This window comes from Rhinolophus ferrumequinum, chromosome 24, assembly GCF_004115265.2.
Source record: "Rhinolophus ferrumequinum isolate MPI-CBG mRhiFer1 chromosome 24, mRhiFer1_v1.p, whole genome shotgun sequence".
Taxonomy (NCBI): Eukaryota; Metazoa; Chordata; class Mammalia; order Chiroptera; family Rhinolophidae; genus Rhinolophus; species Rhinolophus ferrumequinum.
Window position 1 is genome coordinate 38,867,592 of NC_046307.1, and position 71,103 is coordinate 38,938,694.

Here is a 71,103-nt window from a genome sequence, read left to right on the forward strand (position 1 = left end):
AATAGGTTTTCCAAAGGTATGTTGTATCTCACTAGGGTTGAACTAGATGACCAGGGCAAGCTACTTAATAATGCAACCTGTTACTTAGCGGGATTTGCTCCTGGCCTTAGCGCGTCGTGAGTGGGGCTTCCTGTACCTGGAAGGCTGCAGACTCACTCCCTGTCCTGGGTGAAAGTGGACAATGCTAGGCCTTAGCCACCACCTTGGGTCAAGAAGATGCCCCATGGACTTCCGCCCTGGAATTCACCGTGGGAAACGGTCCAATCAGTGTGGCCATGTGTAGGGTCCCGCTGGCCTTCCATATGCCCATGTGTTCTGCCGCTCTCTGTGCTGTCTGCCCAGGCCCGCTTCTCAGAGTAGGAATCTCAAGGATGGCAATCATTATCCATTCCAGGCATGTATTAAAATTAAAAAAGATTAACACCCTACTGTAGAATTTCCTAAATCTTCGTTGTTTGCTCAAGCCAGGTAACCATCTATGAAGACATTGTATTCCTGTTATGTATTAGGTAGGGACAGTTAACATAGAAGACACTGAGGCCAGAGAAGGGAAATACTTCTCTCGAGATCACTGAGCTTTGAAGTGGCAGAAGCAGGTCGAACCAATGTCTTGACTTTAAGGCCAGTGCACTTGAAATAATTTTAAAAATTTTGTCAAAATTATCTTGCCCAACTAATGCTGATCCCTTTCTCCCAGAAACAACATCTTTTAATCCATTTAATTATTCATTCTGGCATTTGCTTCCATATTTCCAAACAATATGTATATTGAGCTATTAATTTGATCATTATTGCTTGACTTCCAATTATGGCAGATGCAGATTTTTAGCTCACTTATACCTTCTCTTTTTCTTTCCTTCCAATATAATTTATCTCAGTATTTTATAAAATTCTCATTCAATATTTACATTATTGGGACTTTGTAAGCATTGTTCACTGTTGAAGCTGATTAAATTTCCTTTCTTGTATAATTTTTTTGCTTGCTTAATACCAGTCATGTCCCATTCTTCAACAGTTCTGTAAACCTCCTTCATTCCTTCCTATGATATCCTTTTGCTTTCTCTCATGTTGGTTTCTTTTCCCCTTGATCCTTTGCCTTCCTTGTTTTCTTGGGGAATATCCTTCAACAGTTTTCTCAGAAGGGTGTACAAGAGGTGAATTTTTGAGATCTTACATGCTTAAAATGTCTTAATGTTAATCTTTTCACTTGACTTATATAGTTTGGCTAGATACAGAGGTTGACATTCAATTTTCCTGAGATTTTGAAGTCATTTCTCCATTTTTCTCTAGCTATTGAGACATTGGCTACCATTTTATTCCTTGCTCTGTTTGCATGTGACTTGTTTTTTTTCCTCTGTGGATGCTTCAGTATCTTTTCTTTATCCCTGCTGTTCTGAAATTTCAGAATGATGTTCCTTGGTATAATTATTTTATCATTTATTATTGTGCTGGGAACTTTGAGGGATTTTAAAATCTAGAGACTCATGTCCTATGATTTTGTGAAATTTGTATGAAAACTTAATAAAAATAAAAATTTTTGTGAAAATTTTTATTTCACCATTTTATTTGCTCTCATTGTCTGGAACTCCCATAACTTGGATTTTTTCATGTTAGGCTCCCTGAATTATTTCCTAATTTCTTTTAAATCTTGTCTTACCTATTACCATCTCTTTGACTTTTTATTGGGGGAGGGCATCTCAGGGAGATACACTTAACTTGGTCTTTAATTGTGTTATTGAGGGGTTTGCTTATTTTGGCAATAATTAAATAAATAAACAAATAATTCTGAGAAATTTCTTGTTCTTTTTTTGTTTTTGATTTTTTTTTGCTTTTCCTTTTGTGTGGTACGCTGTTCGTGTTTCATGGGAGCAATATCTTTCCTCCCTTATCACTCAGAGGATATTAATTCTAATTCTTTGAAGTTTTCTTCTTCAGTTCCGCTGACGAGCCTTTCATTATCTCTGTTTGCTGAGTTTCTTTCTTGTCTTTGTATGTTTTGGTGTCTTCAACGTTCTGGTGATTCCTGCTTCTCAGTTCGTATTTAAATCAGAAGAAGCGGACTGGAAGCTCTGTGTACTCTTTTTTTTCTTTCTTTTTTTTTTAGAGATATAATTCACATTACAAAATGTATCCCTTTAAAGTGTACAATTCGGTTTCATTTAGTATATTCACAAGGTTGTACAACCATCATCACTATCTTACTCCAGAACATTTTTATCACCCCAGAGAAACCCTCCCCCATTCTCTGGCAGCCACTAATATACTCACTTTCTCTGGGGATTTGCCTATTCTGGATATTTTATACAAATAGAGTCATACAATATGTGATCTTTGTGTTTGGCTTTTAAGCTAAATATTCTCAAGGTTTTTCTATATTGTAGCATGAATCAGTCCTTCATTTCTTTTGATGGCTGAATAATATTCCCTTGTGTGGCTAGACCACATTTTGTTTATCCATTCATCAGCTGATAGACTCTGTGTACTCTTTAAAGAGATCTTTCAAATAATTCCTATTTCTGTACCCTGTTCAATCTCTGTGTTCTAAGAGAACTTGATACCTCCTATTCCTGAGGCTTTTGGGGGTTTTGTAGGACAAGTGTGGGTCCCCCTGGAGTCTGACTTGCTTCCTCTCTGCTGTGTCATTTACATTTCTCTAGGTACTTGTGGTTTTATACATTGGCGTTCAGGGTTCCAGGTGTCGCCTTGTTTCATTGACGATGCCATTTGTGTATGTTTCCTGTCCTTCTATGGTTTCTGAGAGGCAAATCTTTGTTCTGTCATCTTGAAACTGAAAGTCCCCTGATGCACCTTTTTGTAGGGCTGTGCAGCTTCATGTAAAGTACAGTCTGTGGATCAGATGGTAAATGCTAAATTGACTCATTCATTTAATCAATTCATTCAACAAATAGTGATTGATCACCTACTGTATCTGGGCACTGCTAGGTTCTGACCCTCAAGGAACTTACATATTAGGAAGAGATCTAGACAAGTAAATGGACCATTGCAATATAGTGGTAAGTACTAAGATGGTCAGAGAATGAATGCACCAAGCGGAAAGCACTTAGCTTCAGGCTTGGAATAAAGCTTTAATTTTCCAGAACACTTTCACACATTCAAAAGAATCCCCATTAAGTTCAGAGATGAGAAAGCAACCCTCTAGGTATCCTTCCTGCCATCCCCAAACATCTTCCTTTGGTGTGGGGAGGGCTCCCTGAGCGGTCCCAGCTCTCTGCAGCCTCGGGAGATAAAGGTACTTAAAACACCCACCCCTCTTCTGTGGGAAGTTGGCCCAGAGCCTGGTCCTGCCCTGGATGCGGTGTGGACACGGTGAGAATGATGAATGCTGGTGGAGGAAGGCTCGGGCTCCAGACAGGTCTGGCCCACGTGATACCTGGCTGGGTGGACAGAAATGTGTTTTGACCCCATCCCTGTTTGCCCAGTTTGGTCACAGGGCCTGAGTGTGCTACAACAGAACAGTTACAGCACAGAAGCCTCTAGAACAGGAATCAGGACAAAAGTCTCACCCCAGGAAAGCTTTCACTGTCAGGGAGAATGAGTCGGTGGCCAGAAGCTAAGAAATCGAGAAGTGCTGCAAACACATCTGCCCTTTTGATGTTCAGTTTCCTACTTTTCCTGCCTTCTCTCCTTATCCCATGTTCTGTCAATGGAAGATGAAAGGGGATCCATGTCGCATTAATATAGCCCAGGTCAGGGAAGTGGCCGGGCCCAGCTGGACGCCTGCGACAGTTCTGGGCTTTTAGAGGCAAGGATGCTGAGTGGTGCGGAGGCCGGGGGCACGGCGGGGAGGGCGCCAGAGGCTGGGGGGCGGGCAGTGGGCTTGTCCTCGCTCAGAAGCACTGCCAAGTCAGAGGGACTGGCTTCATGCTGTCTCTTTCCCAGGGCAGAAATAGACCTGGGGGAGGATGTATGTTGTGTGAGCCAGATTTAGCCAAATACATTAGGAAGACATTTCTAATCCGGAACGTGTTAATGAAAGAACAAACTGCCTCATGGAGCAAGGATGGCTCCTTCTCAGTTTAAGTGGATATTGGAAGTTGTCATAGGGATGTTGGACGAGGTCACTTTGGTCCTTCCAGGTCTGGACTCCATAATCTCAATAATTAAATAACAGCTAAGATCTACTGAGTGCAGGCTATGTATTTCCTTAGATGTATTAACTGATTTAATTCTTACAGCAACCCTCTGAGGTAGATATTATTATTAGTCCATTTTACAGGTGAAGAGCCTGAGGCTCAGAGAGGCTGCTGTGGTTTTTTGTTCTTTTTTCCACCTAAGCAGTCTGGCAGACTGAGAGGCATTATGTTATAGTGGCTGAGAGCTTGGGCTCCTGTGAGCTTGGACTCTGGAGTCTGTTGCAATGTCCCAGCTAAGTGGCCTTGGGAAAATTCCTTCTTATCTCTGAGCTTCGGTTTTCTTACCTGTGAAATAGGCACAATTATAGTGCGTCCCTTGTTAGTACCCATCGACATATACACGTCAGCTAAAACCCACCCTACCCCACCCCACCCCAACCCAAATTATGTCTAAATTATGCTAAAGCACATTTGCAGATTGGCCAACACCGTTTGCACAGGCTCTGCTCACATGAGTTCTAGGGAAACGTGGTTTGAATTGAGCTGTTTGACTGTGGAGCTTTCCCATGTAAGTGGGGACTCAGGCTTTATGTGGGTGGGCTGTGTCCTCTACCTGTTGATGCTGAAAGGCAGGAAAACCAGAGAGCAGGAGCAACTGGAAAGCAAAGGGTGGCGACAGGCCCCCTAAGCAGCTCTGATGACCATCTCCTGCCCTCCCGCCAACCAAGCACTTTGCTTTCATCCCAGCAACAAAAATGGCCAGAACCTGTTGGCACACAGATGTCATTCATGTCACCATTAGGATGAAGACAAGGGTCTCTGGTGAAACCTTTTGCCCCTTGCAAGGTGTTAAAGGCCAAGCCCATGTTCTCTGTCTGGCTGTGTGGGGTAGAAGGAGCACAGGCTTTGGGAAGGGACTCACCTGGGCTCAAATCCTGCCTTGACCACTAACAAGCCACACAACTTCCGGCAAATGATCTCTCGTAGCCTCCAAATTCCATCTATAAAGGTGGAAAGTAACACCTACTATCTCATGAGGTTGTTGAGGGCATTAAATGGGAAAACATATAGAAAGTGCCCACTGTACTGCTTGGCACCTAATAAATGGCAAATTATCATTATTATAACACAAGAAGTAGATAAACCAGGACGCCTCGAATAAGGGATTGTTAGTATGAAAGAGTACGTCCTTCCGTTTTCTTCCATTCTCTTCCCTCATGTTGAAATTCCGCTTTTCCGTAGTAAAGAGAGCTACCGTATTAAATGCACACATTCTTATGTTTGAATGTGTTTTAATGAATCGTGGAGCGGTGCTTGTCCCCTGCCATCGGCTGCACATTTTCTTAGCTTCTCTCTAGAGGCTATTTGCATCTTACCCCACAGGAGTGTCTCTGCTGTGGACACTCAGTGACTTCTGTGGACCAGAGGTGTCAGGACTGTGTTATACCCCCCTACACCCCGCCAACACCCATCAACAGCCTTGAAAGAGGGAATAAACAACATGAATGAAAAACAGCATATGTGAAAAAAACAACTCATAGTCCTGTTACTCAGTAACTCCTGTTTTTATGGATTCCTGTTTCTTTTTGTTCTTTCCCTACAAGCATACATAATTTTTAGAGGGACGTAATACAAATATGGAACAAATTTATATTCTCTCTTCCATTTAAGTAATTGCCCCAAGTTGCTGCATAAACTTTATCATTAGAATTTCAAATGTTCGTTCGAGTGGATGTGTTATAATCGACTTAGCTATCATTGTAATTATTTGATTACTCACATGGAAGTCTGCAGCAATGCTCGTAGCCCTCCAGGTCCCCCGCCTTATATTTTGTCCCCTTCTGAAATCCGTTTATATTTTTAGCTGATACCACTTTTAGGGTTAGCACGTTTCATGTCTTTATTCTGTGGTGAGAAGTAGCATGTCTTTTCTTTGTCTCTAGAACTGCTCTCTTTAGAGACGTCTGGTTCTGTTGGTCTGTGTTGTGTGGCAGTTGGGGCTGGAGGATTGGGGAGAGTGGGTGCTTCCTGGCAGGTTGAAATCCAAAGCTCAATGTCGCCTTCAAGCGAGAACATGTGGAACTGCAGGGTTGGGGGTGTGGTCTGTGCCTCGATAGGGGGCTGGGAGGACTTTGGTTTCACGTGGAGGGTTGAGATGGGAGCAGGATGCCCTTTGCAATCTCGAGGGAATACTGATCTGGTTCAGAGATGGATGCAGGACAATTAGACAACAATCACCAGGCTGGAGACTTCACTGGATTCAGTTTTTATCATCCCCTGCCTACTATATGCCAGTCTTTTTGTTAGGTGTATATCGATGCTAAATGTTATAACAAGGCTTTTGTAACTGGTGTTTCACAAATGAGAAAATTGAGGCTCAGAGAGGTCAAGTCATTGGCCCAAAGTCACCCAGCTGTCAGATGTAGGAGCCAGGTTCAAAGTCAAATCTGTTAAAAGTCTTGCCCATTTGACTGCCTCCCCACCCTGCCCCACTGATCTGCTCATGAAACTATTGGGATGGCGTTGAGCCCAGGTTGGGTGGGCAAATCCCCAGGTCATAGCCGTTCATTCATAGCTCCTGGCCCTGCTGTTCTCCTAGAGCTCCACTCACAGGCCCTGCTGGGAAGCTCATGGCTTATGTCAGCCGGCCAGGGGGCTTCATAGTTGGGAATGAAGCACCAGGCCCTCAGCCCCATGTCCCGGTTCCTCAAAGGTGGCCTAGGGAAACCAAACGGTGTTGGCCTCCCAGGAGCTCAAGGTGTCCCCGGGTGCTGCAGGGTGGAACCAGCCACCCTGCCTGGAGAGGGAGCAGCTGGGGCCCTGCCAGCTGGCTCTCCTGCCCTGGGGGCTAAGCAGGCAGCACGATCAGCAAGCTCTAAGCTGCCTCCCTCTCCCTTTATAAACAGCATTGATTAAGTTAAAAGGGAAGGCCGTGTTAAAAAAAAGGAAAAGAAAACAAAATCTTCACAAATCCCAAATTCCAGATAGCCCCTATTAATTAAAAAATAATTAATACATCCCAATGGCAAAAAGGTAATTCAAACAGCACCGAAAAGCAGAAAAGAAAGAAATAAAAGCCCCTTTTCTAAGGTATCCTGCAAGCAGCTGCTTGAGTTTCCTTCAGAATTTTCTTTGGCATAGACCAGCACACAAACAATACATGCAATTATTTATACTTATCTAAAATTTACACAACTGGGGTCGTACTACACGTAGGACCTCACTTTGCTTTTTCTCATTCGGTGTATGCTGGAGATCTTTCCGCACCAGCAGGGGCCACTTTCTTCCTAAGGGCTGCGCAGGGCTCACCTGATCAGCTGCGATTGTTTAAAACTGCCCCCTAACGGCAGGCACTGATATTTTGGTGGTTCCTCTGGTTTCTTAAGCACTCCCAGCTACGGTCTTCCAACCCCAACAACCGGTGCTGGAGTGAACCCTCACCGAGGGCCAGCTGGGGCACCTGGTGGAATTTGTCAGCCTCCAGACCCAGCCCTGCGCCTGGGGTGGGCGGATGCCCGGAGATGCCGAGCTGCTGCCCACTTGTGGCATGGCGAGGGGTCGTCTCTTGCTAATTGGTTGTGTCCCAGCGAACCCGCATCCCACCCAAATCGTCCCCACCGAAGCTCAGCTCATCAGCTGATTCCTGGTGTGAGCGAGGGAGGGGGATCTTTGGTCCTCACCCAGTGGCTCCCCCATTGCCTGTGGCTGAATCCAGCATCCAGCGTTGGTGCGGTAGCTATGGAAACTGGTTCGAACAGGGGTGCTCTGCTGTTACTCTGGGGAGTGTTTGACAGTGATTGGGTGCCTGCTGTGTGCCTATTCTGGGTGCTGAAAAGCAGTTCCCACCACTCCTTCTCGTCTCCCACCCCTGGTCGGCTTCACTCATCCACTGAGGGTAAGAAAGAGTAGTTAATGCCATGGGCTTGAGCTGGAGTCTCTGGGTTTAGATTTTACCTCCTGGCTGTGTGACTTGGACAAGTTAGCTGTTCGCTGCCTTAGTTTACAAACCTGTGAAATGGGGACAGTAAAACTACCTATCTCATATCTCGCTGTTTGGGAGGCTTAAATGAATTAACGTAATAAAAGTGCCTGGTGCATTGACAACATTATATAAACGTTAACTATCATTGTCATTGTTTTCTGCATTGTTTGGACTGCTGCTTTTCCCTTAGAATGACAAATCCTTTTCCTTCTTGAACTACCAAACTCTGTTTCGATCTGATCTGATAGATAGATGAGTTTGCAGAGGGGGTATGAACTTGCCTGAGCTGTTGGTTGAAGCAAGACTGGCAGAGAAAGGGTCCCAGTGTGAACCTGAGCTACCTCCCACTATGGCTGTGGTTTGGGGGCTGCTGCTCTGACCTGGGGAACCACCGAGGAGGCTGTCACTCAGTGTCCCCAACACCCTGGCCTGTCAGCCCGAGCCCAGTTCCTTCTGCTCAGCACCAGACACCTTCAGACCCTGGAGTCGGGAGGCAACCGAAACAAAGGCGTTTATCTCTCCCTGGCTCTCCTGCTGCTCAGCTGGGCTGCTCGGCCCTGCTCTGGACAGCGTAAAAAGTCAGGCTCAGATGACAGAGGCAGAATTTAGAGCCCTTTTGGATGGCAGCTGGGATTCAAGCTGTCAACCGGAGGCAAGTCAACACAGTGGGGTTTGTGGAGATGCTGGTGTGTGCAAGAGCGCAGGGGTGATGCTGTGCAGGGCTGCCATGCTCCCTGCCCTTCCTTCTATTTATAATTTCCTGTGATAATAGAGCCCATTCATCCCTCCTGCAGGCCACTAATTGCTCTGGAGCGGGGGGATGACAGCCTAATTATTAGCTTCACAAAAATTAAAGTTGGCCCGCGTCAACAAAGTCCATTTGCTGTCACACACGTGCAATTCGTTGTCTTTCCTTGTGGCAAAGGGCAGTTAGAAAAAAAAGGGAAACCCTGGCTTGCTGCCAGCTTGAGCAGACTTTTATTTCTGGCCTCGAATTATCTTCGGGAGGTTCTGCCTTGAGGAGACAGAATACCTCTTTCCTCTTGGCTGTAGACTTCGGTCAGCCAGTCACTGCTCCCCTGACAGGAGGTAACATTTTAGTCTCTGGAAATATGGGATCTGAGAGATAGAGGGGACCTTAGTGAGAATAAAATCCAGCAACTATTGGGCCCAGTTCTGCCTACGGATATGTTTTATTTGGCTAGCAGAGTATTTAAGAAAACTTTAAAAAATTGAGGTGACATTCACATTACATAAAATTAACCATTCCTAAGCGTACACAATTCATTGGCATTTAGTACATTCACCATGTTGTATACGCATCACCACTCTCTGGTTCCAAACATTTTCATTAGCCCAGAAGGAAACACCAGTCACTTTCCATCTCCCGCCCCCCCCCCACCCCCGCCTCCTCCCATGCTGGCAACCACCAATCTGCTTTTGCTTGTTCTGGATATTTCATATAAATGGAGTCATATACTAGGTGGCCTTTGGGGATGGGCTTCTTTCACTTTGCATAGTTTTCGAGGTTCATCTATGCTGCATCACGGATGAGTACTTCATTCCTTTTTAAGGCTGAATACTTTTAGAAAGCTTCTGAGAGAGTTTGTAACAGCCTTATCAAGATATAATCCCTATACCATCCAGTTTACCCACTGAAGTGGACAATTCAATGGCTTTCACAGTTCACAGAGTTGTGCAACCACCACCACAGTCAAATTCGTTTTTAAACACTGGAAAAGCAGGAGATTTCACAGAACGCCTTGACAAAGCAGCAGACCTGGTAACCCCGGGGCGGCATCACAACACGATACTGCAGTCGGGTTCTGAATGGACTTGTGTTCACTGGTGGTACCACTTCCTGTCTGCTGAACTGGTGGCTTCACTCATTTGCTAACCGCTGGGCCCTGGAGGCATGTGACTGCGTGAGCCTGGACCCTGCTCCAAGAAACTAAGACCCCGCCAGGCGATGCTGCTTACTCAAGGCCCCAGGGCTGGGCTGCAAGTGGGACGCATGCCTTTCGCCTCCCATCCCCATGCTCTTCCCACTACCGCATGGCTCTTTGCACAGGCGCTAAAGTGAATTGTCAGAATCTGTCTCAAGGGAGGGGTGGCCCTATGCCTGTGACAACCTTTGCCCTGTGTTATTTGAGTCATGTGTGTGTTGGGGATGTCTGCCATTTCTTCTTTTCTCTGGTAACTATACTCCAAGTCTCCTTGGGGAAACACCCCCAAATAGTCACATGGTTTGAATAGGGCAAGCCCTGAGCCCCTTTCCCCGGCGGAGTGCTGTGACTTCTCAGGCTGGTCCGTCAGACTCTTGTGTTACGTTTGGATGAGGGCCGAGGAACTTTTGTTGGGGTTACTGGGGATTACTCAGTGGGGTTATGGGGGGTTACTCTCCCCATCGGGGCTCTTGAGACCTGAGCCAGTGAGATGTGAGCTGGGGGCCATCCTCTCCCTTCTAGGAAGAGCCTGCCTGAGATTGGAGCCAGTACAGGGGGAGAAGAAGACAGAGGTGGAGAAAGCAGACCTCTAATGACACCATTTGAGCACCCTGACACAGCTGTGCCTGAAACCCAAATCTTTTCGGTTTTCAGTGTTGTAACAGTAAATTTTGTCCCTATTTTTTTCCCCCTAAACTGGATTGAGTTGGGTTTCTGTCACTTGCACTGAATGGCTCCGCCATAAGTATATAAAACACTGTTACTCAAGGAACATTTACTGGGCACTTACTCCACACCAGTGTTTTCACATACGTGATCCCATTTAGCCCTCACCGTAACACTGTGAGTAGGTAGCTATAATTATTTCTAGTTTATGGAGGACAGGATGGAGGTGGGGGTTAGGAAGGTGACTTACTCAAGGATACCCTGGCTGTCAACCTCAAGTTCAAGGCTAGTTCCTATACCACAGCTCCCCAGTGCATCATGGGAAATGTTTTCAGTTTTCCCAAGAATGTGAACATGCCTCCTGCCTCTCCTCCGTGATAAAGGTATTCCAGGACAACTATGGAAAAGTTGAAATACATAGAAAAGTGTGTTAAAAGTCCCACTCACAAATAACCTTCATTGACATTTGAACATACTTCAGATTTTTAGTGCAATTTTGTAATGTAGGAAGAATAAAAAAACCCACCCAGTATGTACAGTTTACTATTCTGCATTTATCATTTAAAACAATGTCATAAGAATGAGGACTATTTTCAACGTGTCTTCTCCTGAATTGGAGGAAAGAGGCAGCTCTCTGAGGCTTCGGGGTAACCTACGTCTGACCTTCCAGTGGCCGGTTTAGGGCCGCGTGTCGCATCTCTGCGGCTGGGATGTCCCCTTCCCCGCTTGGGGCCTGCAAGACCAGCCGGACTCCACCAAAGGGCAAGAATGTCCTGGTTTGTACTGGATTGTGCCCTGCAGCCTCAGAGACCACCTGGTGAAGAAGGGAAGGCTTGTGTGTCCACTTTCTACGAGGGCAGGGCGGATTGTAGTGGAATTAGTGCAGATGTAAATTCCGTGGGGAGGTGGAGTGGACTGTGCTGGAAGCCCTGGTTTTGCTGTTGATCTAACATTCAGATTATCTTCAAACCTATGGGGCGGTAAGGTTCCTCCTTTTGCCCATTAGATCCAAAACACGCTATACTCTCCACGGCCGCCAGGTGGCGCTATAGAATAGGAAACGAATTCACACCTCGGCTCTGCGTGGAGAAATACAGGCAGAGCAAAGATGAGCTCTTCACAGAACAGAGGTAAGCAAGCTGAAACCATACAGCTACCAAGGGTGCACCATTCAGAGCGACGAGGGAAGGTGACATCCCAGAGAAGTAGAAACACTGGGGAAGAAAGATACAGCACGAGCGAGTCAATTAATATGTAGTCATTGAAACTGAACATGAGAGGCGGCGTGGCGTAGGGGGAATGCCTGTGGGTTCTGGGGTCACACAGAGCCGGAGTGTGGTTCCACAAGGTTATAACGGAGCTGAAAAATGCCGATCGCCTAGTGATGTCGTAGCGTTGTCATTGTAGGGTCGTAGCGTGAAGGTTGCCGAAATCACCAAGGCTGTGGCTGAGATGGCAAACAACCTCACACCCCTGGGTGTGGATGAGGGTGGCGCTGAGTTGCTCCTGGAGGTGGTTCCTGAGGAAATGACTAAGGAGGAGTTGCTGGCACCGGAACCGGAACGCACAGCTGAAGAAGGGGCAAGAGAAAAGGAAAACTGCGGATGAAGAAAAAGAAGAACCCCCAAGAGAATTCCCAGTGAAGGGTTTGGCAGAAACTTTTGCAGACCTCAACAAGCTCCTTAAAAAGGTTTGAAAACATGGACCCCAGCACAGGAAGGTTTTTTTATGAATAGAGAGGAATGTCCCTGGTGCGTTATCTACTTACAAGCAAATCTGTGATGAAAAAAGAAACAAACCGAGCCAACCACTGTGGACGTATTTCTGAAGAGTGACACCTCCTCAAGAAGCGCCTCAGGCCGGCCCTTCAGCAGGTGTTCCAGAAGAAGGCAGTGTCCTCACAGGAGATGACAGCTGCATGTGTGTTACGGCCCCTGAAGAGCTTCCAGAAGGATGAGATGGAGGCGGGGACAGTGACACTTATGGTCCTGACCCTGTGGAGCCTAGGCTAACGTGTGTGTTTGTGCTTCGTTTTTAAGCAAGAAGTTTAAAACATGAAAAAAATAAGGAACGCTTATAGAATAAGGATATTAAGAAAAAATATTACTATGTGTTTGTGTTTTAAGATAAGTGTTATTATAAAAGTGTAGAAAAGTTAAAAAAACACAAAGTTTATAAAGTAAGAAAGTTACAGTAAGCTAAGGTTAATTTATTATTGAAAAGAGAAAATTATTTTTGATAAATGAAGTGTAGCCTAAGTGTCCAGTGTTTATAAAGCCTCCGTCGTGTACAGTAACATCCTGGGCCTTCACGTTTACTCCCCACTTACTCACGGACTCACCCAGAGCAACTCCCAGCCCTGCAAGCTCCATTACAAGGTACGTGCCCTATCCAGGTGGATCACATTCTATCTTTCATAGTATTTTTACTGTACCTTTTCTATGTTTAGATATGTCTAAATACACAAATCCTTGCCATTGTGTTCCACATGCCTACAGTATTCAGTACAGTAACATGCTGGGCAGGCTTGTGGCCTGGGAGCGGTGGGCTGTCCCTTATCACCTAGGTGTGTCGTCAGCTGTGCCATCTAGGTTTGTGCACTCGATGATGTTTGCACAGTGACAAAATCACCCAGTGATGCATTTCTCAGAATGCATCCGTGTCGTCAAGGGACGCGTGACTGTAATTCACATACCACACCATTCACGCATTTAAAGTGTACAGTTCCATGACTGTTTACATTTGCATAGTGTTTTTTCCCAAAGCGCTCCCCCATCTAGATATTATTTTAGTAACAGCGCTCATTGACAATTACCAAGTGCTTTAAAATGCACAAAATGCTCATTTTTCGTCTATTCTTAATTCTGATACCCTGTGAGCAAATAAGGCAGTTTGTTAAAAAAATCATCGTTACCCCCCCCACCCCCCATTTTACAGAAACAGAGGCACCGAGAGGGTGTGGCTCGTGTGGGAGGCAGCTGATTCGTGAGTGAAGGGAACAGTGCGTCTGAGGCCACAGACCCCAGGTTGGTTAGTGGTCATTCTGCCAACCCCAGGCAGAGGCAGGCTGGAGTCCCTGCTCCTGGTGGCGGCCTGCAGGTGCCTGCAGGTCTCAGAAGGGTATGTGTGCACACTCTGGCTGGTGGGCAAGAGCAGCCCAAGCCTGGATGGACCCTGGAAGTCAGCAAGGGCAGAATGCTGCCTGGGGCGAAGGGGAAGGGACTTGCCTCTGTTGTATCAGCGAAGCCGCCTTTGGCTGTAAGTAACAGGAAACCTGACCGACGATGGCTTAAGCTATAGAAAATTTAATTAACTCATGGACAAAGAATCTGGAGAGGGCAGTGCAGGTTCGGCTCAGCAGCCCCACGATGACCCCAGAGACAAGGGCCTTTTCTTCCTTCCCACTCCACCATCTTTAGCATCTTGGCATTTTGGCTTTATATTTGTCCTCTAGGTCTCAAGATGGCTGCTGCTGTTCCAGGCTTCACATCCTCACACAGAGCAAGATGGCAAAGAGGGCATTTCCCTACAGTGCTCTTTTTTCAGTCAGCAACCTCAGAAAATCTTGGCAGGCTTCTTACATCTCATTAACCAGACCTGGGTCACATGACTGTTTCTGGACGCTCACTGGCAAGGCGGAACAGGACGGCTAAGATTGGCTTAAACCAAGCATAATTTATCCCCTGGGTCTGGGAGAGAGAGTCTGGCTTTACCCAGAAAGATTTCTGAACAATGTCCATTTTTGTTTGCAAGGGAGAAGGGGCAGGCAGGTTAGGGGGTCATGTAGACGACTGGTTGTTGGGAAGGAAATCACCAGCGTCCCCCTCGATTGTGGTCTGGCCTGGCAGGGTTCCTGGTTTGGGCAGGGGAGAAAGCAGCCATGGCCAGTGTGTGCCTGTGATGTGGGACCCACCTGTGAGCGAGGGCGTGGGTAGCTCCTAAGTCAGCTGCTAGCAGGAGGGCACGGGGGAGGGGCTGGGTGCAGGGCCCTTATCTCGCAGTGGATTCAATAAGGCTATTTTTGACATGGGGCCACAAGCCCCTTAAACGGGAGAGAGAAAGCAGGCCTGGAGCCTGGAGTTTCAGACTCTGTTTACTCTCGTGGGCTTGGCTACTTGTCCCTCTTACCCTCTGTCTTGATGTCAGAGGCAAAGCTTGGGTGGAGGCTGCCCAGGTGAGAGAGGTGGAGTGGAGGAGAGTTTCCAGTGGACGTGCATGCATCAGGGCCGTGGCACAGGGCTGCCCGGGCTGTTTACTGCACAAGCCAGAGGTTGCCATTTGCATAGGTCGTGATATTTAAGACCCCTCTAAAACTGTGGGCACAATCTGTCAACCCTGATAAAACCGTTGCTGCTATCTGCAGGGCATGGATTTGGGAAGGTCGGGACACTTGGGGAAGATCATAGGTCAGGGGGAGGCTGCGTGGGACATGCCACCCACCCTCCCGTCACTCGGTTCCCAGCTCTCCTCTGTGCTCTCCCACCTTCTTCCCTCCCTGTCTTTTAGTCTCCTTTCCCCTCACCCTCCTCCCTTTTCTTTTCTCTTTTGCTCCCCAAAGCCACCACTCCCACTTCTAGTCATCACGTCACACGAGGACAGGCTCTTCGCTGGAACTGAAGTCCAGGCCGAGCGGTTCAGCTCCTGCCTGGCCTTTCTGGTCTGTACCCCAGCTGCCCTGAGCACCCTCCCTGCCACCTCCGGTTACTCCCAGCCGCTGCTGCTCTGGAGGCAGCCAGCTTCATTGTAACATCCTCTGATGAATCAAAAGGTTAATTCAGGAGTGAGTGCTCACAAGTCCGTGAATGGTGGTGGTGCCGAGGGTGGGTGAGGCTCCTTCCCCCGAGCCCTCATCTCAGGTCACCGCTGTCCTCTCACTTCTCCAAGTGGAGCTGCAAATAGGCTCCCCTGTTTCTTGGGCAAATGGGGGCATGGTGAGGCTTGGCACAGGATCCATGTAAACCCCTCTCCAGGGCTCCCCACGGCTTCCGTGCTGGTGGCTGCAGACAGTCGTGTCATCTTTATATATTACAAATGACACGCCGTCACCACACAGCTCCTGGAAGCCACCGCCTTGGCCCTTTCTCCTCTACAAGCCCCCTTGGAAAATTCAGTGAGTGATCTATGTCAGATCCACCAGTGGCTGCAGGCGTGTTTGGGCACTCACTCATTTGATCAGATGCCAATGTGTGCATGTCAGTCTGGTTTTTGAGCAGCTGTTATTAGCTTTTCCTGTTTCCTTGTTTGAATTTTTAACATCCGTTTCTATACTGCTGATCAATGGAGGGCAGATGTTTGGGCAACGTTGCAGAGAAGGCATCCAGCAGACGAGAAAGCAGACAGATGGTTCAAGGGGCGATAAAATCAAATTTCAGGTTGTGAGCTACCTCTCTTGAATCTGTCGATTTTGAAATATTTTGCTGAAGACCCCTTTTCATCCCCTAAACATACTAATCAGTCATGATAATAATAGTAATAACCATGTCAATGATGAGTGACTTTTATGTGCCAATCGTTGAATGCATTTAACATAGAAACTATTGTTATGACCATTTTACAGATGGCAAAACTGAGGCCTGCGAAGGGGCAATGACTTGTCCAAAGTTACATCACTCATAAGACTTGGAGCTGGTATTTGAACCCCATCAGGGTGGCCCCGAAATATCGGTGCTGAACTCGGCAGCACTGCTGCTCCCAGGACTCTGTCCTTGTTCTGATCAGGAATCCCGACCCAGAAAAGACCAGTGAGGTGCATGTCTGCTGCCAGGAGAGGACCTGACTGGGAAGACCTAGAGGTCTTTTAAGAGTTGCCCCTGGGCCCCTGAGCTGGGTGTTCTTGCTCTAAGGGGCCCCGGATTGGCAGGTGGAGCGGATGGAGCCCTGAGGCTTCTGGCTCACAGCCCTCATAGCCTTCCCTGCCACATCTTGCCCCTGCTTTCTTCCTTGTGATGCTCCTTACTGGACACCCACCTGAATCTGGGCCACGTCATTGTGTGGCCCTTTCCAGGAAGAGTGGGTGGGGTCATCAGACGTTTTTCTGAATTCAAAGAATTTCTCCAGTATCGTGGCACCCAGGGATGGCCTTGATTTGGTCCTGGACCTGAGTTTCCCCAGCCTGTGGTGAGTGGTCGGACTCTAGGGGGTCACCTCTCTGCCTGCTTCCTTTGCTTCCCTTTCCTGGTCCATCTGGCAGTCCCAACCCCATTCCTGCCTTGATGCTTCCAAATTGAGGAGGTGCCTTCCCAGACACTCTGCCTTTGGCTTTCCCATGGCCCTTTTCTTGCCCCCACAGTTCTAGATAGCTCATGATGTCTTGGGTAGAACCTCGGGCTCCAGCCCAGCCCCTCGGGGGCGCCTCTGGCACACCCAATCCCCATCTCCCAGCCCACCACTGCAAGGTGGGGCGCTCCCAAAGTGGAGGGAGGGATGGGCCAATGAGGTCCTGCCACCGAGCCTCCCCACGCCCCTCCCATCTCTTTAGCCCAGCACTTCCCAAGACACTAGGTAGTAGTGTGAAGGGTGAGCCTCTGGCAGTCTTGGAAACCAGGGAAAAGGGAAACTGAAGTGAGAAACAAATGGCATCAATAGGACAAAGAACAGTAGCTACTATTTGTTGAGTGTGCCGTGCTAGGCACTTTACATAAATTATCTCGCTTGATCTCCACGCAGCCAAGTGCAGTAAGTGTTGTCACGCCGTTTACAGATGACGAAACAGTGGGACACTGACTCGCCCAGGGCCTCCCAGCTGGGCAAAGGCAGTGTATCCCTGTGAGTCCCTTTGTTCTGTTCAGCCCAGGCCTTTGCCCCGGAGCCCCAGACCCGTATGTGAGACGCCCGACGTGGCTCTAGTCTGAGCATTCATTGTGTTGCTTCTCCCTGGCCACGGTGACTGTGACACAAACTGGGTCACTGAGAACCTTGGGGAGGAGAAGCTCCTTTTTTCCTCTGTGATTGCCAGTAGGAAGGAGACAGTAAGCCTGCAGCCTCCAGGAGAAATCACATGGCATCTTAGAATGAAGCTAGCACAGAGGGCGGCAGGCCCGAGAGATGGAGAGGAGGTGGCTGAGTCCTCATGGTTCTGTAGGAGCCTGGATCCAACTATGCCTGAAGCTGGGCCCTTGACCTTTTTAGCTGAGCGAGCCAACACATTCTTCTTGTTGTTGGCTGAAGCCAGTTTAAACTGGGCCGCTGCCACTGGCAACCCAGATCGTCTAATATAATTGCCAGGCCTTGCCCCAATTCCCATTGAAATGATTTTGTTAGACTTGTCCTTTTGAAGCACCTTCTATACAAAGGGCTTTCAGTCAGTCACGCCCCCAGGTGGGCTCCGTCCTTTATATTTTGCTGTCTGCTCCCCAGCCTAGAGCATAGAAGGCACTTCATCACTTTTTTTGTTCTTTTAATTTTCTACTGTTGTTTTTGTTTTCCAATGAGTAACTTTTGAGTTCTAGACTAACAGCCAGGAACCACCTCTCTCTTGCCTGTTCTGACCTGGTCGTGTATTTAGTTCTCTTCAACCCCCTCCCTGAACTCTGCAGCCTCTCATTGCTCTGCTTCTCATTGTCATTGTAAACACATGCAATGTTGTCAGTGGTGGGTCGTGAGTCCTCAGAAGCCCCCCTTGACTTGGGTGCACCCAGGTATAATGTAGGAGGCCAGGTCCCAGAGTTTTGCGACACTTGGGTCTGTCCTGCTTCTGCCCCTCTGCCAGCCTCCGGTCACCTCTGAATGGTGCTTGGGGAGCCCCAAGCCTACAGCCCCCCACATTTCTGCTTTATCCAGGGCCAACTTTAGAGAGACAATGGAAGATCCAAGGTGAGCTAGACTCTCTCTCCTAAGGTGGGTTTGGGAGTCTAGAAGTTTCTTTAGAAAAAGGGTTGGCGTGATTTTGGACTGCTGTTGGACCTGGCCGAAGCTGGATGGGGAAGCTCCTACTCTGTCAAAGACGGGCTCCCTTCCCTGAAATGATCTCTTTCAGTCCCATTTTGCCAATGGGGAAACCGAGGCAGAAACCCCACACCACTGGCAATTGTAACCGAGAGTCTGACCCTTGGACCTGGAACCCCCCGCTGAGCATTTCTGCTCCGCGGAATTCCTCCCGCTGCTTTATTTGGTCTCTTCCCTTCTCACAGCTGTTGGAGCTTTGGGGGAGGATTTCATGCTTATTAGGACCCTCACTCCCCAGGCAATGGCTCAACCGGTGAACTCCCGACCCCTGGGCTGCTGCAGGAAGTGTGACGTACGGACTCCGGCTGGATTCTGAGGGCCTTGGGGAGAGGCAGACAAGCCAGATGGAATTCTTTCGTTCAGGAGGTTAAAAATATGTAAGGGAATGGCCGTGCTGAACCTGCCCATGTACTCCCCGAGGGCCCGGCCCTGCTGGAATGACGTGTGACATCTGTGCGCCTGCTGCTGGGAGGCTCCAGAGGGGGTTTGGTGGTCTGCAGAGGCTGCAGGTGTGGGCGCTGGGCCTCCAGGTCATGGGGGACACCTGCAGGCCTCCTACAGGGCTGGGAGATTTCACAGCTGGGCGTCTTGGCCAGAGCAGGTGGTGGGTAGCAAGGAGGAGGTGCAGACCTATCCGTGCTCTGGGAGCCCCAAGCTCTCTTCTGGAACTCCAGTTTCATTTCAGGAATCTCCGGTGGGGAGGCAGGGAGCTTGGTACCTCAGTAACTTGGTATAAGAGCCTTGGAGGGAGGGGGTGTCCTTAGAAAAGTGGGTCTTCGATGCAGGCGTGGTTGGCATGAAGGATGCCCAGCCTCCCGCTGCCCCACTGCCAAGTACAGGTGGCGTGTTGCTGATTTTGCTGCTCAGTGTTCATTCCCCCCACCTCTTTGATAATAGCAGCTTGATTTTCCCTTGGGGAAATCTCAGACCACAGGATTAGGATGGGACTGGCCTCAGCTTCTTGGTTTTAGGAGTGGATCTGTGACTCAGCTTGGCCGGTCAGAGCCCCATACCTTGCTGGCTGCAGGGGTAAGCTTGTGTCCCAAGCTAGACCAAGGAGACATGTGTTAGTGAAACTGGGCCAGGTTAAGCTCCAGTAACCAATCAACCTTCAGAATTTCTTTATAACACAAGTTGTTTATTTTTTTAACCCCCCCCACCCCCACCCCACGCCAACTACTGGAAAAGAGAAGTGCTCTCTTCCTGGTAGCATTGCAAAGCTGTGGGATCTAAGTCCAGGGAGCCACCCCGGAGGGAGCCTGCTTTGGAATGGAGCTATCACAGAGAAAAGCAGAATGGAGAGAGGCAGATTCCTGATAATGTTATTTGAGATTCTGGATCCAGCCATGCCTGCATCCCGTTGCCTAAGCCAATGCAGTGCACTGTATTTTTTCTCTTTCATTCTTTTCCTTTCTCCTTTCTTTCTTTCCTTCCTTTCTCTCTCCCTCCCTCGGTCCCTCCATTCTTCCCTTCTTCCTTCCTTTTTCTTTTTGGCTTAAGTCACTTCAAGTTAGATTGCTGTTGCTTGAAACCAAAATAATTCTAATATATAAGCCCAAACTCTATGTCTCCTCATAGCTGGACAAAACTCACTTCCTCCAGGTAGCCTTCCCAGATTAATGCTCCCTCTCTCTGATTCACTTCTTTTTTTCAGTGCTCCTTCGGGATATATGACTTTTATTTGCACGGCATCATTTTGTGCTTAATTGTATATGTCATTTTCTCATAGAGGTCTTTCTTTTTAATCTCCTTAACTAGATTCTTTTCAAGTCAAGTAAAAAACAAAGATATTTATTGAGGTCTTCTGAGTACACGGCTTTGTGCTGGGTACTGGAGGTAGCGTGAGAGTAAGTCATTTTAAAAATAACAACAGAAGATTTGGATTGGGTCAGAGGTAAAACTCACCCATTAGGAAGGCCCATTCAAGCTGGGGGAGTCCAGGAAGGGGTCACGGGTGAGTAGGGCTTTGTCTTGGGTGTTGTCACAGGGTCCAGGCTAGTTTGAAGGTCACCTTTAATGGTTTGGAGAAGAAGGACCTTGTAAGCAGGGGGACAGGAGAGAGGTGGCATAGCACACGCTCCTTTCTGAATTGCTTCCGAGGGACCCTGTCTGATAGGCCCCAAAAGTAGCCTTTTAAGGCTGCCTCAACTTTGGCGTCAGCTCCTTGATTGGTCAGGGCGTATAAAAAAAGTTCCGGTACAGTCTCTCTGGCTGAGTCAGCATTACATCACCTCACTCTGACCTAGAGCCCAGCAGGCCGGTCTCCTGTCTGACTTCCCGATGACCAAGCCTGGACTGAGCTCTACCTGGATCCTTTGCCTGACAGCAGATTCCTTCTGGGGGAGGGGTCCCACCTTGACCCGAGTCTTTGCAGGTGCTGGGCCCTATCCCTTCGCCCTGGGCTGGGTCTCTCCTGCCGGCCTTCACACGCTGTGCCCTGCCCTCCGCTTATTTCTGTCTGCCTGGCTCTCCCTGCCATGCCTGCCACTTTCCTGTTGGGTTGTCTGGGCTCTGGGCTTTGGCTGGTCCCCGTGAGCTCATTGCATCCAGGCAGAGCTGGCTAGGACAGGTTCTGGGGGCAGTAGGCTCCCTCTGCCAAATCTCCTCAGTCTCCCTCAGAGCCATTTGCTTCTGCCCTGAGACCTGGGGGCAGGGAGAGAGGAAGTGACCGCCCCAACGTCACTTGGAGCGTCTGCAGTTTTATCTAGAAATGGTGGTGAAGCATTTTGAGATCTTCAGATGGGAGGCAGCAAATAAATATCATTAGAATGACTTTCCCTTCTGGTTTTGGAGGAATTGGAAGGGAAAAGCTTGGAATTCTATATGCCCAGGCTTGTGGTCCAGGCTTGACAAAAGCCCTTTCAGGATTGAAATAACTCTACAGCTCCCAGCTTGGCCGCCCATTTCTAGTACCAGCAGCACTTTCTCTTTGTCTGCAAACTGCTGTGCTGGTGTTTGCAGAAGGGGTTCCTGCCTGCTAACTGTGTATCTTTCAGCCCTGCAGAAGGCGACTTCCTAGGAAACAGGACCTCTCATCCCACCGGGCCTCCCTCTTGTTTATCTTGTCTTCAGATGACTCATTGCTTCTTGTGACTTATTGACAGGCCTGATGTGGCCCTGCAGAGAATCCAAAAGCGGCGGATGGCCGTCCAGATCCCTTGGAGGAGTGCCTGTGTCATGGAGGAGAGAATCTGGGACTCAGTCTTGGCTCCTCCAGTCATGACCTGGAGGAAGTTACTTAACCTCCGGGCACGTTGTTTCATTATCTGTAAAGCAGGAATCACGATTTCCACCTTTCTGGGCCATTGTGCAACTTGATCTTTGCAGACACGGTCTCAATATGGAAGTTGAGGAAAGATTTCAGAGCTTGGGGCTATCTGCAAGGTTGTTGTCATGGAGTCACCCGGCCCTGGGGTAGGTTCCGGCCCTGTGTGCATCACACAATAACGTAATTCCATAATGTCAGCTTCTCAGTCTTCCTTCTGTGAACCCCACTTCTGGTTCCCAGCTGTGGTGGGAGGCCTGAGGTGGTGGTACTGCTCTCATCAGGTGATTTCTCCCACCTGCCCAGGTGTGTGCTCACGATGAATGCAACCTGCAGTGCTGGTCCACTGAGCAGAACTGCTCTTCATTTTGTCTGTTGGCTGCTCATGATATTTTTTTGGTTTACATTCTAATTTTTTGTCAAAATAATACCTACATAACAGTTAAAAATTTTAAACATGGGCCCTATTGGCAGAGACTCCTCCCTCACACGCCTGTCCAAAATACAGATTTTTTCCCAGCTTCCCTTGCAGCTAGGAGGGACTCAATGTTGGCCAATGAGATTTAAGCAGGAGTGTTGTATTGTAGCTTTGGGGAAACATCGTAAAAAGACAGCTGGTCTGCACCCTTTTTCATCTTTGTCCTTTCTTCCATCTTATTGGCTGGAATGTGGCTGTGACAGCTGGCACTGGAGCAGCCATATTGAACCACTCAGGTGATCTTAGACCTGGAGGCCATGTACTGGTGAGCAGTGAGAAAAGGGAGCCTGAGTCTTTGAGAACCTTTTGGCGCAGCCCTGAGTTGCCTGTCTCCAAACTTTTACCTGACACATTTCTGTTTTAATTAAGGGATTTTTGGGGGGTTTCTGTTCTAATTCTAACAGATCCAAAACCTTCCCCACACGTCCCCACCACTGAATACTACTCCCCAGAGACAAGCACTTACTGCCCTTCAGCTGTTTATTCTAGTATTTACTTCCAGGTATCTGAATAGCACATCTCGCTGCTATTTCTTATTTGTTTGACTTTAGCCATTATCTATTGACTTCCTACTATAAAATACTAGGATCTAGTTCTCTTTGCTCACCATGTAACCCCCGGCTACACATAACACTGCCCTCCTGTCCATCCTGACAATACAGATTTCTGGTTGAATCCATATGTAGTGTATTTATCCATGTAATTATTGTCTGCAGTCAGCTAAGTCTATACTGTAGGGAGTGTCCCGTGAGCACACTTTCTTTTTTTTTCGTTTTTTGTTTTTTTAAAGATTTTATTGGGGAAGGGGAACAGTGTGTACTTCCAGGCCTTTTTTCCAAGTCAAGTTGTTGTCCTTTCAGTCTTAGTTGTGGAGGGTGCCGTTCAGCTTCAAGTTGTTGTCCTTTCAGTCTTAGTTGTGGAGGGCGCAGCTCCAGGTCCAGTTGCCGTTGCTAGTTGCAAGGGGCTCAGCCCACCATCCCTTGCCGGACTCGAGGAGTTGAACCGGCAACCTTGTGGTTGAGAGCCCACTGGCCCATGTGGGAATCGAACCGGCAGCCTTCGGAGTTAGGAGCATGGAGCTCTAACTGCCTGAGCCACCGGGCCAGCCCTACATTTTCTTTTTTAATACAACTTTTTATTCTTCATGGAATTAACAATGCATCTTTCTTTTTGGTTTGTTTAGTTTTCTTTCAGTACTTTATTGAGGAATAAATTACATGTAGTAATAAGGAACTATCTTGAGTGCCCAGCTTAATGACTTTTACACATGCTATACCTGTGACACCAGGATCTGTCATGCCAGAAGGTTTCCTTGTGTCCCTGTCAGTTAATACCTGCCTACCCCTGCCCTACCCCGACCCCAAGATCACCACTATTTTGAATTCTAACTCCACAGATTCGTTTTTCCTATTTTTGAACCTTATATAAATAGACTCACACCACATACATTTTTTTCTGTCTGGCTTCTTACCCTCACCATGCATTTCAGATTCACCCGTGTGGTTGTGTGTATCAGTTGTCCAGTCCTTTTGTATGTAGAATTTATCTATTCCCCTTTTGATGGACATTTGGGCTGATTCCAGTTTTTGGCTATTATGCATAAAGCTACCCTGAATATTTTTGTACTAGTGTTTTTTGTGGCTGTATGTGCCCATTTCTCTGGACATATTCCTGGGAGTGGGGTTGCTGGGCCACAGGATGGGTAAATGTTTATAAGAAACTGCCGAGGAGTTTTCCAAGTGGTTGTAGGTACCATCTGTATCTCCACCAGCAACGTACGAGAGGTCCAGTTGCATTACTGCGTCATCTGTACTTGAGACTGTCCATCTTCCTTAGTTTGGTCTGTTCTGCTGGGTGGACAGCGATTATCATTGTAGTCTTAGTTTGCATTTTCCTAACGACTAATGGGTCGAGGCCTTTCCCATGAACTTATTGGCTATTTAGACATCTTCTGTGAAATGCCCATTCAAGTCTTTTGCTCATTTTTGGTTCGTTTAGTTTCCTGTAACTAATTGATCTCCCCTACTAACTGACTACCACTGACTTCCCCCCACCCTCTGACAGAACCACGAAGTGGCCATCTGCTGGCTTCTCTATCCCCTGTTTCCAGTGGGATGCCTGCTCAGCTGTCACCCTGGATTCTGCTTGCTGTTACCAGAGAAGTACCTTCCGTCTCTCCTGCGCTAGGTCTCTGCTTCCAGGATCTGATTGTGTCTTTGTTCTTGGTTACTCCCTCATTTTGGTGGAGCACAGCCTTTGGAAGTTCACTCTGAAAGGATATTTGAGAAGGAGATTTTTTGAGACCTTGCACCTTTGGATAGTATCTGGACTGTACTCCATTTAATTGATGACTGACTGCGTGTACAGTTCCTTTTCCTCAGAGTACTGAAGCATTGCTCCTTGGTTTTTCGGCTGCCAGAGCTGCTGTGGAAAAGAATCAAAGTCTTGATTCTTTTATGTAACTGCTTCCCCCACTCTTTGGAAGCTTTTGGGATTTCCCTATTTAGCCCTAGGAATTTTGAAATTTCACAAGAATGCATCTTGTTGGGGGGTGGTGGTGGAATAGCTTCATTCATTCTCTTGGGTCCTCTTTAGGCCTTTCAGTCTGAAAACTCTTTCCCTTCATTTCTGTACCAATTTCTTAGATAATTTTCTCCCCACCATTTTCTTTGTTCCCTTATTCCAGAACTCCTGCTCTTTGGATGTTAAATCTACTAGACTGATCCCCCTTCTTACCTTTTCTCTTCCATAATTCATCTCTTTCTGAAATAGGTTTTCAAATTGATCTCCCAGTTGTTTTGCTGACTTTTTTCATTTTTCTCTCTTACATTTTAATTTCCCAAAGTTCTTTTTTAGGTTTTCTAATTGTTCCTCTTTATATCCTCCTAACCAATGGAATGACCGTGAATGGCTTAGATGCATCCATGAGTTTTGGCAGGAGGTCCTACAGGGGCCAGTCTGGCCAAGTACAAGTGAAGCAGGTAGGGTGTGAGGCAGTAGGGAGCAGCGGGGAGTGTGGTGAACTGCAGTGTGGGCTCGGGATGAGTAGATGCTTTTGTTTTTACAGAGAAGCTGGAAGTCTGGGTTTTCATGGCTTGTCCATGCTGGCAATTAACGTGGGTTTTAAAAAAATCAACAGGTGAGTCAAACAAAATATACTCACAGGCAATATTTGACCTGTAAGCCACCATTCTGTGAGCCTCTAGTGTGGGGCTTCTGTGTGCCCGTTCCTTTGCGTTCATCTCTCCTGTGTTCTCACAATAGCCTTGTGCCAGAGGGCTGGCTATGGGCGTCACCTGTCTCAAGAGCTCTGAGTATAGCGCTGTTTAAAGGGCGTTTTGAAAAAGCATTGGCTGTTAGGTAGCTACGGAGTGTGCTGCTCAGATCTCCCTGTGTGAAGGGTGCTGTTAGCTCAGCCTCCCCCGGCCCCTCTTTCAGGGCCTGTCCCCTGTTCAGGCCCAGCCCTACTCCTCTCAGGCTGCTCCCCGTAAGACGGTGCACAAGGGGCCATTCCTGCCCGACCCAAACCCCCTCTGGTGGCACTTTTCTCTGGGCTCCCTTTCATCCTGGCTGACATGTTGTCAGAGCTGAGCTGCGGTCCTGCCTGCTGTTCCTCCTTCCCTCTCTCCCTTCGCTGCTGTCAGGCCTGCACTGTGCTCTGAGGCTCTACCCGCCCGCTCCTGCTTCTACTTGACCATTCATGGCATTTCCCCAACTCATTTCTCGTACTTTCAGTTCTGTCTCGCTTCACCTAACCAACACAGCCTCTGAGGCCCAGGCCCTGGATATACTTGTATGCCTTCGGGTGTCCATGTAGAAAAGCAGAGTTGGGGAAAGGAAGCTCAGAACAGTCAGGCTGGGCGGGGAGGGGGCTCAGAATGCAGCTGGTCTCATGTCTTCTGCATAGCTGCAGCCATGAGGAGGCTGGGGACCCCCCTGTCAAGTGCTGGCAGTGTTTGAATGGCCAGAGGAATGGCTTCTCTCCTTGGAGGTGCTGGCGGGCCCCAGGGTCTGGAGGACTGTGTTCTCTGCAGATTTCCTATTTTCTGGCAGAATGTAGGGGGTGCAGTCAGGGAGCGCTCTCACCAGGGGTGGGGAAGGCTTCCCCCACTTCCCTGCTTTAGAATGGGGCAGTGGGCTTTGATCAGCTGACCCCCACCAGGGGTTCTCTTTTGCATCCCTCATTTTGTTCCCAGCCAGGCTGGCCTCCCCACCCTGCATCCTCCCAGGAGAACACAACATTGATGGTTTTCCCAGTGGCAGGAGCCTCTGGATAAAACACTGGGAGACTCTTACAAAGGCTGGTAGGGTTGACACACTCCTGGAAGGGGGTCATGGTTCGTGCTGAGCTGAACTCTTCTTCCCAACATCCCCTTTTCTAGAAATGTGAATTTCCATGGAGCCCATGCCAGGGAGGAGGTGGCATGGGCCCAACAGTTAGTGGGTGACCCAGGGGAGGGGGAAGGCAGCGCTGTCACCCGGCAGCTCCTCTCTGTTCTCATCTCTCCTCATTATCACGCTTGTTCTCCATTAAATACTTCAAAAATGATACTTTTGCAATCAGGGTCATCTGAACTTGGCTGTGGGAGGGGATGGGGTTGTGCCAACTTCTGGGGAGGGAGCCTCTCTCCATCTCCCTTCCCTTCCCCCTTCCTCCTGCGGCACAGCTCTGTGGGTGGAATGGAGCCAGGGCAGGTGGGTACGGCCCCTGCTCCCAGCCCTGCCCTACTAGGTGAACTGAGCCTGAATGTGAGCTGGGTTTCTACCCACCTCCTCTGTGACAGAACTCACACCGTTTTCAGACTCTAAAGTGGAGAAGCTTTTGCACTGCAGGGTCGTTTTGGCATTTCTCCTGTGGAGGTGGGCACCAGTCCCCTGGGGGGCCACGGGCCTGGCAAGCCAGAGGACTCTCTCCACTTGCATGGTGTTATTCTTGGTCTAGAAACCCTAGTGAGCTCTCTAGCTTTTTGCAAATTTGCCCCACTTCCTCTGAGAAGGCATTTGGACCCCATCCTGGGGCTGCATTTCGTTCCTTTGTGCCTTTCATCGTTGTGCTTTTTAAAAATACATTTCTCTTCATTTCAGCTGAGTCATTTTCCTCCTCCTCCTCCTCTTCTTCTTGACACTCCCGGGAGCCGGAAAGAGCCCTGTCCTAAATCCTTGGCTCCTCCAGGCCAGCTCTTTTCCAAATGTCAGACTCTTAGGAACGTTGGCAGGAGTGGAGTGGGCTCTGGCCCCGAATCGCTTTCCTCCCCCGTCTCTGTCAGCCTCTGCTTTCCTTTCTCATTAAGGAGCTTTAATACTGGCTGTTCTGTGGGTACCTCGCCTCGAGGTTTGCAGACAGCCTGGTCGGAAGGCCTTCTGTGCCCCACATGGCCCTGTCGCTATCCGGCCGAGCTTGCCACTTGGAGCTCCTCTTGGCACTCACGCCTGGAAGAGCCAAGGACTCTTCCATCCTAGAGAGGGTCCCCAGCTAGTCCTCTGTCTGGCCATGAAAGATGGTTCACTGCCTCAGAGAACCGTCAGGACAGGGGAAAGGATGGGGTGGCCCATCGGGGCTCGCAGCATTAGGCAGAAGCCTTCCAAAATGGCCAGGAGAAAAAGTGCCTACCGTTTACAGGGCATTGCAGTCTTCAGAGCACTTCCCATGTGTTGTGACTTTCATAGAGCCCCAGTCATTTTATCCTCCCCGCCCCTTTGAAGGAAGCAGGGGAGCTGTTAGAGTCCTTCTTTGGAAGCTGAGGAAACAGGCTTGGAAAGTTGAACTGATTTGCCAAGGTCTCAAGGCCAGTCCCGATTTATTTTTTCAGTTATTATTTAAAGAAAAAAAGAGATTTACCTGGTACAACCTGAGTAAGTGGCTGGATTGGTATTTCCATCTGTGACTCCTGACTCCAAAATGGCCAACTTCCCAGGGAATTTTAGTTTTGACACCTACTCATTGATTCTGTGATGTGTCAGTGCCCTGCATAAGGGCACAGGATATATGTGTATATATATTTACAGGAGTTAAAGTGAATTGAAACTTATCTGACTTGACAATTTGCACCTTTTAGAGAAGAGGTTTCATTCATTCATTCATTCATTCATTCATTCATTCACACTGTGACATGCTGGGGTTGCTGGGGAGATGTGCAAAAGTGACACAGTCACTGCTGTCATGGTGTTCAGATCCTGGGGGTGTTACAGTACCAAGGATGAAATCAAAACCCTCATTTAGATTTGAGGAATATGATGTAAAAATCCTCCCACCTCTCTTGGGGGGTCCAGTCCCCAACCATGGAAGAGGGAGACTAACTACCCTGCGATGGTCACGCTCTGAGACGCCCTAGGGGACAAGGGGCCACGTGTAGAGACAGAGGGAGGAGGAGGGAGACTGGGAGAACCGAGGTGCCATCCTGAAGAGGCCATCTGGGAAGGGGACCCTCCAGCCGCAGTTGCCCCACGTGGAAAAGAAACCATCCACCCAGCTGAGCCTTTTCTAAATTTCTGAACCCACAAAACTGAGCACAATAAAATGGTTGTTTCAATCTACTAAGTTTTGAGGGTAGTTTATTAACATAGCAATAAACAACCAAGGCAGAGTTCTAGAATTCTGATCTTTCTTCTGGCGTGACGCCTGCTCAGTTGCCCTCATCCTTTGCTGAATATTATTCCTGACTCTGGAGGGCAAGCCATCCAGCGGTCCCCATCCTCTTCAGGGTGTTACTTCTTTTGACATGGGCCCGCCCGCTTCACTTGCAGAACTGTAAAGCACCCCAGAAACTGCCTGATGGAAAATGGAACCAGCTGATTCTCCTGTGTACCTTCTGAGCAATCGCCCTGCCCCTGAGAATTCCTCAGAGGAGCCTTCTTCTCTCTCCCGAGTTCAAGCTCCTTTGGGCAGCCCCAGTGTTAAATGGTGGCTAGGTGGGCATACACCATCAGGGACTACCAGGTGGGGTGCTGTGGAAGGGCAGGGTTCACCCTGGTGGGGGCCATTTCACGCATAAGCTTAGGTTGTCCTTGTGGTCCCCCCCACCCCCACTCTCTTTAGGGAGTGACTTTTGGGTGTGTGTTCTTTTTGGGGGAGTGATAAAAACTGAACTGCTTATGCAAGCAGCAACGTAGGTCTCCTAGCCCAAGGCTTGTATCGCTCTTTTCTTTTCTTCTCCACCCACAAAAAATAATTTCGCATGAAACCTCTTCTCTGGCCAAGGCTTCTCCCCTCCTCAGCAGGGGGCTTTCTTTTCTGTTGACTTTAGAACAAATTCAGATTTCTGTCTCCAGATTTTGGGGCGCGCAGCTCCAGCTTCCTTTGGAAACTTTGCTAAAATCCCAGCGTATTTGGAAGCCCTTTTGCTCTCTTCCTCCCACAGCCTAACCATTCCCCAGGGTTGGGGGAGGCAGCTGCCTCGCTGAACTCAGTGTATTTAACCCACATTTTGACACCTGGGGTGAGATGCTGAGTAAGACGGGACACAGTAAGCCCTGCGGTGGGTCGGTGTGCCTCCCCCAGAGCGCACTAGCCTCGTGACCGGTTCTAGGCATATTAAGATACTTTTGAGCCTCAGTTTCTGCATGTGTAAAATGGGGCTTAGAAATAATATTTGCAAAGCACCAGGCAGCACATAGGGTATATAACAGATGCAGAAGAAACTGCAATTATCATGATGAAGATGAATGATGACAGTGGTGAAGATTTCAGGGGAGCCTGGCTTCTTGGACAGGACTGGCCACCCGGTGGGTTTAGTGTAGAAAGCTCTCACTGCATAGTCACAAAACACAGCCGCTCCCCAAATGCTTTCCTCAGTGGCACCTAAGAAGAGCCTTTTACAAAATTACCCACATGCACGGAAACGCGATGAGACTCCACGATTCTCCTGCTCTCCCTTATCTGAACCAAAATTTGAGTCTTTGCAGAAAGGAAAGGTGAGAGCATCAATTTTCCTTTCCATTCTAAGGCAGAACTCCCCGGAGGCCGGGTGCTATAAATATAAGAGTATAATTATTCTTTCTCGAAGCCTCGTGTAAAATAGGAAAAATACTGATCGGTTTAAAGTAAAAATAAATCGAGTGTAGAGAATCTGGGCCTGAAAGGCAGGGAAAGCATGTGGGCTTAGTTTCGTCAAGCTGGGTTTCAGTTCAGATACCCGCCCCACTCGCTAGGCACAAGGTTTGGGACAAGTCTCTTTACCTTTCTAGACCTTGGTTTCTTCACCTGTAAAATGGGATAATAGTATCTGCTACTTGTGGGACATAGTCAGGATGAGTTAATGTATGCAAATTGCCTACTCTGGTGCCTGGCACAGAGTAAGTATGCCAGCAGCGGTCTAAGTTAAGCAGGAAGAATCGGGGAGGAGGCGGAAACTTCCCTGCCTGGGCCAGGCCACTGAGCAGTTAGGCTGTTATGTGGCAGACTTGGTCTGGAAGCCTGTGGCTAGGTCCCAGGGGAGACGCAACGGGGGAGATGAGAGGGAACTGCGAGCCCCTCCCTAATGGCCATGGGGCTGGAGCTTCCAGGCCGGCTGCATGGAGTTCAGTCTCCTCTTGGTCTGGGTGACGCAGACAGAGTTGGGACAGAGTCCCTGTGAAGGAGAAGCCCAGAGTGGTCTCCTTCACCAGGTTCCCCTCCCTGTAAACTGAACATCCAGCATTTAAAAAGGACTCCAAAGCCCCCTTGCTCATAGCCCTCCCCCTTTGCACGGGCCGTCCAAAGCCCGCTCAGACAATAACGTTACTGAGTGGAAGCCATTTATTTAAAGCCTTTATTAATGCTTGGAGAAAATTAATGCCATGTGACAATATACAGGTCCTGCTGCCTAAATCCATAACAGAAACAGATATTATGACTTAGCGAGCCCACGTGGTGCCAATTCTGAGATCAGGCGACGTTGCTCTTCCTTAGGAAATGGGCCCTGCAAGCATTGTTTTTCCAAGTTGTTGTAGCGAAGCCGTTTGTGTGGTTCGAGTTTAAATTTCTCTCTTTCTCCATCTGTGTGTATGTGTCAAAGTATGACTACAGTTCTGGGCTGGTATTTTCTATTTATTTAGTTTTCGGTGTCAGCATTTCACTATATTCAGTCCTCATTTCAGAAGAACAGGGCTTTTTATTGATACAAAGGAGAGGTGTGTTCAGATCATCTTGTTAAGATGCAAAGCTCAAAACAAACATCATATCTTTATTTGGAAATCCACATCCTTCCTCAAAGGAAGGCTCCTGAGTAAATTTGTATGAAGTACGAAGCCCAAGTTAAGGTTCTATTTTTAATGCTGGCGTTGTTTACATTTTAGATTGTACAAATGTCTCTGCCACTGCTCATAGGAATTTGGATGTTCCTCAGTTTTGAGCAAAAGAACCTTAGCAATAAGTACTGTTGTATGTCTCAGAACATTAGGAAGCAGAATGAAATGCTATCTACCTGACCTTTGGGAAGAAACAAACCTCTGGCATGAAAAATAGACAACAGAGATCAGTGAAAGAGTTGAAATGAACAGAGTAAGCAATTTTATGCCTTAAGGGGAAAACACTGAGATAATAAATACAAATGACAAGTATTTACAATAGAAGCAACAAATGGGACATCAGTAGGCGAACACATAAAACATTGACACTGAGAGAAATATAAAAGTGATGCCTTTTACACATCCAGCCTGGGAGCCAGTGAACAAATGAACAGCTGACCCAGCAATGCAGGAGTATGTTATTGCTTCAGCTTTTGAGTGATGTGAGTAAAACAGTCGGCGTGCTGCAGTGGCCCATGGCATGAGACAGCCATGGTTTACGCTCGGTTCCCATGGCAGAGCCTGACACACCGGTCCTTCTCCCCCGCGGGCAGAGCTGGCTTAAGCTCACCATCTCCTGCTTTCTGCAGCTCCAGCTCTTTCTAGCTGCTGCTCCCAGCATTTCGTCCCCCTGCCCCAGCACCCAAGTGGTTTATTTTCAACATGGGTCATGAAAGACTGGGGGGATTACACTCCAGCACCATATCCTGGCAGCAGTGAGACTGGATTTGGGGTACAAAAGTAGTAGCTGTGTTTTGGGTAAGGGCATTTCTGTGGAAAAAGTCATTTTAGAGTAGATAAATTTAGCTTCTTTATCTCTGGCCTCAGGTTGCTTTGAGGGAGGGTTATGAGCTGATATAAACGGAGGATGCATGCTTTTTCACCCGCTCTCTAGGACGAGGGTTAGCAATCTCAGGCCCAACAGCCAAATCCAGTTGGGTCTGTTAAATAAAACTGTACTGGTGAGGAGCCAAGCCTGTTTGTTATGTGTTGTCTATCTATGTCTGCTTTCGTGCTAAATGGTAGAGTTGAGTAGATGTAACAGACCATGTGACCCGCCAAACTGCAAATGGTATATATACACTCTCAAACGTTGCCCACCCTGCTCTAGGAGGACCTGGCCCCTTCTTGCAATCCTGGGCTCCAATGTGAGTGCTGGCTATAAGAAAGGATAACCTTTGATACCTATTAGGAGAAAAAGGAGAGGCCTGTCTCTGAAATGTTTTAAGGAACCGCAAGAAATCTGCTGACACTTTGTTATGATCCTCTCCCGCCTCTCCTTGTATTTTTAGTTCTGTCTCTCCTCCCTGCCTTTCTTTTGTCCACTCTGACTCCTTTCCTCGTGGCTAAATTTCCAGTCCGGATCTGGAAAATCCTGTCCCTCAGAGATTTCTGCCGTCTCCTCCATGTGTGTGAAAGGTTGGCATTCCAGGATGGGAAGTACTGAGCGGTTCCTTCTCTTGTCCCCTTTTCCATCCTCTAGCACAGAGAAGCCAGCTTTCCAACTTGGCCTCCCGAATCCAGGCTACAGTGTTTTATCCATCTTGCTTGCGGGTCGAGGTGAGGCAACAACATGCCGAGGTGGGGGTCTGTCAGGTGTTCTCCTTGTGTGTGCATCTTCCTGCGCGTGTGTGGTTCACCGGAAGTGGCTATGAGAGCCCACACCGGGCAACTGGATGTACAGTAAGATTGCTCTGGAATTCCTTTCAAAATAGCACTTAAAAAAAAAAAATCAGCCCCTAAACATGGATTGGTTTTTGTCTTTTTTTGGGGGGGTTTGTTTTTCCTTTGAGCTGGTTTTAATGACCCAGTTGCTTTGTTTGAAAGCCATTTATTTAGACGACAGATATGTAGTATGTAGATGTAACTGGGTAAATAAAAAAGTGAAATCGAGACTTGAAGCAGTGGTTAAAATACAAACACAAGGGCCACTCCCTTGGACAGGGCGCCCCATACAGACAACGGCTCAGAAGTTACACCTAGAACCCTCGCCCTCCCCCCGCAAGCAGCTCCAAACCTCAAGGTCCCAGGCAAGAAACTGAACTTCCCTTTGGCACCAACCACCCACACGGCTTCTGACTCCTTGACCCTCCTCATTCCCGGCGAGATTTTCACATCCTCTCCTGCCCTGGAACCCAGCCGCTCTCCACCAAGACAGCACCAGAAGCTGCGGGGCGAGCCCAGCGCCAAGTGTGTGGTCCAGCCCAGGTGGGCCAGTTGTCCGCTGCCCCCTCCCCGGCCCACCATCCCCCCAGCAGAGGAAACCGCAGGCCGCCGCCCAGTGGCTCCACCGATGCAAAGAAGACAAAGTCGCAAGGAGGACACGTGGCACGTTCACTCAGGAGGCGCAAGTGTAGAGCTCACTGGGCCCCGCCGAGACTACGCTGCTGCCCAGGGAATCTCCGCCTCACCTGTTCATTCTGCTAACATACACCTTCATCAAGTCCGCTGTCCCCACCAAATCCTGCATGTGACATCCCCCCTCTTTAATGGCAAATGTTTTGGAATGTCCATAGAGAAGAAAATGGACGGCGTGGAGGAAAGATTTCCTGGCCAGGCCTTTTGTTTCACCTCCGGATATCAGAATACTCGGAGTGTTCATCCTCCCACTCGCTGCTTCCAGAAGTTCCTGGGGCCCCATGGCCGGCCACTCTGCCCCGGGTGTGGGCGTTTGGGTGGCTCTTGCTGCCTCGCTCGCCCTTGGCACCTCGGCTGGTCTCCCTGCTGCTGGGCTCTGAGAGGTGGTGACCTGCTTCCCCGTGGTGGGTCCTGGAGAGCTTTGCTCTGTCCCCCTGGGGCTGGTGTGCAGGAGGTGCTGTGGGGGGCCTCTGGATGGCCGAGGTGCAGAAGCTCAAGATGGAACACAGGCTCCCCCAGTTGTGCTCACACTGAGTCTGCACACTGTGGGTGATGGCCTCCTTCACCTCCTCCCCACAGGTCAGCAACAGGTTCACCAGGTCCACGTAAGGTCTAGAGATTGAGAGGAGAGAGAGCGAGACTGAGAATGGAGCCTGTCCCAAATGGGCCTGAGGGTAGTAACTGTACCAGGGAAGAGAGAGATGGTAAACCCAATGCTTGGCTTGGGTTTGGTTTGGTGGAGGAGCATTCCAAAATTACTTCCAGCCTTTACCCATATTCTATGGAGTACTGGTCCTAACTGCCACTCCCTGAGTGGCTATTACGTACAAAGCTCCATGCCAGACACTGGAGAGACTTAGAGGGTTGGGACAGAACCCACCACAAGGAAAAGGGCCAGTGACAGGTCACAGGTATGTAGGGTAAAGGAAGAAGACGGGGCAGCGATGCCAGGTAGGACGGCTGTGTGGATAAGGAGAGAGCAGGAAAGCTCTGGGCGTGTGTCGGGTGTGCTAGTAGGATGGTTTTAGTGGAGTGGAGGTGGGTCTTGGGGACCAGAGGAGTAATACTTAGGCACATGGTGAAGGGCCTTAAATACCAAACTGAGGAGTCTTTTTGGCAGGAAAGGGGGAGCCATTGAAGATTTAGGACTCAGGAAGTCTCCCACTATCCCCTCGCACATGGCGTCAAGAAGGTTGGCTGGCTCTGCATGGGCTGTTACTCTCCCAGGGACGTCTTCTCTAAGCAAGGCTCCCAAGAAACCATTTTCCTCATGTCTGTGTTGACCCCTGGTGTAGGCTTCTGATGAAAGGTGTTTTGGGAAGTTACTGGCTGTACTTCCGTCTGCACCTGGAGGAGGGTGCAGCAGGTGGAGAGGCTGGGAGGAAGACGGCCTCCCTGGGAGGTCAGTTCCCACAGAGCGCTTCTTTTGTTGGTACCAGATGCTGACGAGGGAGCAGGAGCGGAGTGACTAGTCAGCATCTCCATTCCTCCACTCTGGGCTTCCCCAGAACTGGAGGTGAGGGCTGCTGCGAGGAGGGGCCTTTGGAATGAAAGCAGCTGTGTGTGAAATAAACATGCTCGGTTCCGGTTCCGGAGGGGAGAGCCAGTTGCTCAGGCCATTCCAGCCGCCCTGGGTCTTTCTTTAGGAAAAGTGCTGGAGGCGTGACCACATCATGCAAACCTTCCTCCTGGGGGAAGGAGGCATGTGCAAAAGGTGGGAGCGGTGTGCCTGCTGTCTACATTTATGGGCCCATCTGGGAAGAGGTATCCCCAGCAATGGGCTCTCATGGCCCACTCACGAAGCCTTTCTCACTGGCCTTTTGAAATCCCCAAATGGGATATGGAGTGTTTCATGTAGCTAACCCACATTCTTGAGCAAACCTTGGCTAGCGAAGTTTCTGGATCTATCTGACCATGAATATCACAGCTCTGGGCCATCACCCCCGGCAGAGAAATCACTCTGGACCATGAGATCACTTATAAGGAGCAGGACACTTTTCTTCTGTGGGCATGGACCACCTGGGTGGCTGCGTTATGGCCCATTTAATCTTTTCTTTGCAAACTGGCAGTGGTTGCTAGGCAGGAAGGGCAGATTATGTTTTAAGACTCGGGAAGCAGTTTACTGCCATTTTTATGAATCAGTCCTCAAGTTGTAATTGAGTGAACTGTCCTCATTTCATAGATGTAAAAATGGATCCAGAGTGGGGAGAAGATGGCTTTTGGAAGCTTCTGGGCTGGGAAGGCGTGGGGCAGGGAGAGGAGGGCTGTTCTGGCTGGAAGATCAGGCTGCCTCTGGATGCCTTTGGAGTCAGAGAGTCGTGCCTGGCCGATGGGCAGCGTGCTTACACTCTCTAAGGCAGGCCCCTGACTGTGTCAAGGACAGTGGTGACACTCATCTCCGTGGGCGAAGAGAGGAGGACGTGAGGCAACACAATGGAAATGCTCCATCTGTGCCAGCTTCCTAGCACCTGGTGGCCTCAGGGAGCTCAAGTTCACGTATCTGCTCTAGCAGCAGCAGGGTTTGGGCACGTGATGGTACCTGTCACTTCTCTGGGGCAAGATAAGTGAATTGCAGGGGCTGAGAACCTGTCTATCTTTGGGGGGACACTGAACTAATACTCCTCTGCAAGTTTCTTTCCCCAGAGTAAGGGGAGGGCTCTCTGGGGGGTGAGCACACCACCTCTTGGACCTTCGCCAGGGCAGCCTGCCTGCCAGATGAGCTCTCAGAACCCAAGGTGGACCCGAGCAGGCTGGAGCAGCCTGCACGCTTTTCTGCCCCTGGCACTTTCTCTGCAGGAGAGAGCTGCAAACCGTGGGGAGGGGTGTGTGTTAATCTAAGCCCTGTTCCCAGCTGGCGTGGTGCCTTCTCAGGCTGCAAGCTCCGCCCGTGTCTAATGACAAAGCCCAGCTCTCAACTGGGTGTCAGCAAGGCTAAAGGATTTTAAAAAATACTTGGAAGGGGACATGCCTGGAGGCTGCCAGCACCCAGTGACAGGGTGTGTGGTGGCCGGGACAGTTGATATGAAGAAAGTGGGTTGGGAAGGGGTGAGAGGAGTAGAGGGGAACCACGTTGAGCTGTGAGAGTGTTTGGAGGTTGGAGGGTGGGGTTGAGGGATGGGGGTGACATGGATTCGGGAGTGACTATGATTTCCTCCTCTCGAAAGTGAAAAGCAAATGCAGTTCTCATTTTCTTGTCTGGGACCTATCGATGCCACACACATTCTTAAATTGTTTCTTGCCATCAGTCTCAAGATCCTCTGTACCCAAATCAGTTCAGATAGTTACAAAAAACACAGTTAATTCAGTTTGAAGAACAAGAGGGTGTGCTGCACAGGGGAGGGAGTGGGGGTTTGTGGGGAGCTGGAGTTGGGTGGACCCCACTGCCCAGAGGTGCTGGCCTAGCAGGCCAGAGGACCTGGGTGCAGCCACAGTGAGTGTCCTTAAAAGAGGCCCAGGCTTCCTTTTGGGGTAGACCACCTGCATTTGCAGAGTGGGCTGGAGTGGAGGGCTATGTGTTCATTCTCAATGATGCGAGGAGCTCTTTGGAACTCAGGGTCCCATGGCCCCATGGGCCATATTTCCATGGCGGAGACACCAGAAAGCCACAGTGCTTTCCTGCTTCTTAAATTTGGGGGTTGGGGGCTTCACAACCTCTAGCTTTCTGAAAGAAGACTTTTCTCTAAAAAGACAGTTTTCTTGGCTCCAGGAATGTATTACAGACGTATGAACTAGCGTCCCATCATCCATTCTTGAGGCTAACACACTGTCTCTAATGGATAAATGTAGGTTTAGGACAAATAAATTTCATGAGTTTTTTTCAGCCATATGCTGCCATTTGCCTTTTCCAGGGCACCTGAAAGAAAGGGAATTTCACAGTGCCCTCCTTATGTAATGGGGATGTATAGAGAAAAGGGAAAAACCCTGGCCACTTTTGGGAACTAGTGAGCCTTTAGCAGGTCTAGTGGGGAGCGAGCAGGCCAGGAGCAAGGAGGTTTAGGGTCTGTTCCTGATAGCTGGTGTCAGTCACGTGTCTCACCAATTCCCAGGTTGGAAAGTAGGAATCAAATCTCAGAGGACGTCTTTAACCTCTGAGCTTCACCTCCCTCCTCTGCTTCATAGGGATTGTAATCTCTGCCTCGTTGGGAAAGATAATTGAGATAATCCAGGGAAAGTCCCTGGCCGAGGGCCTGGCTCACTCAAGAAACGATAGCTAGTATTATAGTGGTTGACGCTTTGTTTCTTTACAGGTATTTGGGAGAATAAGAAATATTTTGTAAGGCATTAGTGTAACTCCAGGCAACATTATTTTGCTCTTGTCTAGAGCTGCCTGTGGAGAGTCACAGTGAAGGTAAAATTCTAACACTGGACCAGAGGTGTTACAAGATACATAGAACCTCATGACCAAGCGGAAAGTGACGAGGTGGTTGCTATCCCCCATGACCTAAGAGGTGTGGGTGGGGTGGGGAGTAGCCTGCTGAGTGACATAGCTGGGGGAAGGCCACGGCACGAACTAAGGAGCATGACTTCATGAAATTGTACTGATTTGCCCCATGAGTCACTGTGAATAGACCAACGGTGCCATCAAGCTGGCGATGACTTGTCCTAGGCTGTTTAACTGGTAACTTGCTTTCTGCCCTAAGTCTCAGAGGAAGGAGCCATGGCTGTTGACCTGTTAGGCGCAGCTGTATAGCCACAGCCTTCACCACTCTGCAAAATTTAGGATCCTATCGATGGCATGTTTTCTTTAAGGAATGAGATCTCCTTGGTTTATTACTGAATTGCAAGTCTTTGAATAAATATGTTCCTATTTCCTCACTTCGGTGTAAAAGGGTTTAGCTGACTAAAGTTTTTGACATTTGTTTTGAGTTTTCTCTGGGAGGGCATTAATGTATTAGAGAAGGTGAATTGGACCTTCTAAGGGAAAGGAGAGCTTACGGGAGCAGGAAGAAAGCTATTGCTTTCAGCGTTTGACCTTGAAGAATGTAGGTTGTGGAGCTGGACCGCCTGCCTCTGATCCTGGCTGTGCCTCTCACTGTCTGTGACTTCACCTCAGTGAACCTCAGTTTTCTCATCTGTACAATGGAGATGAGAACGGGATCCCCTTAGGGCTGTTGTGAGGATCAAGTAGGAAAGTCACAGAAAGCACTTGGCTCCGGGCCGGACTCTTGGTTGGTGCCGGACCAATGTCACTTGCTCTGCACGGCCTGCGGGGGTGGGGGGTTGGGGGGGGAGCCTGCAGAACTACTGGGAGCACTCAGAGAGCTGTTGGGATCCTGGCTGAGGGGAAGACGAAGGGTGTTTCTGAATCCTACACGTTTCTTGCTCAGTACAAAAATTTCCTGTTTCTATTGCCTATGATTTTGAAACCGGGGGTGGAAATTTCTTTCGTTTTTCCTGAAGGTCAGCAGGAAAGGCACTCCCCGGGGGAGCTTGTGCAACTTTCTGAGGTAAATGGCAACTCTCCCGTTTGACAGGAGAATTCAGGCTCTGCAAACCAGCCCCTCAAACCGAATCAGGCTTCGCCCCAAGCCCTGCAGGCCACCCCTCCCGGCCCCAGGCGAGCACTTACTCCTGTTGCAGTAAGTCCTTGAAGTGGATCATCTCCACCATTACCCGGGTGTTCTCCTGGGCGGCAGAGCACAGATTGTGTTTGAGGTAGCATTCCCGCTGTAGCTGGAACACCATTTCCTTAATGGCTGGGCACTTCCGGCTTATGCAGCCGAATCTGTGTCGCAGAGCATGGGCCTTACACTTCAGGGCATCTTTGATGAATGACTTGCCCTGAGGACAGAGAAAGGAGAAAGGGGCAGGAGAGAGAGTCCGTGTTACACACTTCGGCATTTTCCCTTGTTGGGCTTACATAGGAGCTTTCTGACAACTGAACCCCAAGGCCCTGCCTCAGACCCATGTCCTTGCAGGTGACCAGTGGAGGCTACACCAGGAGGTGCATCCAGAGTGACACGATGTCACTTGGGGAGACTAACACATCTGCCCCCTTCCTCCCCAGCTGCTCTACTAGTTTCCCTCATGTGGGGGCTTCTGGGGCCATCTGTCCTCAAGGCACCCCAGGATTGGCTGTTTGCTGGCAACTTTTCTGGAACACAAGCGGATTTGGGCCAGACATAAATCCAGAACTCCTTGGTGGTTCCCAGTCAGAGCTTTTCCCACGTAGAAGGGGCCTGCTTGTCCAAACCTTACGCCTTTCCTTTTTCCTTGGAGTCCACGAGCGAGGTGAAGACTCACCGTTAACTGTGCCTGTGCTTTTCTGCCTCAGTGCCTCCTACCACCCCCAACCCACACTCTCGTCTCCTCCTATCCTTTAAGGAGGCGCATTCTTTTCCTTTTGGAAAATGGTTCAACTCCTTTACATTGTTAGGATTACTGCCTCTAAAAGGCCCGCCTGGCACACTGCCTGGCAGCATCTGGAGTCTGAACTGCCCGACGGCCAGCCCCTCCCCCCACACGCCCTGCCTCTGAGTGGCTCAGGCAGCCAGGCGTACATCTGGCTCACAGTTCTCTTTCCTGGCAACCCCTCTAGATTGTTCTTATCCTAGAAAGGAGACAGCTGTTGGGGGTGTGCAGGCGAGTTCGGTGGCCGTTAGCTCCCTTACCAACCTCTGGGGACAGAGGCACTGTGGGATACCTGCCCAGGGATCCCCACAACTCCTATTACTATAGAAACAAGCTATTGTTGGAGAGGTCACCCCTCTGTTTTTAGACAGGCCCAGAAGGCATGGAGTAAAGAAAGGAAACGGGTTTAGGTTGGGAGTGGGCAGCCAGCCAGCACATTTATTTCGGTTTTCTCCTTTGGAAGCAATTGAAATGTCTACAGATAGTGTCTGGTCACTAAACCCCGCCCTGCCCCCCCTCCTGACTTTCCAGTGGGAGCCAAATAGGATGGAGGGTAGGGTGTGCCAGTTTATGAAGTAGTTATGCACTGAGAACAGGCTTGAAAGGGATGCTTCTAACTTGAGAACATACCCCTGTTGGTTGAGGAAAAAAAAAAGGGAAGATTAATTTATGCGAGGTCTGCCGCAGTCTGTTCTTGGTATTCCATCCTGACATCCTGTGGGATTGCCCGGAAATACACATCTTTCCTCCGGATTTTCTATTTCATTTCCTAATTCCAGTGAATCCAGAAGGGATGTTTCGTTAGGGAGCCTCAAAGAGTTCAAATGCTCGACCTCTTTCCTTGCCCAGTGTCTGTTCCCCTCCTGCCACCCCACATCCTCTGCGGTATCGGCTGCCAGCCCCGTTGCATCCCTTTCTGGTTCCCAAGCATTGCTTTGTCATGCTCCTTACAGGATGTCAGTAGACAGTGACTGGTGACGTTAGTAAATCACACCTAAACTGTTGGCCTCATCCCAATGGGATTGTCACTCTCCAATGAAATGGGAGAGGAAGTTTCTGAGATAGAATAATGGGGGGCTTCACGGTGCATATATAGGCCGCGGAGGACATGAAGAAGGTGTGACTCATGCCACATGCCATCTGGAATGTATTTGGATGGAGGGCATTGGAGCCATAAGGTTGCTTGTTGGGTTCTTTTCCTGCCCCGTGCGGCAACTGGGCTCTACCCTTGGGACCCTGGCACAACCAAAGTGGGTCAGGCCCTGACTATATTTATTATATAGAGCAAAAGGGAAGCCTAGAATCGCAGGACTCGTTCAGAGTTTTGACTTTTCAGGTCGGGAGAGGAGGGTTTGCAGCTTAGGAGGAAGAAAAGTGCTCTCTGCAGGCCCTGAATTATCCATGGTGCCTGCCCCCACACCCACCACGAGAAGATGAGTCTCTCCGAATCTTGTGTCTCATTAGTCTTGCCTATTAGGTGACAATAGGTTTTGGAATGTATATTGGAGTTCCCGCCCTTCCCCCTTCAACCTATGTTTCCTAATGTGAGGGGCCTTGCAGCCTGAGTTCTGGGTGCCCTCATAGAGGGCCCCGTTACAAGATATTTATCATGACTTTTGTCTTCTTGGCTAAGAATCCTCAGATAATTGTTCAACTTGGCCTCCAATCCACTTTGCCTGTGTAGACACAAGAGTGGAGAAGAATTTAGCCTTCATGACAGCTCCAAAGAGCAGAACTCCAGGGGTGGAACGGGGAGATACTGGCTTCCTGTGTACACCTAGAATGTCTCTTACAAGCACTAAAACATACTACAAAGATCAGCTAAAGAAATCTGCTAACAGGTCTTTCCAAAGAAAGTTTCAATCATGCTACGCTAACCCAAAACAGTCTGTGCTCTATATGGTTTTTACCTGGGCATCAAATTTTCCAGCGTTGTGCAGAAACGTCATGCAAATCCCATGTAAGCCTCGAATCTCACAAGAGTTGTTCTCGAAACATTCAAACACACCACATCCCACATCACCAGCGTTGACCAAACAGTGCTGGATTTCCGCTAAAATGAGAATTACATATAAATATATCCAAAATTCTCAGCCATGCTGGTGAATGCAGAGAGGTTGGTTGAAATAAAAGTAATGACTAAAAGAAAATATATGGGCAAAATAAGTTAGAATGGTTATTTCAGGACCTAAAAAGCCAGGGAAAGAAAATTTCATCATTTAATTTACTTATGGAAAATAGCAGTATTTGTAAATATTTGTAAAAAATTAGCCAAACCCACGTTACAAAAAAATCACAACCAGAAGTCAGGGCTGAGCACCCATTTTTCATCCGTCCCGTTTTATTAAAGTATTTGTGAGAATCCTTAGCTTGAGAACAGACTCAGCTTTCTAAACCCACAGACAAAAATAAGATTTGAATTAGCTTGCCTCCTCCCTGCTGTACTCCATCAATGAAATACCCTTCTCTACTTGGAACTTGAAACTGCAGCTATTAAATCATAGCCATTTCCTTCCTGACCCCCCAAATGAGAGCGTCCAAAAGGCAGTTTCAATTCAGCTTCATGATTCAACACCTAAAAATCAAAACAAAATTCCTATTAAGGCAGCGCCTCCAAACCGTTCGCATTAAAAGCACCAGGCTAGGGAAGCTGGGTTGTGGAGCAGGCTTGGGAATCCGTCAGACGGGGGCTAGCCTGCAGAAACGCAAGCGTCGCAGTCAGAGGCTCCTTTTAACTAGAGATCCAGTGTGAGATGTCCCTGAATCCTCTAGCATTCCCGTGACTGGGAATTTGTTGCCCTCCTTCGCAGAAGGTGGCCCTAATTCGTCTCTCTGGAAGGACAGACTGAGGCAGTTAAATGTCCGGCTGCCGCGTGCAAAGCCTCTCTTCCGTCCCTGCCCACTATCCAATTCCCTGACTTAAAGCAACCACAAAATTACATCAGAAAAGTCTATTTTGGAAGGAAGGCAGGGTCAAAGTAAATAATCTGCATTCAGTTTAAATCTACGGAGAGAACGAGGGGCGTGTATTTGTCGAGGGTCACTAACTACCGAGAATTACATTCAATTCTGAGGGAAAGAACTGGAAAGGGGGAAGGGTGGGCGAGGGTCCTCCGAGGTGCGGGGCGCGGGCACTAGCGTACGGAGGTGGGAGGCTCCGGGTTGATCCCACGCGCGGCCCCGGCGCGCCGGGCAGGAGCGCGCAGGGCTGTGAATCACCGGCTTAAGGAGTCCCTAATGGGCACTCGTGCATTCCTGCTCGTGCAGTGAGCGCACGCACGCAGCCGCCGGCTTCTCAGGTCCCCTAAATAAGAGGGGGCGGGGGCCCAAGAGAGCCAAGGAGCTGTAGGCAGATTTTCTTTCTCTCCCCGGAGCTGGGAAAAGGGCCAGTCCCGTGCCCTGCACGCCTGGCTCGGCTCAGCAGCTTGCTGGTGAGTGGAGAGAGCCGGTTGAGCAGTGGCGGCGCACAGTTGGGGCCGTGTCAGCATTTCATCGCTTGCTGACCTGCCCTGGAGCGGGGGACGGCGGCAGCACCGCAGAGGTACGCTTTGCGCCACCCCAACCCCACCCCCTTTCCAGAAATGCAGCCTACGGGAAAGTTCCCCCATGCAATCTGTCTCGCCTACAAAGTTCTCCGATGTCGAGCATCTTTTGAGGAGGGGAGAAGTGGTCCTGCCGCGGTCGGCTGGCTGGGAAGAGAAGTTCCCCTGGTGCAGCGCACAGCCAGGCGCCGGGGACCCTCCGTACCTCCCGCGGGCAGGCCAGGATGCAGCAGGAAGCTTTGCACCAGACCGGGAAGTCTGAGGCCAGCACTGACCGCGTCAGGCGCTGCCTCATTTACCCTCGACCCCGGGGAGGACAGCAACAAGTCCTGCCCCAGCTATTTCATCACCCTGCCAGCACGTGCAGATTCCGGGCGCACAGAGCCAGGCGCGGACCTCGCTTCGCCTCGCGCTCTCCTTTGCACGTCCCGCTCCACCCCAAGAGTTTGCACGGCCCTAGGTGGGCACCCAGTTCCGGGTGAAACTCTCGGGGCGCGCTGCATGGGTACCCAGTGTGGTCTCCCAGCAGCCCCCGCCGCGGGGGCTCACGTACTTACCTGTGTTCTGCAGGGACAGGCGGCCTTTCTGCTGGGAGCCCCTGTCTTGGAGACCATCCGGCGGGTTGGTGGCGTCGGTCCCCCGCGCCGGGTCGAAGGCAACCAACACCAAAGCCAGGGTCACGAACTGGCCCAGCCGCTCGGCACACATGGTTCTTGGTGTAAACCTCCTGCCCAGAGACCTGGACCCTTTGTGCTCCCCTCCCCCTCTTCCCTCTCCTTCGCTGCTTCCCCTCCTCCCCCCACTCCTTTTCCCTCCTCCTCGCGGCCGCAGCTTGGATAGAGGTTACCCAGCGCCCTCCCGTAGCTCTCTGGAGAGCATGTGACCAGGCCGTTAGCAGCGCCGCGAGTGCTGGGCAATGGCAGGGATGGTGCCTCAAATATCCCTGGAAGCTCTGGTGTCACTTGAATGAAGGAGTCGAGCAGGTGTTGTCCCGGCGGCTGGACCAATCCGAGACCCCGGCCCTTTTGACAACACAGCCGGGAGGCGGGGCCTGTGCCCAACTACTACGCTAGGAACCCGAGCACCGCTGGGAGCGCCGGACAAAGTTGCCGACCTGGCGGTGGCCACGCGTTTGTGTGCGTGTGTGAGTGTGGCCGGAGATGCGTGCGCGTGTGCGGGAGCTCCAGGGCAATGGCCGAATACGTTTAACATAAAAGCGAATCGCAGCTCCGGGTGCAGTCAAAAAAGGGCGAGAGGGGACGACATGCGCTGGGACAGCGTCCCCGGGGCCCTGGCTCGCATCACACCCGCATCGGGCTGGGAAACTTTCCTCTCTTTCCGCCTTTTGGAATTCAGCGAGACTCCCAGGCTCTGACCGATTGGAGGAGTTTCCTGGGCACAGTGATGCTGGGGCAAACAGAGCACGTATGGGAATTCCTGGCGTTGTAATACTTTGCATTAACAAACCCTCACACTATTTAAGACAGGAGCAAAAGTACTAGATAGAGGACTTGGCCCGAGCGACTGCCCCCTGCTCCCCCATTATTTTTGCCCCTCTTTGGTGGGCCCTGAAACACGTAGGGTACCCGTTTCTTGCCTCTCTCCCAATCCAGACAGATTTCGGGCTGGGCTGCAGGGATCCAGGTGACAGGCTGGACTTGCGTCGTTTTCAGGCGGGTGGCAGGAAGGCTCCGGTAGCCCTGATTCAACCCACCCACTGTGAGCATCGCTTGGCTGGGAGCTTGAAAGTCAACTCTACGCTTCTGCAAACACTCTTCCATTTTCCCGAAGCGCTACTCGCCGCCGCGCTTAGGGTTCCCTTTACTCTTCAGTCCGTGGATGGACATGGTTAAAAAAAAAAAAATCCGCCCCAACCCCAGGAAATCCTCCCCATCCCTTCTCCTTTCTCGTTGGAGCTCCCTTCCTAAACATAGCCGGGGCTGGATTGCCCCCGGCTGCTTTCCCCGCCGGCTCGCGGAAGCAGGGAGAAAGTTGGGCGTCGCTCGCTCGGAGCGCCTCTGCCCCAGCTGTGTGTGTACGTGTGCACGCGCACGTCGCCCCGGCGCCGGGGCCCCGGACAGGAACTGCTCTGGGCACCGTCAGTCCGACGGCGCAGCTCCGGGGTCTAGCAGGGCTGGGGGAGGGCGGGGACGCAGGGCTGCATTGTGCGCCCCGCCGCACGTACCCGGGTAGACGCGCCCTCGCCCTCCCCCCCTGCCGTCCCCACCCTCCTGCTGGAGAACAGGTGAGCCCCGGGTACCTGCTCCCAACCCCTGACCCCGCCCTGCTCCCATCCGCACCCTCTGCGGTAATACGCCTGGGAGGTTTCATCACCCACTGTCCACAGCGATGCAGTCCTGGGTCTCCATGGCGGGGACGCACTGTGCGCCTCGTTGGGGCTGCCATGTGACACGATTGGGGGAGGGGGTGTGGAGACGTGCGGGCCAGGTCACCCTTCTGCTGCTGTTAGGCTTCCAGAGCTTCCCTCCCAGGGTCTCGGCTGCACATGGGCGCAGTGAAGGTAGAGGCGAGGGCCAGGCTGGCCGCCGCTGGATGCAGCTGTCCGGTGCGTCCCGCAGCTCTGAGTTGGGAGGAAGGAGAGGAGGGGGTGGGGCAGGCCCCTTTGGAGTGGGCTCTCCCCAGGGTCGCAGCGCCCAGAGCCACTGTCCATCATGCCTACCATACTTTCAGAGCCCTAACAAGTGGTCACTTTTAAGGTCCAAGTCTACAGCGGTGGCAAGAAATTGACCACTCATGTCAATGATTCCAATAGCAATTACTTCTTGCAGCCTTAGAGATTTTGTGGAAGGAGGTGGGGTACAAGTATATTAAAATGGATGGTTGGAAATTTCCCACCCTGCTTTATTTGCATAGTTAACTAGTTCACAAAAAAGCATCTCCTGTAGATCCTTAAAAGACAAAACATAACAAACAGCAGTGTTCTGGCCCCTGAATTTCTTGGGTAAGCTTTCTTTCTAGGGAGCCTGTTTTGTAGGTGAGAATATGAGCGATATTGGCAGTAAAAAAGGCATCTATCTGGTCACTAGGTTCTTTGGGCGAAGTAGGAGAGGTCCAGGGGACAGGAGCCAAGCCCACTTTTTCAGGATGCAGACACCCTGAGTCTACTTGGTAGAAGGTGCCCAGGGCACCTGGAGCAGTGACTAGGCAGGTGGAAGTCTCCTGGCCTTTGGCTGGGTACTGACTTTTACCACCATGAGGCCCTGGGGCTGCCCTCAGAGGACCTGCACAATTTAAAAATTCATCTTGAGGCTATTTGCTCCAGCCTCCCTGAGGACATTTGTGTCTCCCACCTGAGCTAACTGCCCCTTTAGAAATAAAAATCAAATGGTAGCTAGATTTTGAAATGTTGGCAACCACAGGCACTAGTTCTTAAGGGGTTTATCTCCAGGCCGCTTGGCCAGGGCCTAACATCCAGAGACTACCCATCTCAGTCATCCATCAGGGCAGAGAAAATTCTGTAGAATCAGTAGGCAGTCTGCTGAGATGAGGAGTCTAGGCCACAGGCCTGGGGGTGGGGGGGTGGGGGAGTGGGGAAGGGAGTCCAACCGGAGACTTTGTTGTTAGCTCCCCCCTCATTCTTTTAGCCAGCTCTGCAACTCAGGCCTGGTTTGGCAGATCGTGGCTGACGAGAGTGGGGGTGGAGAGAGGACAGCAATAATAGCAACATTATTATTACAAAGCGAACACGGATTGAGAACAGACACTGTGCCACACACCGAGCTTGCGGCTTTGGTGTCGAGTCCGCCCTGGATGGGAATTGAGACTTGGGAGGAGCGGCGGCCAGACAAGCTGGTGTTGCCCTGAGGTTCAGCAGAGAGTCTGCCTGGATGGGCCCTACTCAGTGTAAAACCCAACCAGCCTTAGAGAGGATGAGGCAGACCTGCCTCGTGACATCCCAGGACTTCTGTGGTTGATGCATGGGACCCACATTTTCCTCTCCAACTCCAATTCACCAGTGAAATCCAGTTAAACACTTAGTGAGTAGTTCTTGGGGAAGAAGGAATTTAGGCTAGACTTCGAAAGGCCAGAGGACGCTGACAAGGGTGGGTAAGGAAGAGAGAGAGGGGCCTCACAGGAAGGAAGGCCCGCAGGGCAAATGCGTGCAGGGGGCGTGGGGGGACTTGCATTTGGAATAAGGGGTGCTCATTTTGGTGTCGAGTTGGAAGATAAAGCTGCCAAGGGCGTCTGGGGCCTGTTGTCAAGGCCTTTGTGACAAATCTGTGCTCACCATAGAAGACCCTGTTCTCTCATCATGACGGCATTGAAGGATGAGACTCCAGGAAGCTCTCAGACTAGATTCCCCTTTGGAATTAGGAAATGTGAGAGGTCGAGTGCTGCCATTGGCAAGGAGAATCTGGATGAGAGGAATGGAAGGAATTAGTTGGAATCTTCATGTGGGTTTTGATGCCCCCGCGGCATAGAAGCTGTTCTTGCTCAGGTGTGAGCAGGGGTGGCCTTGGAGGATGGGGACAGTTGTGGGGTGAGCAGGCAATGACGTGTAGGTTGATACATGCTGCCTAGTCCAGGCTTTCTGTGAGTTCCAGAGCCTGGGTGGAAAACGTGGCTTCCACGTGGAGAGCTCCTCCTACTGCTGGCCCAGCCCCCTTGGGGCTGACTGTCTGGGCTGATGGCACCACCTTATGGTCAGAGAGGGAACTGTCTGCCAGACTGGACTGATCTTACCTGATCCAGGACCTGGGGCACTAATATTGGGTCTCCAGTTTTCTCCTCAATTTCCTTAGCAAATCATTTAGTGCTGATTTAGGCAATCTCCTCACAATGACATGCTTTAATCGCTCCATTCATGAAATCTCTTTCAAACTTTTTGCTTTTCCTCCCCCATCCTTGGCTATCTTCCCATGTGAGCCCCAAATCTGTGCTCCTTGGGGTCACGCCTATATAGAGGAAATGAAAAAAGGTATCAAAGTGAAACTGGAAAAGACAAAATAACAAACTGCTGTTGCTAGCTTCCAAAATTCTTGAAAGCAGTGGTGTCTCCCCTTTACCTTCTTTCATTAAACCAGTTGTTTCATTAAGTAGAATTCAGGATACAGGAGAATCTGTCTTCAGCATTTGAGCTTGTTTGTCAGCACTACAACAAAATTTCTTTCTACTAATTTTTACTGCAAAAGTACAGGCCTCAGCAACATTAAGTTAAGAAGGCTTCTGTGGGGCTGGTCTGGAAACCTCACCATCATTAATAATATTGTTTATTGGAGGAAAATATATTCTGAGTTCCCAAAACAACGGACTCCCATCGTTTTGGAACATACCACTTTTGTGAATTGGACATTTCCTCTGTGTCATAGATTAATAGTCAACCTGTATTTCGGGATTGACTGAAAACAACAAAAAACAAAAAAATTTTAAAAACCCCTGGAGACTAGAAACACTGTCTGCCTCACAAGAAATCCATTTGCTGGAAAGAATATACAATCTGTACACACTGGGTGTCTGATTGTGGTCTGAGTGTTGTGAGTGCCTTGCCCTGAAGCCTGACCAGTTTTCCAGAAGCCCTCTCTGTTTTCCTTGGGTCATAAGTCTTGCTTCCTCATTGTGTGTGGAGACGAACTCAGGAGGAGACGTCCGGGGAGAGGGGCTGCCTGGTCCCCATGGGGAGCCCTGGAGGAGCCACCCCCCAGAGATGGGCATCATGGTGTTGGAATGGTGTGGAGCTCTCTGGGACTGGATTTCAACTTTGGTCTGAGAACTCTTGAATTTCAAGTGGGTGAAAGAAGAGTGTTTTTGTGGGGCAGTTTTCCAGTGAGCCAGATTTTGAAAATCTTCACAAAATGACCAAATCTATTAATGTAACTTAACCATCAGTATTCGTTCAGAGTCCATCAAACCCAATCTTAGTTGTTTTTTTTTTCCTGAGCAGTTATAACTATTTGTGAAGGTTGATATTTCATGACTTCTGTTCTTTTTCAAAGAAATCTTCCAAAGACCATAAAGAACATTTGCTTTTTAACAAAAGCTGAACAAAACTCATTGTATCTTGAATTTACCATCTGGGATCATTCAAGCCATTTATAAATCTAAGATATTTCATGGGATCTTTTTCTTCTTATATCTCAAAATATTTTCCATTTTATTATCCTAGGAATTATTTCAGCATTACTCATCAATTATTGCCAATTATGCTAAAAACATTAAATTAATAAGAAATGGAAGAATGACGGAATCACCACCTAGAAGGATGACACAACAATGGAATAAATCATGATTATTGTAGTACCCTTCAGTTTTCTTATTACGTTGCTGAGAGTACAGTATCATCTTTCAAGAAGGGATTTAAAAAAAAGATAAAGAACACCATCTTTATAGTTTTATTTTTTTTGCTTTATTTGCATACAGTTGAGAATATAGAATTTTCACTTCCTGCACAAAATGGTAAAGAAGAAAATTGACAAAGAAAAATATTGTACAGTAGTTAGACAAATCAGAAGAGACAGCGGCGATATTGACTCTGATGATAATAGTAAAATGGATTTTAGAAGCAAAGTCTCAGACTATGAGTCTCACAAGACAATAGCCTGGATGAATTTTCTCAAAATCCAGAATTGATGAGTAAACAATATATTTCTGAGGACAAAAAGAAAATACGATATTCTCATCCAATTAGTTATTCAACAGGAAGGATTTTATCACTTAATATTTTGCAAGAACCTGGACCATCCTGTTTTGCTAAAAGAAGGGGGCCAATATTCTTTTACCTTTTGTGGCATTTGTTTACCAAAATTTCTTTGATATGGTTTGAAGGCAACAAATGATGAAGTCAGATGTGTTTATAAAGGTGATCAAAAGGAAACAGATGACACAGAAATGAAAACAAAATGGACTAATCACTCGTACTGGTGTTTATAAATTTAAAAACGAAAATGCTTTGCAATTATGGAGAAAAGAAGATGACCACCTTCTCTTAAACAAAATTATGAGCCCCCAAAGGTTTCGAAAGTAACTGGTTTTTATGACGCAAATGCAAGAAGAACCAGAAATAATGATAAGGTAGAACTGACTAGAGATTTCCTTGAAATCTGGAATCAGTATTTATGAGATGGGTCTGTCCCAAGTTCATGCACGACAGTTGATGAATAGCTGAATTCCAGTCAGAGAACATTGCTTCTTTTGGGTTTATAGATCTTCAACTCCAGGGAAATAGGGAATAAAAGTTTGCTATGCTTAAATTATTACATTTTCTAATAGAGGTTTTTAAGTATACCTTTATTATGACTTCTGTAAATTACTCACAGAAATAAAAAGGCTCTATTGGACCCTGATGGGAAATGATGATGAGAAATTATTCCTAGTGTACTAGGGGCTGAGGTTGCAGAGGCAAGATATTAAAACAAAAATCTGGTATACTCCTTTGGACAAGGAGAAGTTTCCATCCGTTCCCAACCCTGTCCCCACCCCACCTTCCCACACATGCTCACCATTAAGGATTGATGACTGTTTTAAAGTGAGGTGGTGTGAGTGAGAGTTATTGTTATAACCTCTCCATTTATTCTTCCCTTTAGTGGAACTCAGTACTTCTCTAAATTCAGTGGGAATACGAATTACTATAGAGGACACAAAACATGAGTACTGTATTTAGTGTGTGGTATACAGGATTTTTAAGATTAATTTTGACCATCCAAGTTTTTCACTTTGACGACTTTAGAACCTAACTGTCTTAGTCCGTTGGGGCTGCTATCAAAGAACACCAGCCACTGGGAGGCTTAGACAAACATTACTTCTCACAGTTCTGGAGGCTGGAAGTATGAGATTAGGCTGCTAGCATGTTGGGTTCTTGGTGAAGGCCTGCTTCCTGGTTATATATTCACGTGGCCATCCTGGGAGTGCGCATGGGGTATGGGGGTGGGGGGGTGGGAGAAAGCGCGAGAGAGCGAGCGAGAGCAGGGTGGAAAGCTGGCTGGTTAGTGTGGTGAGAAGGATGCTGCTTGTGAACGAGAGGGATCGTGGTTGAACACTGACCTGGGTTAGACCCTGAGGGTCTGGGGTGTCTGCCTGCATGTGCAAGTGACAGAAGACCCAATGGCAAAAGTCTTAATGAAGACAAGTTCATTACCCCCGTTCCAGGAAGTCCTGAGGATGTGAGGCTAGTGTGGGTGTGACAGATGGAGTGGAGGTGGAGGCCTTGAGGCAGGAACACATCGAGAAGTCAGGTGACAAATTGGAGATGCAAAGGAAGAGGTGATTTTGAGAAGCTCGTGGGGGACAAACTGGCAAGATAACCAACTTTTGCACACGAGGGCTCAGTGGGGAAAATGATGGAGTTTAAGCCTGGCTTTTAATCAGTCTTCCTTCACCTGTCCCGTGCCCCTCCCCTCTTCATCCAGCCCCCCATCTCAATCAGCGCTATTGCTGGTTCTCTGGTTGCTCCAGCAAAAAACCCCAGGAGTCATCTTTGATATGAAAATGAGTCAGTTTCTCCTTCCTTTCGTATGAAACTCACCCAGGACTCGTTTCTGACTCCAGAATACACATGAATTGCGGCCACCTCTCTTCCTTTCCACCATCCAAGTCATGGATGTCTGTACTTGTGCTGTTGTGGAGTTGGCCAGCTGGTCTCCTGCTTCCACTTCACTCACCAACACTCTCCAATCCAAGTTTTCTGCACTGAAGCCCGTTGATAAAAATCATTCCAACCAACCAGCCAGCCAGCCAACCAGCCAACCAAAACAAAGCACAAACCAAATCACTCAGGTGCTTATGCCAGAAGCCTCCTTAGAACCAAATCCCCACCCCTCACCATGCACCGGACTGGAAGACCTTGTAAGGTCTGGCCCTGCTGGTTTCGCAGACCTCATGGGAACCACTCTCTCCCTCGCTCATTCCCTTCCGGCACCTTCTTTCTATGCTGCAAATAGGCCGACTGCTTTTCTGCCTTAGGGTCTTAATACTGGCTGTTCCTGCAGTCAGGGGCCTTGTGCAGTTATTACCTTGTTTGTTTCTTTGTATTGTTTGTCATCCGTCTTATTCTTTCTCCCACCCAAAATGAATTATAAGTGCCCCGTAGGACAGCATATTGTCTGCCATGTCCAGTGTCAATCCCTGGCACCCACTATAGTCCCTGACTTGCAGCAGATTAAGTGTGTGTGTGTGTGTGTTTGTTTGTGTGTGGTTATTGGATGACATTAGTGAACTGAGACTTACAGAGAGAAAGCCCGGTTTGGGGGAAGGTGGTGAATATAAAGGATTAGTGGGCCACAGGGGTGTGATGTCCAGTGAACAATTCAACAGGCATCCTGCCACCTCTTGTGACGTAACATAGTTCAGCCAAGGCCTGATCCCACACTGCTTTGTGCCAAAATTATTCAGATTAAAAGTGCTTTCACATACCTTGCCCATTTAAACCTCTCTACAACCTTGGGAGGGAGTAGAATTATTCCCATTTTACAGATTCTTGTCCAAGGCATGCACAATGGGAAGGATCCAAGTCCAGATTTAGGCCTGGATCTTCAAAGTCCCAGGTCTCTGTATTTTATTATTGTTCTTGAAGTCATAACGGACTTCTCCATCCCCACCAGTGAACAGTAAGGATTACAGGTTGTGTTACAAAACATTTTCATTTTTGATGCTGATCTAAGTGAACTCAGCCTGATGGTCAGAGGACTCCAGTATTCGTGTAAGTGTACATGTATGTGTATATATACGAATATATTTTCTTCTCTAAGATCTTAAAACCTTGAGAAAAGTAGAAGAACTAGGAACAGAGAAAAGTAAGAGAGAAAACTAAAAGAAAGACCTCAGAGGAAAGAAATGGGAAAGAACAAAGGTAAGATTACAATCTAAAAAGAAGCCAAAGTATATTTTCAGATTCTTCTTGTGTTTTGGCAAGGTTACAGACAAAAAGAAGTGGGTAGCGACATAAATGAGGCACACAAAACGAAAGTAAGAAGCCTGACAATTGATGAGAAAGAAAAAGAGGAGGACACAGCGCCTTGGGGGGGAGGCACCGGAAAGGAAAGGCTGGACAGAAGGGGGGACACTGCCAGCAATGTGGGCGTGACATTCACATGCGTGGCCTGCATGTGGTGGGTGTTTAGAAGAGACAGAAAAGAAGGAGGTGTGGGGCCCTTGATGTCATTTAGCTGACGGTGGAAATGAAGAAGGGCAAGGAGAGCTAATGTTCGGTGTGTGTGGGGGCACGGCTGCTGAGTGGGTGAGGAGGGTAGGGGCTTTGGGTCTAGATGCTGTGCGGTTCCGTCTCAGTCCTGACACTGGTTAGCTGTGTGACGGTGGCCAGGTTACTTAGCCTCTCTGAGCTTTAACCTAAATCTAGAGATAATACTGTGTACTTCATAGGGTTGTTGTAAGATTAAATGAGATAGCAAAATGCTTTGCTCAGTGCTTGGCACCTGGCAGACAGTGAACAGTCATTGTTTTCCCCAGTGATCAAAGCAGGAGGTGCTGGCTGTGGCCACTCGCTGGCCCACATTCAGAAGTAAGAACCATGACCTTCTGTTGCTCTGGGCACTATCAGGTTCCTCAGAAGGCTGCAAGCAGAGGGGGTGGGCTGCACCCTCCTCCTCACCATGTAGATGGCGAGATTGGGGTGGGTTTCATTTGGGGGAAGCTGTGTGGGTAGTAACTGGGTATGGTTTGATTCGAGGGTTACTGTGTGCCGTTAACTTCCACATTTGCTTTTTAAAAATGCCTTAATGGACTGCTGTAGTAGAGAGAAAAATCATTCGTATGTGTATGTCGTCCAAATGGTATTTTTAAAGATTTATTTTTGTGTGTTCACAATGTTCTTGAATAATGTTTCCATAAGTACGATCACAGATAAAACTTGCACGGTGTACAAAATCTGGCTGTGCATATTTTAGAGTGTGGCCAGCTTCTGACCAGCCTTGGGCTGCGTTTGCTGAGCTCACTGACCACGTCTCCTTAAGAGGACTTGCGTGAGCTGGCTCGCTGACCGGAAACTTCTGAACTCAGGCCACGCTGATGGAGGTGCCATCTGACGGTGTCACCTCTTCCCCATTCCTGCCAACGGCGTGGAGCCCAAGGCATATTTGGCCATTGAGCCTTGAGGTGCTGGCTACGTGGAAAAGCACAACAGCGACGTTTGGTTGTTACGTTGCAAGGGGTAACCCTGCAGCAGATGAAAGATGTTAAGAGTGAAAGGCAAGGTACAGAAATAGGAGCAATGGGATGACTTTTAGGGCAATACTGTTTCATTCCCTCTGCGTGGGATGTTTGGACCTGGCTGAATTACCAGTTTGGGTTTGGCAGGTTGAGATCAAATGACCGCCTCCAGAGTCCCCGTCGGCTGTGTCCTTGGCTCAGTATAGACAGAGACTCCTGAGCGGTGGCAGGCGCCTTGCTGTGAAACATGGCCGATTCCCATCGCTGAGCACTTCCGGCATATTTGGTGTCCCTGGGATCTGAACAGAAGTCTGGTGGGGGACCTTCCTGGCAGGTGACCCCCTAGCTTCTCAGGGCACCTCCAGCATTGTCCAGGCTACTGATCCCTGAAGCTGCAGCCCTTGCCCTCCGGACCCCAGGCCTCCAGCTCCTGTGCAGACATCATCCTGCCTTGACACAAGGCTTTGTAAGGATGTTGGAACCCGTGTGCTTGGCGGATGACTTGAGGGGGCGTGACAAGCTGCTGGCGAGCCCCCTTCTTCTGCCTCTAGTTCCTGTTGCTCAGAGGCTGGTTGGCTTCCCAGGGGGTACAGCAGCCACCATATCTGCCCTCAATGATCAACTGTATATGCCCCGAATATACCCCATCCAATCAACTGAAGGCCTGAGAGCAAAACTGAGGTCTCCTAGAGAAGGAATTCTGCCTAAAGACTGCAGCAACAGCTTCTGCCAGAGTTTCCCGCCTACCGCTCTGCCCCCCAGATTCACGCTTGCCAGCCCCCACAATCGTGTGAGCCAGTTCCTTACAAGAAATCAATTGTGTGTACACACACACACACACACACACACACCACATACACTGCTGCTTCTGTTTCTCTGAGAACCCTAACTGATAATACCTCCTCTGGCCTGCCTCAGACCCCACTTTCTGGAATCCCTCTCTGTGTATCCAGCTCCCAGGAGCTGTGCCTTCCAACCTATTCCTTGCTACACTGATGTTCTTGTCTAGATGCCCCTTTTACTTTTCTTAGCTACTGCCTGGCGGGGTTACGTAGCTTTAAGCTTGTGCCCCCACAGTTCGATTCTTGGGGAGAGACACCCATTTCCTACTTTTTTAGATCTTCCTCAGCTCCCAAGAGAACGGGGCACATAGTGGGTGGTCGCCACGTATTTACTGGATGAATGTCTATGTCAGGATAGGTGGTGTCTTGGGTTTGAGGTGACTAAGCTGATTACAAATATTTCCTTGGATTTTTTGGGGGTGAGAGGGAAATCAAAGGTACGTAACCCAAGGTCATACTTCAAAGAGTTGGTTTATTCTTTTTTTTTTTTTTGTCCGAGGCTGAAAGCTCTAAAATATACCCAAACTGCATTTCTTTGCCCTTGTTCTCACTCTCCCTGCCCAACATGTTTCTAGAACAGAAGATACAGGCTCGGACGTAGGTGAGGAGAGCAGGATTGAAACTCCGAGCCTCCAGCTGGTCATTTGGTTGGATACAGCACGATTGTTGTGCTTAGAATTATGTCTTGCTCATGTCATTCTGGGATTTGCCTCCAAGGGGTCACCCCTTGGGTATCTTCAGGTAGTTCCAAGTGGAGTACCACAGAAATGCCTGTATGAATGCGGATGGCGGAATAGACTATAGGACCGTAACATCCTTAGGACCCGGAGGCCAGCCTCCACCGTGCACGCTGACTGCTTCCCCGTCCCTGGTGATGATTTTTTCACCACGTGGCCTGGCAACCATGGTGGACATTCCCTCAAGAAGGCCTTATCTTGAGCGAGGGGGCTTTTCCGTGTTAACAAAAGCCAGGGTTTTTCTGGAATTTTCTTTTAAAGACCCACTGCATAAGCCTGCTTTACCTCTGTCCCACGTTTTATAATTGACAATCCTCAGGCTTTCCCTTTTCACCAAAAACACCACTCTTGGTGGTGAGTGAGGCAGAGTTAATGAGCACGAGGGCAAAGGACTTTTGAAATGGCAAAAATTCCTTTTATTTTGTTGTTTTTCTGGAAAAAAATAATCGAAGAGAAAAAAATAAAACCCAAACGTCCTCCATGAGGAGTTATACTTAGGATTTACAAAAAAGCACACTTTGTTGATAAAATATGAACTGTTTGAGAGATTTATAAGACTCTAAAATCCTGCACAGCCCTTCAGAATTTGAAGCAGCAGGAAACTGTGATATTTTTAAAACAAGTATTTATAAAAGTAATTGGGTACTCTTGATGTGGAATAAAGAGAAAAAAAAAACTGCTAAGGAGGCTATATTGGACTTGACATAAAAGCGAGGTATGTAATTTGGGAGCAGAGCGAAGGGCGAGGAACGTGTACACACAGTACCTGTGGGCTGCTGTCGTTCCAAGGAGCTGGAGGCAGGAACAGAGGGCTGCCGCTTCTCATGGCCAGTACAGAGGGCGGCTCTTCCAGGCCTGCAGGCAGTGCCCAGGTAGGGCTGCGAATTCCTGAAACCCCAGTTTTAAACTCCGAAGCCCTCTCAACCTGATTACATGCAAACAGGACAGAAAACACATGTTTCTGAGGACATTTTGGTTAAGATTAAAAATGTGGCAGAGACCGTGCCAATAATTGACTTGAGAATATCTGAACCAGATGTTGCTAGCCCGTAATTCTGAGTAATTTGCCAAAATTATGTATTTACTCTAATCCCAGAGATGAAGTTAAACTATGCATGGTTTTTGTTATTTGTGATGCAAAAAAAAAAAAAAAAAAGAAAAGAAAAAAATCTAATGTGACTTCAGCTAATACTGGATGGAGGATGAGAAGTGGGCAAGATATCTGTTAACTAGTTTTTGAACCTATACTGAGTTAAGCAAAAGACCGTCAGAAATGGACTCTCAAAAAGTTCAATGCCCTAGGAGGTTAGGCAAACCTTTTTGGGTAGGATGTTAATTCATGAAATGACAACCTTGCAGTAAGACAGTGTTTCTATCGGTGACAGAGTTCTCATTCATGAGTGGCTCCCGCTCACAGGCACGTCATCTTTTTTATGTGATGCAAACATCTGGATGAAAATGGAAAAAAAAAATTCAGTCAGTGGTCTGGGTTTCTGTTCTCTGTGAAGCCAGATTATGGAATAGTGGGGCTAGCTGGTCAGTAGACAACAATTTTTTGTTCTTATTTGGATATTTAGCACCTAAGAGCACAGAGGCAATTTAGTGTAGTGGGTAAGCATACAAGCTCTGAGGTCAGATGATCTGGGTTCAAATCCTGACTTTGCCTCATACTATCTGTGGGCTAGTTGTTTAAGTTCTCCGTGCTTATTTTTCTCATCTGTAAAATGGGCATAATAACCGTATCTATCTTGTAGGGTTGTCGCGAGGGTTCAATGAGTTGATACAAGTACTTAGCACAATGCCTGAACACAGTAAATGCCCTCCATAAATGTTACCCATCTTTATTTTCCATAATGTTTGAGACCTAGGGGAGGGTTGTCCTGGAATTTATGCTTTTTGTCCTTTTGACAAATGAGAAGTGTAACTTGGAGGGGGAAGATATATATTTTTTTATTGTGGTAAAATATACAAAACATAAAATTGACCGTTTTAACCATTTTTAAGTATACAGTTAAGTGGCATTAGGTACGTTCATATTTTGCAACCATCACCACTGTCCATCTACAGAAGAAAATTTAATTTTACAAAAATAAGCTCCAGAATCCATGGCTGGCTGTCCGTACCTCAGTTTGGTCCTCGTCCTCCCTCACCTGAACTATTATGGTGGCCTGGCAGCTTTCTGCTCTCTCTCTCTAATCCCGATGTGGCTCTGACCATGTCTTCTAAAATGCAAATCTGCTCTCTGCTACTCTTGAGAATCTTTCCACCATCTTTCCCACAGCATATACCGTCCCTACAGGACAAAGCCTGGCCTTACTAGCCTAGCACGTTAAGGCACTGAAAACTTCACACCCTGTAGCCCAGTACTTGGCACACAGGCCCCAAGAAGTGTTGCGGGGGGGGGTGTCTCTGAATATGTGCTGCCCGAGGGATCAAGGTTCAGGATTCGTGCCCATTTTACAGATGAGAAGTGGTATCAGCTTCAGCCTGGGATGACACCCCTCTTATGACTGGGTGCTTTTGGGGGTCTGTCTTATTGAGCACAATTTGAGGGGCCATGGGAGCCAGGCTGCTTCCAGACTCCTATGTGGGATGGGTCCTTGAGTGTGAAATGGCGCCACCAATGAGTCAGGCCTATAGAGATCTGGCCCTAGTCTTGCCTCTGCCTCTTGGGTGTGGTGGGGCCTGACCCTCTATCCCTCATCTCTGCAATGAGGAGGTTGGGCCTCGCTGGTCTCTCGGGGGTGGATGAAGCCCGGGAGGGTAAGGGGTGCTGGCTTCCTCAGAAGGGGAGACAGACATGGTCAGAGGGCGATGGAGGGGCCTCCTTACTCACTGCTTTCCTCTCTGAGCTGACTGACGTCTGGCACCTGCACACATTCAGAAAATATGCAACCTAAGGCCTGGTCAGAGCAGATGCTAACTAGATGTCTGTGGAGTGAAGGAATGGTTTTGGTCCTCAGCGACATTTTTGACAGTCATTTGCTTGTGCCAGGGCTCTCTTTCCTGCAGCTCTAATGATCAGCTAGCACCCCCGTCTCGCTGTGCATTAGCTGTCCACTGGCCTTTTCTTACTCTGCAATTTACCTTCTTGGGGAATTGAGACCTTTCTTCTGGATGCTTTAAAAAGTAACCTAAATGTTCGGTCGGCGCCATTCCTGCAATTTGCTCTCCACTTCTTACACGTGCTTCCCTTGCTCTGGAAATGATCCCAGAGCTCTCTGGCTGTATAGATGGGCGAGGATCCTTTCTGGTGTAACTTCAGATTCCCTAAGTCTGTGGAGAGGCTGCTCTCTGGGCTGCCTCTGCTTCTGACCTGTTTTCTGGGTGATTGTCGCTGTCACATTAAGGTGGAGTCTCCCACAAGCTGCCCTGGGGGAGGCTTTGCTTGTTGTCTTGAGTCGAGGAAAAGCTGCAAAACTGCTTTGTTTTGGTCCTTGCAATTTTCTTGGAGGTTAACAACTATTAGGGGTAGGCGAAGGAGGTCTCTACTTGCTAAGAAGTTTCCATCAGGTCTCACTTTTCTGCTACTTCCCTTGTTCCAAGAAAGGCCCCAGAAGTGGGACCCCCTACGATGGGGTCAAGTACAGTACGATCTAAGGGACAGACCTGAGTGTGTGGCCATCGTCACAGCCGGAAGAGACCAGCTCGACCCTGTGTATTAACTTGTGCATCCCATCCAGAAGGAGGGGTTGGTGACCGGGGCACGTGGGGCTGCCTGGGTCTCTGCCTGACAACCAACCATGGTCCTTGCCACCCTGTGTGTCTGCAGGGAGGGTGGAATAAGCAAGCTTTCTTCTGCTTTCCAATCTGAGGAATGTATGAAAGGCGAGTGTCAGACCAGAAAGGAGTGACCGCTGGCTGTGCCGCTGGCACTCCCACCCCCTGCCCCGGCCACAGCCCCGCTTGCTGTCAGTTTGTCAACAACTGAGACTGAGCTGCTCTGTCCGCGGGGCTCTGTGGGCGCATGGGGAGACAGAGGAGGAGACATCTGCAGCCACTTTGAGGCGGGGTGGAGGGCTGGCTCCCAGGAGGCTGTTTATTTCCGAGGAGGAATTAGACCAGGTTGCCGCTGGGAAAACACAAGTGTGATGGGGATGGTCTGGGCAGTCAGGCTTCCTATGGGCGAGGCCACTCGTGGTGCTCGCACACACACGCACATGCATGCACACACACTCGTATGTGCAGACATGCGCACACCCACCCCACATGCACACGCTCGTGGGCACGTGTCCACACGCACATGCACACGTGCATACACAAGCACACACACACGTGGACACACACTCACCATGCAACTGCTTTGCTAAGCAAGCGAACATAAACATCAAACAACACCCTATTTATAGAAACAACAAAGCAAGCGGGAATTAATAAAATAGATGTCACCATAAAATCGCGTACTTTTCTCTCTCCTCCTTCACTATCCATACTTCATCTTTTTCCTTCTCTCTGTCTCATTCTGCTTTCAGGAGAGGGGCTCCCCCTTCCTCTCACTCTGACTTGGGCTTTGGAGGCTGCCCTGAGTCTTATTCTCGCGTCGGACAGAATGAAAGCTCTCACTTGCCTTCTCTGGGCTCAGTGATCATTTCACAGCGTCCGCACCCAGGCTGTCTGGGCTCAGAGGGCAACTCTGACACTTACTGGCTGTGCGACCTGGGGCAAGTCACCTAACTCTTTGTGTCTGTTTCCTTGTCTGTAGAATGGGTATAATAACTACACGACCTTTTTGGGGTGCTGTGAGAATGAAATAAATGCTGAGCCCAGTGCCTGGCACATGGTATCTGATCAGTACTGGTGATTACTTCTTTCCTCCCGACCCTGGCTATTATCTGGAGATACCTGGCGGCTTGGGCTTTATTGTCTTGCACTCAAAACCCAAGCGTTTGAGCTTTGGCGAATAGGCTGTCTTTTCTCCCCCTATGTGAACTGAAGGGGAAGAGCCAGCAAGATGAGACCCAGCCCTCAGAATCCTTCCTACCGTCCATAGGCGTCGGTCTACCTGCCTGCCTGCCTGCCTGCCTGCCTCTGTTTTCACCCTTGCCAGCTATAGTTGGGATTATTCCCAATTTGCATCACATGGTTCCTTAGCAACCCTCACTAATATAGGATTAGGTACAAAAATACTTTGGGTTAGAATTTCAAACATCTTAATTTATTATAAACTATTGCTTTAAAAACCAATTCCTTTGATTTTCCCTTATTTCAAAAGCAAAGCCAATTCATGATAAAGCATTCAGAACACCCAGATAATCAGAAAGAATAAAAACCACCCTCCTGTCAGCGGTAGTGTATAGTCTTCCAGTTTAAACATGTACAGACGTATATATTTGCACCAAATGGGAATTGTTTATACATTCTTTTTGTAAACAGCCCCCGTCCCATTTCATAATATTCATCTGTCTATAATGTTTTTAAATGATTTTTAAAAGAACATAATGTTTCTAATCAGTTGACCTCCTTATCTGAAGATCAGCTTCTTAACAACTCTAATAACCCTTTGCTATGTAAGGTAATACATTCCCAGGTTCTGGGGGTCAGGAAGTGGACATCTTTGGGGCCATTTTGCCACATCTATCGCTGGAACAATTCTTTAGATCTTTTACTGTTATTGATCTCTGATGAAATGTGTATAGCCCATCGCCCTGTCCAGATGCAAACTCCCACAAGATGGAAATTGTGTCTTGTTCTTACAATTGCTTACAACTTGATTTTCATACCTGGGCTGCTGGTCTCCCTGGAGGTGTGGGAGAACTTTCTAAGGGGTTGTGAGCAAAAAGAGTTTCCATTTACATGTCCTTTGCTCAAATACCCCTGGCATGGAGCCCCGTTCTCCTTTCCTTCCTTTCCTTCCAGACGCTTTTCTCTCACATTCACAAAGAAAAGGCTCAGCCTTCCCTCACCTCAAAGTTCCAGTGATATTCAAAATATCAGTATCTTCATGTGGTCCCTCACCCCGACTAAGACATGTTTTCAATAAAGTGACTGTATATTTAACACCTATATGCCCAAATTTGTAATTTGTCTATATTGCCATGATCAATTGTGTAAAATAATCATTGCAGAGGAAAACATTTAAACACTCAGAGTCTAATAGTTACAGAAGTTAAAAAGCAAACTAGAATTTCAGTTTATATACATTTTTCCTACACAGATTTATGATAGGGTGATTAGTGAGATACTTTTTATCATAACAATTATATTACAGTAAAATTCTGCAAGGAAAAGCAAATGAAATTTCAAGGAAGAAAAAGGAAAAATGTAAACTTTTCTGACTTACAAAGAAGATTTGTTCATGTATTTTTAAAAATAGCTGATGGTGGGTATCAAATTACTGTCATTTAGATCCCATTGAAAACATATAAAAGAATGATGTAACAGTTTGTATACATATGTATGTGTGTAATGTCGATATTTATAATACAGTGGGAATTGCATCCTTTGTACTATTTAAATTTATAAAAATGTGCAAGGGTCTACATAGTGTATTAGAATTATTTTAGTACTAATGTGAGCTTCAAACTTTGCAGATCATCTGCCCTATGGCACCTTACACATAGTAGGTGCTTAAAAAATGTTTATGTTTGAGAAGCGATTTTAAAAAAACATTTGTATTAAAAACATAGCTAACATATGATATTATATTATTAGTTTCAGATGTATACCATAGTTATTCCACATTTATATACCTAAAGAAGTGATCACCATGATAAGTCCAGCAACTATCTGACACCATACCACGCTGTCACAATATTATTGACTGTATTCCCCATGCTGTACACTACATCCCCATGACTTATTTGTTTTATACCTGGAAATTTGGACCTCTTATTCCCCTTCACCTTTTCCCTCCGTTTTTAAATTCTTCAATTACAGTTCACATTCAGTATTATTGTATATTAATTTCAGGGGTACAACATAGTGGTTAGACATTTATATAATTTAAGAAGTGATCCCCCTGACTAGTCTAGTACCCACCTGGCACTATGTGTAGTTATTACCGTATTATTGACTATATTCCCTATGCTTTACTTAATGTACCCAAGACTATTTTGTAACTACCAATTTGTACTTCTTAATCCCTTCACCTTTGTTATCCTGCCCCCACCCCAACAAATTTAGTACCCATCTGACACCATACATAGTTATTACAATATTATTGACCATATTCCTTATGCTGTACCCTACATCCCCATGATTACTGTGTAACAACCAATTTGTACTTCTTAATCCCTTCCCCCTTTTTCACCCACCTCCCAAACCCCCTCCCATCTGGTAACCATCAAAATGTTTTCTGTATCTATGAGTTTGTTTCTGTTTTGTTTTTCAGTTTTGTTTTTTAGCTTCCACATATAAGTGAAATCACATTGTTTCTGTCTTTCTCTGTCTGACATTCCACTCAGCATAATACCCTCCAGGTCCAACCATGCTGCCACAGATGGCAAGAACCCATTCCCTTCCATGGTTGAGCAATATTTTGTTGTACATATGTACCACCTCCTCTTTATCCATTCTGCCACCGATGGACACCCAGGCTGCCGCCACATCTTGGCCATTGTAAATAATGCTGCAATGAACATATGGATGCACAGGTGCCCTCGAAATAACGTTTCGGGTTTCTTCAGATAAATACCTTGAAGTGGGATTACTGGGTCCTTTATTGGCTCTTTTTATAGCCTTTGTTTTAAAAAGTCTGTTTTGTGTGGTGTAAGTATAGCTACCCCAGCTTTTAAAATTTTTTAAATTTTCATTTTCATGAAATATCTTTTTCCATACCTTTACTTTCTGTCTCTGTGTCTTTCAATCTGAAGTGAGTCTCTTGTAGGCAGTATATTAAGGGTTTTGTTTTTTTATCCATTCAACCACCCTATGTCTTTTTATTGGAGCAATTAATTCATTTACATTGAAAGTAATTGTTGATAAATACATAGCTATTGCCATTTTATTCATAATTTTGATATTTTTTTCCATCTTAAAGAAGTCCTTCTCACATTCCTTGTAATACTGGTTTGGTGGTGAACTTCTTTAGCTTTTTCTTATCTGGGAAGCTCTTTATCTGTCCTTCAATTTTAAATGATAGCCTTGCTGGGTAGACCACCCTTGATTGTATGTCCTTGCTTTTCATCATGTGAATTTTCTGTGCCAATCCCTCTGGCCTGCAAAGTTTCTGTTGAGAAATCAGCTGACAGCTTTATGGGGGTTCCCTAATAAGTTACTAGTTGCCTTTCTCTTGCTGCTTTCAGGTTTCTTTCATTGCCTTTAATCTTTGCCATTTTAATTATAACGTGCTAGTTATGGGCCTGTTTGAGTTCACCCTGTTTGGGACTTTCTGGGCTTTCTGGACTTGTATGTCTATTTCCTTCATTTGGTTAGGAAAGTTTACAGTCATTATTTCTTCAAATAGTTTCTCAATCCCTCGCTTTCTCTTCTCTCCTTCTGGTACCCCTATAATGTGAACGTTGTTATACTTGATGTTGTCCCAGAGGTCTCTTAAACTACCCTCTTTTTTGTTTTTATTCTTTTTTCTTTTTGCTGTTCTGATTGGGTGTTTTTTGCTACCTTGTCTTCCAAACCATTGATTCAGTTCTCTGCTTCATCTAGTCTGCTGGTGATTCCTTCTAGTGCATTCTTCATTTCAGGTATTGTATTTTTCACTTCTGACTGGTTCTTTTTTATGGTTTCTGTGTCCTTTTTTATGGTTGCTATCTCTTTGTTGAAGTTCTCACTAAGTTCCTTGAGCATCCTTATAACCATTGTTTTGAACTCTGTATCTGGTAGGTTGCTTGCCTCTATTTTGTTTAGTTCTTTTCTTGGAGTTTCCTCTTTTTTTTCATTTGGGATACATTTCTTGGTTTCCTCATTTTGGCTGCCTCTCTGTGTTTGTTTATATGTATTGATATTAGGTAGATCTATATCTCCCAGTCTTGGCCAGGTGGACTTATGTAAGGCCTGTGGGGCCCTGTGGGGCCCTGGCACTGTCTCCCTGGTCACCTGCTCCAGGAGTGTCCCTTGTGTGGGTTGTGTGTACCCTCCTGTTATAGTTGAGCCTTGATTGCTATTGGCACTTCTGTGGGTGGGATTGAACCTCAGGCTAATTGGCTGTGGAATTTGGGCATGTCCACAGCTTATGGGCTACTGTGCAAGATGCTCACCCCATGGAGTGGGATTCGCCTCAGTGGGTTCTGATGTCTGTTGAGACCACCCTTTGTGTGTGCTGCTTGTGGGGTTAATTGGGTGGTGTTCTGCTGTGGCCTGAAGCCAACCTTCAAGTATGTTGGTTCTGGGGCCTCTTTGGTGGGGGCGGGGGGCTCCAGTGCATGCTCAGGTCACCCACTGCCTGTGACCAGCTGGGGACTACCAAGCAGGAGCTACAAAGTGATCCACAGTTATTCGCTGCCTATGCTAATACTGGAGGCATGTGGGAGAGGCCATGCTGCAAACCTAGGACATCTGCCACCAGTACTGGGCCTGGGGTAGCTCCGAAAAAGCCAGGACACTTCGAGACCTGCTGTCACCTGCCGGCTTCCTTAAGGTTCAGCTGCTGATAGAGCCTCCTGTGGTATGCAAGTTGGGTGAGGCAGGGTCTCTGGGAGTCACTAGAGTGGGAAGAGTTGTGGTCACCAGGTTAATGTAATTCTGGTTTGGTGCCAGTACTAAGCCTGGAGCTACTCAGCAAAAGTCTCAGAGCACACCAAGGCCAGTTGCTGCCCACCTGGGGCCTGCTGGACTTCAAGAAAGAGTACAAAGTAGGACTGGTTGCTTGTGAGAAAGTGCCTCCAGCACTGGGGTAGTTGAGTGGGGCAGGGTCCCAGCTGAGTCAGCAGGACAGAGCAGCAGAGCTCACCAGACCAATCAGATTCAGATTTGGCCGTAAGCATACGGGGTGGGCTCAACACAGGAAATATGGCGCCCACCTGCTGGCTGCACTGGAGGAGGACTCCTCACAGGAAAAATGTTGATTGTCCTCCGGTCCTCCCCCTGAAGCCACACACCTCAGTCTGCCCGCCACTCCCCATGTCTCCAAGGCCTCCCGAGTCACTGTAACCTCCGATGGAGCCCAAGGTGAGTGCCTGTGAGCGAGTAAGTCTGTGCACGGGCCATTTAAGAGGACGTCTGGGTTTCCCGTAGTCTTCTGTCCCATCTGGAGGTCAGAATCCCCACTGTTTGTCATAGCCAGATGTTGTGGGGGCTCCTCTTCCCAGTACCAGTACTCCAGACTGAGGCGGCCAGTGTGGGGTTGGGGTCCCTCACTTCTCTGGGGGGAACCTCCATGGCTGAGATGTCCGTCCTGATTCTCAACCGCCACACGGAGGTTTGGGGCCCGTTCCACGTCTCCGCGCCTCTTACCAGTCTCAACGTGACTTTTTCTTTATATTCTTAGTTATAAAGCTTCTTCTGTTTGCTGGACTTCCGATGGATCTCCAGGTTGTTTGTTCTATAATTTAGTTGTAATTAATGTGTTCAGGGAAGGAAGCAGGCACAGTGTTTATCTACTCTGCTGTCTTGGATCCTCCCCCAGCCTTGAGAAGAGATTTAAGTGAAGTTTGCAAAAGGATAAAATTAAAGTGGTCATACAAGCTTAGAATGAGATGCAAAGGATGCAAGGTTGGGGTGGGGGCAGAACTTCTATGCCCTCTCTGGGTGCCACCCTCCCAGCCCATCCATATGTTCACCAGCCTGAAAATCCCCCTCGCCTCGTGTTTCAGAATTTAATCAAAATTTAATTACATAGTCTCGGTTGGTTAGATCATCAGCTGTTGGTGATTGAGCTCAATCTCCAGCCTCTCTCGTCTCTCCCAAGGTGAGGGCTGTGCAGAGTGGGGTGGGGTGGGTTCCTCTGGCATCCAGCTCCCATCCTGAACCGATCTAGGTGCCTGTTAGTGGTCCCCTTATTAGCATAAACTCAGGTATGGTCCAAGGGACTCATTATGAACAGGGACCTTCCTATCACTCAGAAAATTTCAAGAGTTTTAGGAGCTCAGTGCCAGCGACCCAGGACAAAGACCAAATACATCAGAGGTGCCAAAAAATGTATACACATTATAAGAGATGTTAACACTTTGGTCAACATTGCTCAAGCAGTAGTTCGCCGTAATCAGAAGTGTCCGGACGCTGATGGGAACCACTTTGAGCACCTCTTGTAATTACAGAAGTCAAACGTGACTTGTATTCATCTTTTGTTATCGGTATATATTAACGCCGTTTTTCCTTTCTTAAAATGTGTATACATTTTTTTTGGCACCCTCTGTATATGTTTTTTTATTCCACACTGGGATTCTAAGAAATCATTACTCTTCTTTCACAGTCTGGGAAGTTGGGAATTTGCTTAAGGGAGCAAAGGGCAAATGTGGCCTATTGTTTTGCCAAATCTCAGAGGAATAGCACTTGGGAAAGGAATATAGGGCTCTTGTTAGAGATGATAGTTGTTCATTTAACCAACAACCAACCAACTCACCAATCACCAACCCACCAAGTTCACAGAATGCCAGGCCCTAGGCTAGGAGCCCAGGAGCCTAGGGGTGGAGGGCAGAGGGCAGACAGGAAGTACACAGCTGCATTAAGCACGGTTCCTGCCCCTAAGAAGCCCGCAGTCCATGCTGAGACACAGACTCTGGGTCTTTCCAGGCTTTTCCTGGAGACGCCCTCTCTCTCTCTTTGCTTTCTTCCATCCCTTTCAGGATCATGTCTCACTGACAGAACATGCTTCTGGTGGAAGGGGACCTTGCTGTCCATGCTAGCTGAAGTTGGGAGCAGGGTCTCCAGTGTGACAGCTGCTCTTCCCCTTCCCCTCTGCACACCCCCTTTGTGACTCCGGCACCCTCCCTTACCTGTGCTCTGGGTGGCCTTAGTCTCTTGATTCCTCATTAGCAGGAACAAATCCATTTTTAGGAGTGATGAGTGGATGGAAAAATGTCACCAATCACTCATGGCAGATGTCGCCAAAGCTTAATTAAGACCAGACAGTTTCAGCTCAGTTACTTTGGAATGATGTAGGAAGAATGCTTGATCACAGAGCATGGACTCGGGGTCTCAGGCAAGCTTCTGTCATCAGTCTGTCTCACCTTTGTGCAAAGCGATCCACTCTACGGTGTAGGGAGTGCAAAATGTGTGAGATGTAGTTTCTGCCCGCATGGAGATTATAATTAAAATCTTAAAAATTTTTATGTGTAAAGAAATCAGATAAGCCATGACAATTGTATGCACACTCCTGCCCTCGTTCCCTCTCCAGATATCTGTATCTGAATCCATCTCTCTCTCTGTCTCTTTCTCTTTTGAATTCTGTTCCTGGCTGCTCAGGCTTTGTCTCCTGTCTCTGCTAAGGGGGGCTATGGGTCTTCCAGCTGGGTTCAGGAAGGGAGTGTAGGGGTGATGGAGTCCAGAACCTTAGGCTGGGGTTAGGGGAGAGATTTTGATGGGATATTCATCAAGGCTGGGCATGAGGAGGGAGGCTTCTGGGGAAGCTATGGGTTAGGAGAGCTGAGCGCTGAGAAGGAGAGCAGTGGGGAAAGAGGGTTTAAGTGTTGGCATGGATTGTGAATTAGACCCCCTTTGATGTTCTAGAAGAGATACTGGTAGACTGGAATTACTTTGAATTATCTTTGATCTCTAGGCTGTACTTCCTAAACCGTGATATCAGACAGACACTGGACCCCGTGGTGCCCTGGCTTGTATTTGGGTTGTACGCCTGATTTTCATTAAATGAGTTACTGCATGTAGCGATGTAAACGATAAAATACTATGCATTTGTTATTGCTAAGCCTACAATAAAAACAATAACTACCAAGTTAAACGGAAGCCACTTTGGCTGTTTGAAAATCTATTCAAGATGCAATGTAAATTTAATCATGTTATTTTTATGCTGAAACCTCTTCAGTGGCTTTTCCTTGCGCTGGAAGGAAAAGTCCATTTGCTTACCGTAGCTTCAGGATAAGCCTCTGCCCACCCACTCCCAGGACATCTCAGGCCATTGCACTCATTCTGCTCTGGCCTTCTTTTAGGTTCTGGATTACTGTACATTCAGCTGCTTTCAGGGCCTTTGCTGTGCCCTTAGTCGGCAAAACCTTTCTCCCTCCCCACAGTTCTCATCCCTTCTGCATGGTGTGTTCCTGCTCGCCTTCAAGTCTTGGTTAAAATCTCGCCTCTCAGAGGCCTTCTCTGATCTCGAGTAGACTACCCCATTATTATTTCTTACACTATAGTGGGTTGGATGGTGGTCCCCAAAAGATATGTCCCGGAAGTTGCCAATGTGACCTTATTTTGAAAAGGGTCTTTGCAGATTAAGTTAAAGATCTCAAAATGAGAGCATCCTAGATTATTGGGTTCGACCCTAAATCCAGTGACAAATATCTTTATGAGAGACCGAGGAGAAACACGTGGGGAGAAGGCCGTGGGAAGATGGAGGCAGGGACTGGAGTGACGCAGCCACAAGTCATGGAACACCTAGGGCCACCGGCAGCTGGGAGAGACATGGAATGATTCTCCATAAGAGCCTTTGAAGAAGCGTGGCTCTGCCCACACCTTGATATTGAATTTCTATCCTCCAGAGCTGTGACAGAATAAATGTATTATTTAAGCCACATGATTTGTTACAGCAGCCACAGGAAACACACCTGCCCCTTTCCTTCAGATTGCTTACAACGACTTACTTTTACTTCACGGACTTGGTGACCTGTTTATGACCTGCTCCCGACCCCCACTCAATACTGCACAACACTGTCAGATCTGGGTCTTGTCCATTCCCCACTAAATCTGCAGTGCCCAGACCAATCCAGACCTATCCAGCAGACGCTGAATAGGTATTTATTGAACGAATGAAAAGAAATGGAGTGTCTCTTTGTTTAGAATTGTTGAAGAAAGCACTACCTTCTGGAGAACTCCTTGGGGAGAAAAGCATGCTTAAGAAGTGCTTGACATCACTTGAAGATGTCAGGTGACAAAGAGCTGCTCTTTGTCAGGGGTGTAACCATTCCCTCTGAAGTTGAACCCGCTCTAATTTCCTTGCTAACCTCTTCTTTATGGAAAGGGAGACATTTAGCTTCCCAATAGTCCTGTCCAAAAGACCCCAGACACCGATGTGAGTTGGGGCAGCCTCTCGGAGCCTGGAGGTACAGTGCTGAAGGCCTGGGCACATTAGCTTTCAGCAGCTTGCATTGCCAAAGAAAACACATTCTTTGAAGAGGAGGGTAATTGCTGAAGGCTTTGTCTAATGTTGAGGCAGAGGGGACGGACCATTTGAACTGGTTTAGCATTCATGATAATATATGGTTCAGGGCTCAATCAAAGGGTATAATTCTACTGAGGGATTCCACTGAGCTCATAAACCACGGAAGTGCGGCTCGTCAGCAGAATGCAGAGGTTGAGTTACCACGAGCTCATCCGCAGGGACCATTCGCGGCTGTGGATCACTCCCGAGAGAGGATTATCACAGGACTCCGCTGGACGGCATGACTAGAAAAATCAGGGCCCAAATAATTCAGTTAAATTGTGCGTGTGTGTCTGTGGTCCCAAAGTATACC

At 48.2% G+C, this 71,103-nt stretch overlaps 1 protein-coding gene across 1 annotated transcript; it reads right to left on the bottom strand.

Annotated features, from left to right (window-relative positions):
• Positions 1–31,124: 31,124 nt before the first annotated feature.
• STC2 (stanniocalcin 2) lies at positions 31,125–44,660 on the bottom strand. The gene is made up of 4 exons (XM_033096961.1): positions 44,448–44,660; positions 42,259–42,401; positions 39,567–39,778; positions 31,125–34,609 (listed from the first exon to the last, which is right to left on the bottom strand). The coding sequence occupies exons 1-4, from the start codon at positions 44,596–44,598 to the stop codon at positions 34,207–34,209; spliced, it is 909 nt and encodes a 302-aa protein (XP_032952852.1). The 5' UTR covers positions 44,599–44,660; the 3' UTR covers positions 31,125–34,206.
• Between the last annotated feature and the right edge of the window lie 26,443 nt (positions 44,661–71,103).

Coding starts and splice junctions, on each gene's coding strand:
- STC2 (XM_033096961.1), bottom strand. CDS start 44,598: ATGTGTGCCGAGCGGCTGGGCCAGTTCGTGACCCTGGCTTTGGTGTTG. Junction 42,402..44,447: donor CCTGTCCCTGCAGAACACAG/GTAAGTACGTGA, acceptor TTCTCATTTTAG/CGGAAATCCAGCACTGTTTG. Junction 34,610..39,566: donor AAGGACTTACTGCAACAGGA/GTAAGTGCTCGC, acceptor CTCAATCTCTAG/ACCTTACGTGGACCTGGTGA.